This window comes from Cervus canadensis, chromosome 3, assembly GCF_019320065.1.
Source record: "Cervus canadensis isolate Bull #8, Minnesota chromosome 3, ASM1932006v1, whole genome shotgun sequence".
Lineage (NCBI taxonomy): Eukaryota > Metazoa > Chordata > Mammalia > Artiodactyla > Cervidae > Cervus > Cervus canadensis.
This window is the reverse complement of record NC_057388.1, coordinates 101,428,192-101,488,105: the sequence shown is the minus strand read 5'-3', so window position 1 is coordinate 101,488,105 and position 59,914 is coordinate 101,428,192. Positions and strand designations below refer to the sequence as shown.

The following is a 59,914-nucleotide window of genomic DNA, read 5'->3' as shown; positions in this document are numbered from 1 at the left end:
CAGTCTGTGCTGATTATATCAGAGGTTTCCCCGTGTGTGCTGCTGTGTACATATATACATGTGTGTAAATTTGCACTACTGTCTTCACAGCTATACATGAAGGAAGGAAGAAGAACGAGGAACATGTCAGTGATTCGTCTATCAGGTTGTCTCACAAATTTGTGCCTTTCATAAGTGACTTACTTGTGGGCTTGTGATCTTTACTGATAGCATAACACAATTAATTTGAGAGCATGGTGAGCAGTTTGTTACAACTTCAGTTAGATTTAAAGTAGAGATCTTTGTCTTTCGATTTTTGTACCCACAATGGGTATTCTGATCACATTGTCTCATGATCCTTACATTACCCCTGTTGCCCCTCTTATATTCTATATATTTATATTCTATATCTTTAAGTATGTTTACACACATACACATATATACACAGACATATACACCACATTCATGTTTATACATATGCATGTGTTTATATATATACACATACATATATCTATATTTATCTATACTTGAGTTTTTCCCAATATTTTCACCATATCCTACAGTAAAACATCTGCTGGGAACATATATGCATAAATATATATATGTATATATATACAGACATATATACATTTTGAATCTCCACTATGTGCAGTGTACTTGGTATTTTCTTTTCTATATTATTCCATTCTATTTCATTAGTAAAATTGCTGGTTGAATGATTTCATGATGGGTTGTAACCTAGGATTTAAAAAATATTGGTCTATATCCAAGACTAGAGCTAAAGCCCTAACTGTAGAGCCATCGTCACAGAATCTTTTATATATATTTATACCTTCTTAACTCTAATGTAAAAGTTATTATTTATCCGGAATCTTTAGTTTGTTGTGGCTTATCAAATTTTTAAAAATCATTTCACAATAGAGTAGGTTTGAACCACTGTAACTTTTAAACCACTGTCTGTTTTCTTGCTTGTCTGACTCTACAGACTTCGTCAGTCCAGAATCCATCCAAATTTCACTAAAATATGAATCTAAAAAAATTCCTAATTCAGTTCTTCTCTATAAATCCCCATTAAAATTTTCTGATAAGTTAATGTTTGAAAGGCTTCATAAACAAAAGTTGATAAACTTTCACCCTGCTTCAAAGGGAGAATCAAAATTCATAGTAGAAATTACTGGGAGATGATGACTTTGTCTTATTAAGAAGTAACTTTATAACAATTAGAATCACCTCCTTGAAAACTGGTTGTTATACTAGGGCTGAACTTCATGTCAGTGAATACTTTAAATCAAAGATTGATTAATCATCTATTCAAGATGGGATTCCTTGTGTTATGCTGAGGTCTTTTCCAACTATAGGATTCACTGGCTTTCAATGTGTAGAAAAGTGTTAACCATTTTCACTTCAACTTGCTTGCAATACTTGGGGCCACTTAAATTAGCAATGATGTTTGTAAAATGTCACATACTAAAGCACATAAGAAACTAAAGTAGAAGAACTGAGTGGCACCTCATCTTCCTCCTATCTGCAAGTAGTTAAAACACAAAACATAAAATCCACAGATATTTACTAAACACATCCTATGTCTTGCTACATGTTTCAGCTAAGTATATACAAGATAGTCCTTGTCTGCTGGTGTATACAACCTGCTCGGAATGATAAGACTGTTAAAAGAACGGACAAAGATGAAAATTCTCATGTTTAATGACTCAACAAAAGAAAGTTCATGCTAAAAATAAAAGCTTCTGGACACTCCTCTGTAACAAACTCATTTTGTAGTCAATTTAGCCCATTATTTCATGAAGACACTACTTAATTTCATGAGGTGATAGAAAGGTTTATAAGGAAATCTCTCAAATAGCTATTTATCTTACAGTTTAAATAAGAAATTCAACACTAAATGCATCAAAGTAATAACCTATATTAGTTGTTTCTAAAAGAGATGATAATTTTTAAATTTTCCTATTCAGTTCAGTTCAGTTCAGTTGCTCAGTCATGTCCGACTCTTTGCGACCCCATGAATCGCAGCACACCAGGCCTCCCTGTCCATCACCAACTCCCGGAGTTTACTCAAACTCATGTCCATCGAGTCGGTGATGCCATCCAGCCATGTCATCCTCTGTCTTCCCCTTCTCCTCCTGCCCTCAATCCCTCCCAGCATCAGGGTCTTTTCCAATGAGTCAACTATCCATAAATAGAAGAAATTTGCTATTAGCAGATAATAACAACTACATTTAACACTGTGATTTTTCATTACAATCTATATGAAATTATATAGTGAACAAAGATTAGATAATATAACAAACTTACTTCAAATTCACACCTTAATATGAGAAGACAAGATGAACATGAATTGGGTAAAGTGAAAGTACACCCATAAAGTATAACAAATAGCATCTGTAAATCAGTGTTGAAATTCTTTTCTTCCAAGGATTATCTGAGAAAAGAAACTGTCTCCATAGCGGCAACAAGATATCTTTCAAAAGAGATGATTTTATTTTCTTCTAGCTCAGCTATCCTTAAATACACTTCTGAGAGTTTGATGTAGAGGAGGGATAAAGATCCACTGCACACCACCACCTGTTTCTTCGAGGGAAAGGGGGCTCTCAAAGGCTATACTTATTTCTGGTTTCAAGAACTCATTTCCCCCTTCTTTAACCCACCAAATATATTAAGTAGTATTTAGGGCACATGAGACCCATATATTATTTGCATCCTCTCTAGTACTGTTTGAGTTATATCACGCCTGACCGGAACACGTATCCCGTGTATTTTTTCCATCATCACCACAAGGAATGCAATTCATACAGTGAGACCAGGTAACAGGACCTACAGAAGCTATAGAGAATATGTCGAGGAGTCAGAAAGAGGATAAGGTATCCCAGTGGGACTTGTTAAATCCTGTTCTTTAGTTTCCAGAGATTCTGAGCCCAGCGGGTTATAGGAAGAAAGATCAAGGTTCCCCTAGGTCTGTAACTATTATCATTTTCTCTTCTTTCTGAAATGGAAATTAATTGACCTCAAGTCACTATGGCCTACCCAGCTGGCACAGTGGTAAAGAATCCGCCTGCAATGCAGGAGACTTGGGTTCAATCCCTGGGTCAGAAAGATACCCTGGAGTAGGAAATAGCAACCTGCTTTAGTATTCATGCCTAGAAAATCCCATGGACAGAAGAGACGGCAAGCTACACTCCATGGGGTGGCAAACAGTCAGACACGACTGAACAATAACACCATTCCTATATTCAAATAATAAAGTAGGTAGAAGATAATTTCCTAAATTAGAGCTGTTTTAGTGTGCACAGAAACAAATTAAGGAAATAATAGGCCAATTATCTTTTACCCTGAGAGTGATGACCTGCAGTAGGTCTGTAGGTAGAAAAATAAGATTTTCCTCATCAAACCTGTTCAGTTAAAGGCTTATTGGTGACAAGAGTCTAAATTATACCCTCACATATTGGAAAGAAGCTGCTCCCTATATTATCATTTTAAAAATTTTTATTTGGGGTCATATTATATTTTATTACTATTATTGTACATATAGAACTTTTCCCTATTTTGTCATTAGTCTTATCTATTTTAGTGGCATTTGTAAAAAGAACTAGGCTTTTATTTTAATGATCTTTATAATTCCTTACTTTATAAATAAAGTCTGCTCTTAAATAAATTATACCCTCTCTTTATTTTAATTCTTGGTCATTGTATATTCCTGAGTTGATCATTAAGTGTGGTTTTAAAAAATAATTTGCATTTTATAATACCATTTTAGCTATACATCTTGTTTGTTAGCCAGAAATTTTACCATTAACATTGTCAATAAAACATAAATTATGCAGAAGTATATTTTTGGTTTCCAAATATTTGTATTATCTCTTTGTTAATTTTAAATGTATTGTGGTAAAATAATGAGTCCTAGTGATGTTGATTTTTTGAAAATCTAAAAGATTTTTTTTTAAACACATTTGATTTTTGCCATTTTTATACTGATTTTAAGGTGATATATATTTTCATTAAAGTCATGGTTCTCAAATCTTGTACCTGGGGAACCTTAAAAAATATTGACACTTAGGACCCATCACCAGAGACTGATTTATTTAGTCTGTGAGTGCCCACAGGTTTTCCAGAGCCCTTAGGTGATTCAAAGTTAAGCCAAGGGCAAGAGCCCCTTTCATATTTTTTTATTCTCTTCCCTTTTTCTTTCAGTTTTTGCCTTCTTTTTTATTCTTCAGAAATCCTCATTTCAACACCTGATTTCCACTGACTATATTTTCTGTAGATTCATAGGCTACACTGACAGATTTTGTTGCATATCTAACAGGTTAATGAGAACAACATATTTTATTTCAGGATCATAAATTTCACTTTCTTCGGGCTCATTTTCCTTGAAGGTTTTTGATGACATTAACTGGGTGGTTATCCATTCAAGATGAGAGCTGGATGCTGTCATTATCATTGCTCTCATGGTCAACAAAATCAATCCTCTAATGAAAGGCAAAATCCTCCCCCATGAATTAATGCCTTCAAAAGAAAATAGAATTCCTCAAAACTGTTCTTATTCTGCCTCTTTGATGAGGTTCATCCCATTGGACCTCCTCACTACTATGAAAGTGAAGTGTTAGTCACTCAGTCGTGTCTGACTCTTTACAACCCCATGGACTGTAGCCCACCAGGCTCCTCTGTCTATGGGATTTCCCAAGCAAGAATTCTGGAGTGGGTTTCCATTCCCTTCTCCAGGGGGATCTTCCTGACCCAGAGATCAAACCCAGGTCTCCTGCATTACAGGTGGATTCTTCACTGTCTGAGCCCCCAGGGAAGCCCCCTCACTACCACACTCTGTGATAAAGTTGATTTGTGTATCAAGACCCACAGAATGTAGGCTACCCCAGTGGCCTGATACACACCACAAAATAAACCTAATTCAGCCTGTACTTATGGGAAGCACTTGTCAAGGAGACCTAACATACGTTAATCACAGTCCTACAACTGAGCTTTAGCTGGCTTACCTCACCCTAGGAAATAGGACCTGCCAGCTTTATAAATAAATCCCCAGCCTTCTGGCCAATCAAGTCCTATTCCTATATGACCTCTTCTAACACTTTATAAAATTTGCTCCTGTCCAAAATCCCTTGGGAACAGTGCTTCACTGCTTATGAGGCACTGTATTCCTCCAATCCATGGGTTGTTTTCCCTTAAATAAAGGACATCAAAATCATTACTCAATTGTTCAAGTTTCATTCGACACACAATTTGACATTTCCCTCATCATTTCGAAAATTCTCTTCTGCCATCTGCTTTGCTGAGAAGTCTGCTATTACTTTAAATGTTATTCTTTTGTAGCTATTTTTCCCTCTGAAACTTTTGTAAGTTTTCTCCTTTTCCTTAATGTTCTGAGCATTAATTATGTATAATATGTCTAAACATGGATTTATTTTTCTTCACCATTGTTTGATACTCAGAGTACTCTCTTGATTTGAGAAACCACACATTCATCAATAAGAAAAAAAAATATCAAGAGTGATATATTCAACTACTGTTCTGCCCCATTTTGTCCTTTCTTCTGGAATTCCTATAAGATAAATGAATATTGCATTTCAGTCTATCTTGTATGTGATTTTTATTCAATTTTCTTAAAAAATAATATGCTGCATTTTTTACTAAATTGTTCACTAGTACCGTCTATTTTGGACTTCCCTGGTGGCTCAGAAGGTAAAGAATCTGCCTGCAATGCAGGAGACCCAGGTTCAGTCCCTGGGTTGGGAAGATCTCCTACAGAAGGGAATGGTTACCAACTCCAGTATTCTTGCCTGGAGAACTCCATGGACAGAGGAGCCTGGTGGGCTACAGTCCACGGGGTTACAAAGAGTCGGACACGACTGAGTATCTAATACTTTCACTTCACATCCTCTATTTCACAAATTCTTCTAATGTGCTCAGTCTAGAATTCATCCTGTTTGTTGATTTTTTTTGGTTCTATTTCAGGGATGAGAGTTTTGTTTCTAAGATTTTTAATTGGTTCGTTTTGAAATCTACTTGTCATTTTCTAATCTTTTTAATTCCCTGGTCATTTAAAACAGTTGTCATGACTTTAAAAAGTCTATTTATAAAAAAAAAAAAAGTCTATTTATGCATTTGAAACATACAAATATAAGGTGTTTGTCAAATTGATCATTCCTTATGTCACAAAATGAATATCATCAAAAGTGAGTTTGTATTACAGTTGATGTTTTTGGCTGCTTTTCTTGGCACTGATTTCCTCAAGTCAAGAAAATAGATTCAAAGCTTATTCTTCAGACCAGCTTCTTCCTTTCTCCCTTCCTCCCTTCCTTTCTTTTTTCCTTTCTCTCTTCTTCCCTCCTTCCTTTTCTTCCTCCATTCCTTCCTCTCTCTCTCTCTCTCTCATCTAGAAGATTACAGACTGTTTTAGCTTAACTTATGGGCCATCGTATCCAGACTTAGATCCTACATTAATGGTTTAGGATTATTTCCCTAGGTGATATTCAGTATATCAGAGATCCAGCACAGACAGAGTGGGTGGCTGGATTCCATGTCAGGCTGAAATGTTATGCCTGGAGTTTCTGACATTCTTACCCTGCGATTTTCCTAAGGCTGTATTGTGAAGCAGTTTTTGGAATAAAAGATTTTTGAGCTCCATTCACAAACAAAGGGAGTCCCTCCATGCCCTCCTCATACCTTATTTTCAAGGAAGAAGCCTAATCCCAGTTCCTCATTATCACATGGAGTACTTCAGTACCTATTGTTTCTAAGAGAAAAGATATTGCCTCTCCTGACAGCTTTCAGACTCAGCCAGCAAACCCATGGTGTCAGCACCACTTACAGGTCATTTATGCTTTCTTTCTGGTCCACACAGATGTTTATCTTGCCTTGCAGGCTGATTTTGTCTTCTTAATTTTCTCTTTTCATACTTTATCTGTTGCTGCTCTGGGTTTGAAGTGAAAGTCTTTGAGCTACTGTGATTGAAGTTCGAGATAGTATTTTAAAATGTGAATCCACCTATATTCAGAAATGTGGCCGTACAGTGGCAGTGTGAAAACTAAAGTAAGAGAACCACAAGTATGGAGCTTATATAACAATTCTCTCCTACTTCAATATTTTCTTTTGATGAATTTGTTCACTAATTGAAAGAATGAGGTAGTTTGAACTTGGACATAGAAAAATTCCAAGTTACCATTTAAAAGTCCCTAATGGTTGTTTAAAGTTAATTTGACCTCTCCCACAGTAAAAAATAAAATTAAAAAGCTTACTGTGAAATAATAAAAATTTTAAGATTAAAGAGGCATTGGAGAGAATATATTCCAAATACCCATTCAATCCATGTATATTCACTCAGCCTCTGCTTGTATATTTATAGGAAGACTGCACACCAATTAACAAGATATCATTGTTGGGTAACTTGTAATTCTAGAAAATATTTTCTCATATGGATTTTTATTCCATCTCCTTATACACCTACTTAATGATTCTAGGCTTTCCCTCTGTGCTTAGATGCTCAATTGTGTCTGACTCTTTGCGACCCCATGGACTGTAGCCTGCCAGGTTCCTCTGACCATGGGGATTCTCAAGGCAAGAATACTGCAGTGGTTTGCCATGCCTTCCTCCAGAGGATCTTCCCAACCTAGAGACCAAACTAGGGTTTCCTGCATTGCAGGCAAATTCTTTACCAGCTGAGCTACCAGGGAAGCAATAAAATACCACTTTTACCTCTTAAAGGATATTCTATGGGACATTTGAAACTCGCTCTTCTGTTTCTTTTTTCCAGCCTAAACTCTGATTAGTATTAAAAAAAATTATCTGTTCATTTGTTTATTTGCTTGTCTGTTTATTCTTCAAACCACACTACACTTCTTGGCAGGCAATCTTAAGGACAGAGAAAGCTATCCAAGGAGGAAGCCATTAAAAATGCTGAAATGTCAACCAGTGAACAAGTTACCACAGCACTGAATTTATATTTCCATATGTAGAACTTGAAACTTCCTAGTAGAGTTATTCTAGCTATTCAACTGGTGAGAAGTCTTAGTTGTGGGTAGGGAAATGAATATAACAAAGCTACAGACTACAGAGAGATGATTTTTGTATGTATTTCCTATCCTAGATGATATCTCATGAATCCTTCTGCAAATGTCACTACATACAGAGTACACAGTTTGTGTAGAATTCTTACAGTTTCATCATCTTCTAGCAGTTAAAAAGGAAAGACATCACTTTGCTGACAATGATCCATATACTCAAGGCTATGGTCTTTCCAGTAGTCATGTATGGATGTGAGAGCTGGACCATAAAGAAGGCAGAGCACTGAAGAATTGATGCTTTGGAATTGTGGTGCTGGAGAAGACTCTTGAGAGTCCGTTGGACAGCAAGGCAATCAAACCAGTAAATCTTTAAGGAAATCAACTCTGAATACCCTTTATCTGATGCTGAAGCTGAAGCTCCAATAATTTGGTCGCCTGATGCAAATAGCCAACTCATTGGAAAAGATCCCATGCTGGGAAAAATTGAAGGCAGGAGAAGAGGGTGAAAGAGGATGAGATGGATGGATGGCATTATCGACTCAATGGACATGAACCTGGGCAAACTCTGAGAGATGATGAGGGACAGGGAAGCCTGGCGTACTGCAGTCTATGGGGTCGTTAAGTGTCAGACACAACTTGGCGACTGAACAACAACAATGAAAACCAGGCTCCTATGCACTGTTCTTCAACCTCATTTGAATGAGACTCTCCCCAAAACAATGTCTGTTTTAAATCATGAGTTTTACCAGCATGTAACCTTACTGTGTGATCACTTAGATTTCCATTCTACTCTTTTCATAGTATATTTCTTTGCCACGCTGCCATCATGAAGATGCCAAGCCTAAGCCAGGTTCAGGTAAAATTGGTGATGTTTCAGGAAGAAAACTAATAAGCAGTGTGGGTTTGAAATCAGTACAAGGATATTAAACTCCCAACTCTGTCCTATTACTGGCTGTGAGGTGTACAGAAAGTTACTAAACCACTCCAAAGTTTGGAAAATAATACCTTCTTTACACGTCTGTGTCTCTATCTCTCCCTGGGTCACTGCTTTGCAAATAGGTTCATCTGTGCCATTTTTCTGAAGAACAAATAGATGGACACTGAGAGGAGAATGAGATGGGGGGATGAACTGGGAGACTGAGACAGATGTGTATACAGTAATGATACTGTGTATAAAACAGATAACTAATGAGAACCTATTATACAGCACAGGGAACTGTACTCAGGGCTCCGCGGTGACCTAGCTGGGAAGGAAATCCAAAAAAGAGGGGATATATGGATACACATGTATATCTGGTTCACTTTGCTGCACGCTAAGACCACACTGTAAAGCAAATAATCTCCAATAAATTTTAAATCTACTTTATAGCATATAAGGGTGAAAGGTGAGTAGGATAACATTGGGAAACAGTCAGAAGAATCCTAAGTATCAAGTACACGTATCCTTTTTTCCTCTTGCTCTCAGCCTTTTCAAAACTATGGCCAGTGTTAAAATAAAATATATATACTGGGTCACGACAAAATGTAATTTGTTTATTAAAATCTCATAACACAAATATTGAAACAATTCATAGTAATCTCTCATCTATTTAAGCATTTTATGCAATTTATTAACAAAATATAGTTTTGTTGCTTTTTTTTTTTTTTTTTTAGTCAGAGCCACTCCTCAGACCTGTTACAGGATATTTCTTCATAATTCATCTACCCCAGTTACCTTCATACAAGATTGATCTTTTTGGTCAATTCTTTCTCAAGTATTTTTGAACTGACACAAGAGTGAATACAATCCCTTGATTTTTCTAATGAGTCCTTGTAGAAAAATTCTGAGTTCAAACCAATGGTTTATGTTTTGTATGAGGCAAATTATCCTATATTTTCCTCTTCCTCCTCTTTTTTGGGGGTTTTAATTTTAATATAAGGTATATATATTTGGGGGCTTCCCAGGTGGCACCAGTGGTAAAGAGCCCACCTGCCAATGCAGGAGACTTAAGAGACGTGGGTTCGATCTCTGGGTTGGGAAGATCCCCTGGAGGAGGGCATGGCAACCCACTCCAGTGTTCTTGCCTGGAGAATCCCATGAACAGAGGAGCCTGGAGAATCCCATGAACAGAAGTCCATGGGGTTGCAAAGACTGGGACATGACTGAGCACTCACATACACGTTTCAGAGAACATAAATTTTCTAGTTATACTTTTAAAGTCATTTTTATGAAAATATTACCTGTTTTTTCCCACCTTTAAAAGAAGATACACAATAATTACATAGTGCTTTAAATGTTACATTTAGAGCTAATATTTATCTCTTTATTCACATTATTCTTTTTGGGTGGGGAGGGAACTAGAGCAAATGTGGATTTCCGGGGGCTGGCAATTTCCCGATACTGCTGGGGTAAGAAGACTAAGATAATGGCCAGAGACAAAATGATTTACCCAAATGAACTATTGAACAGAATAGTCAATGAGAAGAAGAGTTAGTAACTGGGCTTTCTTAGAACTAAGCGGAAAACAGTGCAAAATCAAATGAAATAAAACAAAGATCTTCATATTTATATGAGAGTCTGTTAATCTAAACACAAACTCTTTCTAATTAAATGGTGCAAACTTAAATGAAAGCAAACAAAGATCTTCATATTTTTTGTCTCCCATATCAAAAAATTCTCAAAATTAAGCTTTTGTTTTCACATAAATAAATTCATTAGGCTCAGATTCAGGTGATTTTTCAGAACATATGGTGTCCTCCTTAGATTTTAAGTTCCAGACCAAGTAGTTGGCTCTTTCTATAGTTCTTACTGCATTTCCCAATAGGATCCTGCTTAACCAAGGTCAGTGTTTATTCTGTCTTGTTAGAGGTGTGCTGTTGTAGCAGCATTTATTATGACATTATTAAGCATATGCTTATATTTATAAGGGAGAAGGAAACCTTAGTGGAATTTAAGACAAAATTTGAGACAACGAAACCTCAAAAGAAAAGAAACTAGACCTTAGTGTTGGGACCTGGCCCTGAGAATTGATGACTCTCTGCCATGCATTTACCACCTCACGATTCTTCTCTCATGGCCTGTATTCTCCATGACCTTATTCTTTAGGAGTTAGGAACAGCATCTGATCAATATAAATTCTTAATGGCAGAGATTTAAGACACAAGATTTGAAGACAGGTACGTTGTTGTTCTCCTAAGTCTCACAGAGAACAAACCTTCCACCCTCAGGACTCTCCCTGGCATCCCTCACATTAGCCTGTCCTTCCACAGCACTCTCCTCAGGGCACCCTTGACTTCTGCATTCCTCAGGCTGTAGATCAGCGGGTTCAGCATGGGGTTGAAAAGACTATAAAACAGGGAAAGAATCTGCTGCTGCTCCTCAGGGTGGCGGGACTTGGGGGCCATGTACATGACGATGGCACTGCCAAAGAAGAGCCCGACCACGCAGAGGTGGGAGGAGCAGGTAGAGAAGGCCTTTCCGCGGCCCTCACCTGACTGGATCCTCAGGATGGCGGCCAGGATGCGCATGTAGGAGAGCAGCACCAGGCCGAGGGGCCCGACCAAGACCAACACGGAAGCAGCAAAGATGACCGCTTGGTTCAGCCTGGTGTCAGCACAGGCCAGCTTGAGGACAGACAGGATTTCACAGAAGAAGTGGTTGATTTCATGAGGCCCACAGAAGGGCAGCCTTAGGACGAGACCCACATGGACCAGGGCCAGGAGGGAGCCACATGCCCAGGAAGTGACAACTTGGACAGTGCACACTCTCCAGCTCATGATGACAGAGTAACGTAGCGGGTGGCAGATGGCCACGTACCGATCATGGGACATCACCACCAAGATGAGACACTCGGTGTGTGCCAAAGCCATGTATAAAAAGGTCTGCATTATGCATGGGACAAAGGAGATAGTATTTTTCTTGTTCAGCAGGTTCACCAGCATCTTCGGGACATTGTTTGATGCATATGAAATATCGACGATGGCCAGGTGTGAGAGGAAGAAGTACATGGGGGTGTGCAGTCTGGAGTCCAGTGAGATGAGCGCCAGGATGACCCCATTGCCCAGCAGGGTGAGGACATAGAGCAGAGAGAAGAGCCCAAAGAGGAGCGTCTGCACGCTTGGGCTGAGCGGGAATCCCAGGAGAATGAACTCTGTGACCCATGTCTGATTTTCCGCCATGCCCTGGCGACAGTGCCCGTGCTAATCACAGCTGCTGCAGTGCCTGTGGGCTGAGAAGCAGATGCGGGTCTGGATTAGCCATTAACAGCAAGACAGGGTCTGTGGTGTGTACTGTGTGCTGACTCAGCCAACAATCGTTTGCAAATTCATCACGTACGTCACGTCTTTTAATCCGCAGTAAAGCAGAAAGGCTCCAGTAAATCAGATCAGTGAACACAGGGTGTCATGTATTATTTCCACTTCTTCAGAATTTTATTTAACTCTGATTGCAAAGTTTATACTCATACTGTTAAGATGGCAGTCACAGAATAAATTGTTCTCCATGATGACTAATCATCTTATTTTTAAGAAGGGCCCATAGTTACCTTCTCATTTTGCTTTCTTATTTCTTCAGTTCTCAAATTTTGCTCATACTTTATCATTTGATTCGCTCTTATTTTAAAGCTTGTGCAGAGTACATTGCACACAGCAGTTGCTCAATAAATGATCATGGAGTAAATACACCAATAAGGTAGGGAATGAGATGTACAAATGCAACTTCAAGGAGGTATATTTCCTTCTGTGATCACCAGGTTTAAAGCTTTAGCAAATGAAATTGGCACCAAGTTTTTTCTTCCTGATATGATGCAGGAGAATCTAGATTTTTCCATTCTGGGCATGAGCAGAGTGCCATCACTGATCTGGTCAGCATTCATAGAAGTTGTTTATGATCTATGATCAGGGCAAGGATCTCTGTTATATTCCTACTCCTGCCCTACACTACTTGCTTGCAGGGCTGCTTCCCTGGTTCTAAGGAGATGTTACTTCTGGGCCCACTGCACTTGTACAGTGCATTTGTTGAATGGATGAATGGATGGATGGATAAAGGATGGATAAAATGCATTACTTTAGGAATAACATCCAGAGTATATTCTGGAATTTAATCAAGTCTTTTGACTCTTCTTTAATTTTTTGGCTACCATTCCACCAACCTCATGGCCACCCTAAGTGACAAGTGTGACAGAAAGGGAGAACCTGAAATGTTCCATAGAAGCATACACCTATTACCTGACAATTCATGATAGACATGATCGTTCTCGATGAGCAGCTTATGACCCAGCTTTGCAAATCCCAAGCCCAGAAATCTGCCTGCCTGTAAGCTGGCCCTGAACTTCCCATTCAGTGTGCTGATTTCTGGAGTCCTTCCTTTCTCCAGATCCCAGCTCCTCTAAACGATCACACTTAGCCAAAAGCCCTTTACTCACTGTGGCACTGGTCTGAACCCAGAGATAAGTTTACATGTACAGGAAACAGCACAGAGGCCAGGAGAGATTTTGAAGATCCAAACTGAGGCTCTGGCTCCCCTCAGCTGTTTCTGAATGAGGGGGTCTGCAGCTGCAGGAGCTATCCCCGCTTTTTTCACACAGGCGGATGCAGGGACTGGATCCCTGCTCACTATGAGCACCAGCAGTACAGTCTTTATGCTCATCTCTGCCCGAGTCCTCCCAGATTGTCCCCTGTGTGTCCCTGAGGGGGAGGGGACTAGGACATACAAAACACAGATGCCATCTCTAGCAGGGGAACAAAAATTGCTTAACTCTTTGTCTCCATTTCTCTGGACTCTGGGGATGGATGTTCAGGAGAAAAGAAGCTGGCAGGTGATGACTTAATACCCAGATGGATTCATGCACATGAAAGTCATGAAGTAGTAAGAACAAACAAACTCCCGGGGTCACGTTGTAAATTACACTCCCCAGGTACTTCAATGGTGGTGTGTTCCTGGATCTCAGGCTTACCCAGATGGATTTAGTGGAGCTGGGAGGAAGCAGAACATCATTCTTAATGAGAAATTAACTTGAAATTGGCATTCATTTCTTTCTCCTTTCCTCCTAAGATAACTCTAAGTTAGTGTTAATAGATAAGAACACTTCTACCAACCTTCCTGCACTGTGCTAAGAGGCTGAGTCTTCTACAGGTTGTACCTGAAATGTGATATAGGGTGTTAGGAGAAAGGAAGGAGAGAAAGCAGAGTAGAGCTGACCTTGAAGAGGCATCTGGTAGAAGGGCAACAAATGTCTAATTCACATCCTTAGATACACTCGAAAGTTCAGTGAGCCTTCTGATTAATGATGCCTTGGACTGAGGCGTTGTCTTTATAGTCACATAATAAAACAATAGAGGGTTTCTTGAAAATTCTTATTGTCTCTTATGTGTGTCAAGCCTACATATATATATATACATATATATATATATATATATGTGAATGTTTGTATGTGTGTCTATATGAGTGTGTATATTTGTATATACATTTATTTATTGGGCAAAGTTTTGGAGAGAAATAGCCAAAACTTTGTTTTAAGAACACAGCCAATTCTTTACTGAAGAGAAGTATTGAATTGGCTAAAATGTTCATTCAAGTTTTTCCATAAAATGAATTTTTGGGCCAGCCCAGTAGATTGTTAACATATGAGCAATGTGGTTCTCTGTTAAGAAGACATGGAAGGAAATATGCCTATAGTTTTTGGTTGCCTAAACAAGGATTCATAGCACATACATTTGCATGGGTAGAATAAAGAAGCTCAAGGAATAATTGTCCTAAAAACTCTGAAGGAGTGATTAGAAAAGTTTAGAAGCTTTGCATGGCTAGGAAACTAGTTGAAGAACTTAACAAGGTAAAAGAAATTGACTACTCCAGACTGGGGAATTAAATAAAATACTGCCAAGATGGTTTCTAATTTCTACATAGTACTCATACATGAATACTTAATATCCATGATTACTCATACAAATCACAATAATTTAAATGTCATTCATTCATAATTCACTCATTCAATTTATATTTACTGAGTATCTGCTGTATGTGGCCATTGTCCTTGACACTGAAGATTCAAACATTAGTGAGACATTAGCTTGATCTTCAAGGATCTTGTAGTCTCCCTACAGAATTATCCAGGCAAATAAACATTTAAGGAACTGTGATAGGAGTATACTCAGTATACAATGGTGCTAGATGATTCTGAAAGGCGGTTGGGACATGCTTCATGGTAAATGAGATGCTTAAACCCTCTTCAATAAGATGTAGGAGGAATATGGCATGCCAGACTGTACCTAAGGGTGTGAGGGGGGAACAGCAAAAGAGTAATATTGGAAAGGGGACTCACATACAAGTTTCCCTAACATGTCAGATGTTGGACTTCATTTTAAATAATTAGAATGATATGACTAAATATGTGGTTAAATATATGGTTACACTTTTTGCTAAGTGTAGAGTACTATTTAAAAGAATAAGAATGGGGACTATGAAGCAAAACTACCTGAAGGGTTATCATGTGAGAGTAAGGAGTACCTGAGTTAAGGCGGGAGCTATAGACATAGACAGGAGATAATGTATATGAAACATGTAAAAGAAACATAGGTATTGGTATTGTGACTTTTTGATGTGTGGTGAGGAGAAAAGAGAAGCCTGGATGCATCCCAGGAGTCTGACTTATGTGGTTGATACAACTCAATGTCAAAAAAAAACCCTAATTTAAAAATGGGGAGAGAACCTGAATGGACATTTGTCCAAACAAGATGTACAGATGGCCAATGAGCCCATGAAAAGATGCTCAATCATCAGAGAAATGTAAATCAGAAAAACAATGAGGTATTACCTTATACTGGTCAGAATGGCTATCATCAAAATGGTCACAAATGAGAAGTGTTGGTAAGGATGTAGAGACAAAGGAATCCCAGTACACTGTTGCTGCTGCTGCTGCTAAGTCGCTTCAGTCGTGTCCGACTCTTTGCGACCCCATGAATCGCAGCACGCCAGGCCTCCCTGTCCATCACCAACTCCCGGAGTCCACTCAAACTCATGCCCATCAAGTCGGTGATGCCATCCAGCCATCTCATCCTCTGTCATCCCCTTCTCCTCCTGCCCCCAATCCCTCCCATCATCAGGGTCTTTTCCAATGAGTCAACTCTTCACATGAGGTGGCCAAAGTATTGGAGTTTCAGCTTCCACGTCAGTCCTTCCAATGAACACCCAGAACTGATTTCCTTTAGGATGGACTGGTTGGATCTCCTTGCAGTCCAAGGGACTCTCAAGAGTCTTCTCCAACACCACAGTCGCAAAGAGTTGGACATGACTGAGCGACTGAACTGACTGACTGACTGAACTGAAGCATGTATTATGCAGCACAGGAAATGCAGCCAATATTTTAAAAAACTTTAAATGGAGTACAATACAATATATAAAAATATTGGATCACTATGTTGTATATCTAAAACTAACATAATATTATAAATCAACTATACTTCAGTTTTCCAAAGACCAATATTTAAGAGATGGTGAGAGGAAGTTAATCTCCCAATGAGAGCTAAAAAAAGAGATGAGTAACAAACCAGAAAATATGAATTAAAAAAAACCAGTGAGCTATGTTATATGTTATGCCAGGGTGCAAACTATTCACTTTAATCCTGTGAGTAATTCTAACTTTATTTTTTAGGTACAAGAATATTCTGCATAGAGCTACGCTGAAGTTAATATTTATAGACACAAGTAAATGAATCCAAAGTTACTAAGAAAAAGGCATTATCATGCTTTAAGACAAACAATACTTCTTCACATCATTTTCCATTTGCCTTGATCTGTACAAGTATGAATGTTATTCAACATGTATAGAAAATTTAAACTTCCAAAGAGACTGTTATTAAGATGTTAACCAGAAATACAATAAAATATGCAGTGATTTCATTGTCTCCAGCCTCAAGTCTCCAGACTCTCAGGGGCTGTGAGAGGTAACACATTTTCCTGCCTAGTAGCTTCCCCTTCTGCATACTTGTTATTTGGTTGCTTCCTCTCTGATATATTAGCTATCATTCCTCCATGTACCTCTTATATAGATATATATATATTAATGTTACAATTTCTCTTGTTTGCTCATGTCTCCTTCACCATTCTATTTGTTCTTATGGATTATACCTTTTGCTCCATTAGCTATATCAGTGGTATCTGCGAACGAAGAAAAGGTACATGTGTATGATAAAGCTTCCTTGCTCTAAAAGACTACTTAACACTTCAAATTTTATATTTCTAGCAAGTAGTTCTTCACCCTAAGAATTCTCTCTCTCTAAAATAAATTGAATTTAATTAATCTAATTTTTTACACAAGAAACTAACCCTAGCATATTCAAGAAGCTCTTTTGACTACTATTTGTTTGTTGGCTTATTTGGGGGGGGAGATTTTTTGAGAAATGGGAAAATTATTCATCTTTACATAATGGTCTATATCTTCTTTACTAAATTCCATCAGCAATATCTTGTCAATGTCTCTCCTGCCTGGACTGTCTATAACAAATTGAATTTATCCTGGGTTTTTCTTCTATTTACCTTAATCCTAATCTTGCTCCATTGGTATGCTTGAGGGATGGTTAAGTATGAAAACCAGTGTAAATGCAAGGTCAAAGAACTCAGAAGAACTGGTCACATCAGCAAAAAATATCAGTCCTTTCCATTACCTGCTTTATCACCCAAACTTACTTCTACAAATGAGTTTAAATTAAATGGTTTTCATCATGAATTGCTTGATTGGTTCAATCAAATGTCCAACCTGCTTTGTGCAAGTGTAAGCGCATACATGGGCTTCCATGGTGGCTCCGTGGTACAGACTCTGCCTGCCAATTCAGGAGACACAGGTTCGGTCCCTGGATCAGGAAGACCAACTGAAGAAGGACACGGCAACCCACTCCGATATTCTTGTGTGGGAAATCCATGGACAGAGAAGCCTGGCAGTCTACAGTTCGTGGGGTTGCAAAGAGTCAGATATGACTTAGGCACTAAAGAACAAGAATAACAAAAGCATATACATATACGGCCTAATATATGTATGTATACATAGATACATTAAGTCTTTGCTGATTCTTGGGCATGAGGGGATGACTTGACACAGTCCTCAGGTTAATGGAAGCCCTGAGGGAGCCTGAGTCTGGGGAAGGGCGGGTGAGTGTATGTGCTTATCCTCCCCAGTGTAGATCTGGTCAGTGCTGTAGGTCTTCCAGTCGCCACCAGTAGGACAGAGGCCCAAAGTCTGTACTCAAGTATGAAACGAATTGGAAGAGCCTTGCCTATCAGTGACTTATTAAAGACTTCCAAAGAACTCTCCCTCACTTCCTCCCTCCTTCAGTGACTGCAAATGATTCTAGAGAGATTCTAAGTCAAAAGGTGTGTGCACCTCTCAGCCTGTCCAGGGGAATCACCTTTAGGGTTCCTCAGTTTTCATACCCTTATTCCCCGAGAACTCCTGCAACTTCAGTTCCTTCACTATAGAATCTCAAGGCGCAGGAGCCTCTTAGAGAACTCATTAAAAAAAAAGAGACAGCTGGAAAGTTGCCTCAGGCATCTTAGCAAAGATGGAAAAAAAACACTTTTTAATTGATCTCGAAGGAATAGAGACTATTTCAAGATCTAAAAAGTAAGTGTCAGTAAAAATCTCCTTGCGGAGTTCATTAAAACTTTGCCACTATTAATTACAACAGCAGAGCCCTCAGTGGGCAATCACACAGGAAAGCATGGGGGTGCTTGGAGTTTGGGGGAAAAGTCAGCTGCTCACCTCTGGGGCCCCAGAGTTAATGTTTAAGTGGAGTGTGGGGACACCCTCCATGGAGACTGGGACTCCAAGTGTCTTACCAATAGACTGAGCTCTTTTCCCATCCACACATTTAGATAACAGAATAATAAACCAAATAACTGCAGTTTATTCCAGGCACACTGTTAAGAGCTTTATACAAGTTGTTGTGAATCATCAAAATGGCATTTTAAAGTATATATTTATTACCTGACTATTTAAAAAAGAAGCAAATCCCATCAAGCTAAATAACTCATCCAAGATCATATAAGTGACAGCCTCCTGATTTAAAACTGATTTTGAAGCCTTTTATATCTTTCTGCTAATAGAGTCTAGTATGAACTCGAGTACAGTTTCTCTAGACCATCTCATAGTTCTCTAGTTCAGCTACTCAAACACCTTCCCTGTATATTTATTTTTAGCAACAGTAAGGAACACAAAACAAAGCAACATTAAAGGAAGTATGATGATAAAGAATAAAACCTAGAACTTCTTCCAACATTATTTCCATTTCAACATTTCCTGCTGCTATCATGTGTCTGTCCACATGGGTATTAACCCCAGGTCTAACACAACCATCTCTTTGCCATATATACCATTTATACACCTTTGCTTACATGCTAAAACAGAATCATCTCAAGAGATAGATACCAAACTGATGCCCAGTTATTCACCCCTCTTAATTCTTCTGTGAGCCTTAACTAAGGCCTAAGGCATGGGGGAACACTTGAGGTTAATGAGCTAGTGTTTGTCTGGGTCCTCCAAGAAGCAGATGCCAAGACAAGATTAGCTGTGCAGGGGATTTATTAGGAAAACACCATGAGGGAAAATAAGGAGGGATCACATAAAAGCTTGAAGAGCCATTTGATGCCTCTATGATTCCTGTGATTCCTTTGATTCTGATTTCTGACTCCTTGGAGAAGGAAATAGCAACCCACTCCAGTACTCTTGCCTAGAAAATCCCATGGGCGGAGGAGCATGGTAGGCTACAGTCCATGGGTTGCAAAGAGTCAGACACGACTGAGAGACTTCACTTTCACTTTACTTTCGGTTTCACTTTGATTCCTGTGATGGAGAGAAAGGAAGGCTCAAAGCATGTGTATCACTTAGGACCACAGCTGGAAACAGATGGTACTCTCAAATGTGATAATTTGAGGACCATTTAATAAAGGGACTACTTACAATGTATGCACAGGGTGTGGGGAAATCACCAGGGAAACTGCAAGACCCTAGGCTAGTGCCAAAACCTGAGCTATTAATAAAATTTTTTATAACCTCTAGACCTAAAGGAGAAGAGATTGCTGTTACTAGAGCCTGGAGACAAAAGAGGGCTGTGCAGAAAGGGTACCCTGATAGAAATAGGAGACAACGATAATTGGACAAGTCCATATTGATGTTGCACATAACAATAAATACTTAGCCTCACTCTCCTCCCTCTCTTTGGTCCTTTGTCTTTGTTTCCAATGAGACAAACCCAGCAAGAGGCCCGAGGGCAGTGAAGCCCGGGATGTAGCACCTGCAGATCGGTCTCACCAGGCACAGAGCAGGGCATGCAGGCGTGTGTGCTCAGTCGCTCAGTCGTGTCTGACTCTTTGAGGCCCCATGGACTGCAGCCAACCAAGCTCCTCTGTCCATGGGATTCTCCAGGCAAGGACACTGGAGTGGGTTGCCATGCCCTCCTTCAGGGGATCTTCCTGACCCAGGGATCAAACCCATTCCCTGTGGCTCCTGCATTGCAGGCAGATTCTTTACTGCTGAACCCAGCAAAATGATAACCAATAATTGTAAAAGGACACAATTAGAAAATCACTGTTTTGTGGCCAGTATTAAGGTGGTCCAGATGGTAAAGAATCCGCCTGCAGTGCGGGAGACCTGGGTTCAATCCCTGGGTTGGGAAGATTCCCCTGGAGGGCATGGCAACCCACTCCAGTATTCTTGCCTGTAGAGTCCCCATGGACAGAAGAGCCTGACGGGCTGCACCCATGGGGTCGCAAAGAGTCGGACACGACTGAGCGACTAAGTACAGCACAGCACAGCCCGATAATTGATTCAGGCAGTCAATGGATGCTAAAATAATTGGCTGAAAATAGTGTGTGGAGACAGAATTCTCACATAATACCCAAGATTTATGCTGCAGAATACTAATTAATTTCAAAGTAGGAAAAAGTTCTTTTATAATGGAGTAATCTAATAGAAACCGTTCTACCATATTACCAAACTAGACATTATCAGTACCGGGACAGACTGGTGTCATGCGCCCCCTGATATGATGCACTAGGAAGAACACAACATCATCCATGCAGCATTCCTTAAAAAAAAAGGTTTTATCTGGCCCTAAATATGATGAATCCAAATTTCAGGACCCTCCACAAAGCAACTAGCCTGGATTCCTAAGAAATGTCTATGATGTTAAGGACAAAAAGTCTGAGACTAAATGAAACTAAAGGCATGAGAAACTAAACACAATGCATGATCTTTGATTGGATTCTGAACTGAAAAAAAATCCAAGTAACCATTGTTAGAAAGTAATATTGTATCAATATTAAATTTTATATATTTATTTTGAATATATATTGTATCATATACACACATATATATATATAAATGTTATGAGCATGCTGTGTTATTCCCCTCATTAACCTCAGATATTTTTTTCTATTTCTTACACTTTTAAATTATCTAGCACAGAGCAGTTACCTGGCACAAAGGTAGTCACCAAACATGGGCTGTCATTGCTGCTGTGAAACATTTAGGGTCAGCATCATCCCTACTCTTGTTCTGCTTTGGATTTTAGAAGATGGTGTTCTGTTTATGAAAAATAAATTACTATACAAATAAAATAACCCTATCCTAAGAATAAGTCTAATTAGTAAATACACCTTTCCCAGTCAGTCTTCTTGGGTCCCCTTACTCCAACTTTCCTTCTTCCCCCTGTTTTCTAGTCTCTCTTCTCATACTGAAACTCTGAATTTAATTAAAAAAAAAAAAAAAAAACATTATTCAAGCTGTTCTTTCCACATTTAAGGCTCTGGTAAGGTTATTTAGCTTCAGAGAATTTTAATTCAGTTATTTAAGCTAAAGATTAATAAATTTACTAAGCTGCTTTTAAAAGAATCAGACTAATGTGATCAAAACAAAAGTTACAATATGTACAGCTTAACTGCCCAGATAATCACAATAGTGTCATCACTCACCTAGAGCCAGACATCCTGGAATGTGAAGTCAAGTAGGCCTTAAAAATCATACTACAAACAAAGTTAGTGGAAGTGATGGAATTCCAGTTGAGCTATTTCTAATCCTGAAAGATGATGCTGTGAAAGTGCTGCACTCAATATGCCAGCAAATTTGGAAAACTCAGCACTGGCCACAGGACTGGAAAAGGTCAGTTTTCATTCCAATCCCTAAGAAAGGCAATGCCAAAGAATGCTCAAACTACCACATTATTGTGCTCATCTCACATGCTAGTAAAGTAATGCTTAAAATTCTCCAAGCCAGGCTTCAGCAATACATGAACCATGAACTTCCGGATGTTCAAGCTGGTTTTAGAAAAGGCAGAGGAACCAGAGATCAAATTGCCAACATCTGCTGGATCATCAAAAAAGCAAGAGAGTTCCAGAAAAACATCTATTTCTGCTTTATTGACTATGCCAAAGCCTTCGACTGTGTGGATCACAATAAACTGTGGAAAATTCTGAAAGAGATGGCATACCAGACCACCTGACCTGCCTCTTGAGAAACCTGTATGCAGGTCAGGAAGCAACAGTTAAAACTGGACATGGAACAACAGACTGGTTCCAAATAGGAAAAGGAGTACATTCAAGGCTGTATATTGTCACCCTGCTTATTTAACTTATATGCAGAGTACATCATGAGAAACGCTGGGCTGGAAGAAGCACCAAGCTGGAATTAAGATTTCTGGGACAAATATCAATAAGCTCAGATATGCAGATAATAGCACCCTTATGGAAGAAAGTGAAGAGGAAGTAAAAAGCCTCTTGATGAAAGTGAAAGAGGAGAGTGAAAAAGTTGGCTTAAAGCTCAACATTCAGAAAACTAAGATCATGGCATCTGGTCCCATCACTTCATGGGAAATAGACGGGGAAACAGTGGAAACAGGGTCAGACTTTATTTTTGGGGTCTCCAAAATCACTGTAGATGGTGATTGCAGCCATGAAATCAAAAGACGCTTACTGCTTGGAAGGAAAGTTAAGACCAATATAGATAGCATATTAAAAAGCAGAGATATTACTTTGCCAACAAAGGTCCATCTAGTCAAGGCTATGGTTTTTCCAGTGGTCATGTATGGATGTGAGAGTTGGACTGTGAGGAAAGCTGAGCACCAAAAAATTGATACTTTTGAACTGTGGTGTTACAGAAGACTCTTGAGAGTCCCCTGGACTGCAAGGAGATCCAACCAGTCTATCCTAAAGGAGATCAGTTCTGGGTGTTCATTGGAAGGACTGACACTGAAGCTGAAACTCCAATATTTTGGCCACCTCATGCAACGTGTTGACTCATTGGAAAAGACCCTGATGCTGGGAGGGATTGGGGGCAGGAGGAGAAGAGGACAACAGAGGATGAGATGACTGGATGGCATCACTGACTTGATGGACATGAGTTTGAGTAAACTCCGGGAGTTGGTGATGGACAGGGAGGCCTCGCATCCTGCGATTCATGGGGTTGCAGAGTTGGACACGACTGGGCGACTGAACTGAACTGAATTGTGTGTATTTCCTCTCCTCTGCTCACTCACTGACATTGTCCCTGAGCCCTGTGGCCACTGATAATCTCTGAAGCACAAAAATCCACAAACTGTATTTTTATATTTCAGCTTTCCCATTCATTGAAATTCACTTATCCTCATTCTCTCCTCAGACTTCCTGAGAGACTCTGTTGTTTGGTTGCTAAGTTGTGTCTCACTCTTTGCAGCCCCATAAACTTCCAGCACACCAGGCTTCCCCATCCTTCACCATCTCCCAATGTTTGCTCAAACTCATATCCATTGAGTCAGTGATGCCATCCAACCATCTCATTCCCTGTTGCCCCCTTCTCCTCCTGCCCTCAGTCTTTCCCAGCATCAGAGTCGTTTCCAGTGAGTCGGCTCTTTGCATCAGGTGGCCAATGTATTGGAGCTTCAGCATTGGTCCTTCCAATGAATATTCAGGGTTTATTTCCTCTAGTCTTTCCATTTTCCCACACTTTCTTCTATTAGTCTCATCTGTTTTCACTTATTTTCTCACTCTAATTACACTCCATGTTCCATCTCTTTTTAACAATGTTTTTAATAATCTCAGCCCCACTGTCCTTTCTCTGAAATTGCCTGGAGAAGACAATATTCTTGGATCAATCTCACTCTTTCCCTTCAGAATCAGGCTGAGCACTAGTGAAAAAAATGTGACTACTAGAGAAGCAATTCCCAATATAAACTCATAATATGCAACCTAATCTGAGCCATCAGCTCTACACAGCGATTTTTTCTCTAATTCTGCACACTGATATTTAACTTTTTCCATTTGATTGGAACCTCAGATGCCCCTATCCCCACACTTCGCCAACATTCCAAGTCACACAGGACAAATGACTTGTCTCCTTTTCACAGAGCAAAAGCATAAGGTCTCATATGGAAATCCTTCACCTTCCCAACACAAAAACATTCAAATGTCCCTCATCCACGTCTATGCTTTCCCTCTTCTTTCCTAGCCAATAGAGAAAGTCTTCTCTTTAAATTAGAGCTAATTTTCTACACAAGTACTCTTGATACTGTCCCTTCATTTCTCTCAAAAAACTGATGTTTTCAGGTTTCCCCTTTTTCCTTTCTCTTGGCTTTCCAGCCCATCATCCCCATGGACCAGGAATAAAGAAACCTGTCTCACCAACTGTCCCCTTTACTGTCAGCATTGCTGAAGGACTTTTCAACACTTGATCACTTCCTATAATTTGCCCCCAACACAACCTTTTCACTGAAATTCCACCAAAATGATTTTAATAAGTTACTAGTAAATGTTACATCATTTAAAATACAGTGTTATCTTAGATTTTGGATAATTTTTATCCAGAAATCTCAAAAACAGGGGTCTTTCAGTTCTAGTAATGGGGCGTGCTTCTGTCTTAGGTTGTTTGGGCTATTGTCACAAAATACCCCTGAGTGAGTGGCTTATCAACAAGTATGCATTTCTCACAATTCTGAAGGCTGGGAATTTCAAGATAATGGTGTCAGCAGTTTTGGCGTCTTGTGGGACCCTGATTTATATGTCATAGGCAAGTGCATTCTCATTGTGTGGTGAGGGCATTCTGTGGGGTGTTATACAGCCACAAATGCCAATCAGGAGGTCTCAGTCCTTATGACCTGATCACCACCCAATCCCCACCTCCTAGCACCCTCACCTTGGGAATTAGGATTTCAATATACAAATTTTGGGGGGACACAAATATTCAAACTGTAATAACACTTGATATATCCACCTTCTCTTCCTTGAAGTTCTCCATAAACCTCAAACAATAAAAAACAAAAGCTACAAACCCTATTTTGGAAAAACTAAGGTCACCCTTTTCTTATTTTATAACTTGATTGAAGTATTATGGAACAATAAACTGCACGTATTTAAAGAGTGCAAGTTAATGAGTTTTGACATATGCATGTACCCTAAGGGGCTTCCCTAACGGTTCCACAGTAAAGAATCCACCTGCCAATGCTGGAGACACAGGTTTGATCCCTGGGCCAGGAATACCCCCTGGAGAAGGAAATGGCAACCCACTCCAGAATTCTTGCCTGAGAAATCCCATGGACAGAGGAGCCTGGTGGGCTACAGTCCATGGGATTATGCAAAGAGTTGGACACGACTTAGCAACTAAACAACAAATGCACCCATAAACACTACTGCAATCAAGATAATGAACACACATATACCCTCAAAAGTTTCTTTGAAATCTGTCCTACATCCCACCTCATTTCCAGTTAATTTAAACTCTGTTTTCTGTAACTATAGATTAATTTACATTTCTAGAGTCCTATATAAATAGAATCATACAGCATATATTCTTCTGGATAGAACTCATACAGTATAGTCTTGATAAAACCTTTCTTCATTCAGCATAAATTATTCTGAAATTTGTAAGTGTGGTTGCTTGCATCAATAGTTTCCTCTTTGTATTGCTACATAGTATTCTGTTGTATGGATATACCATATTTGTTTACCCATTCATGTGTTGATAGACATTTATGCTACTTCAAGCAAAAAATAAAGATGCTATGACATTTGTGTGCAAGTATTTGTGAGGATCAGTGCTTTCACCTCTCTTGCACAATGACTGGGTTGTATAGTAGGTATATATTTAAAATTTTAAGAAACTATCAAACTGTTTTCCAAAGTTTTTGTTCTGTTTTACATTTTCGCTACCACATGATGAGAGGTCCAGCTGCTCTATAGCCTCATCAACACTTTGTATGGTCAGTTCTGAAATTTTTGCTATTCCAACAGTCGTGTATTGGGCTCTTGTGGCTCAGCTGGTGAAGAATCCACCTGCACTGTGGGAGACCTGGGTTTGATCTCTGGGTTGGGAAGATCCCCCAGAAGAAGGGAAAGGCTACCCACTCCAGTATTCTGGCCTGGAGAATTCCATGGACTATACAGCCCAGGGGGTCTCAAAGAGTCGGGCACAACTGAGCAACTTTCACTTCACTAGTTGTATATTACAATCTCTTTGCTTGGATTACCATTTTTCTGATGAGTAAAAATGTTCAGTACCTTCCTTCATGTTTATTTCCTCTGTGTATATATTTTTATGAAGTATATATTCAAATCTTTTGCCTACTTTGTTGGGTCATTTGTCTTACTATTAAACTGAAGAAATTCTTTATCTAGCACAGATACATGTCTTTTGCAAATATCTTCTCCCAACTTATAAACTGCTTTTCATTTTATTTATGCTGTATTTTGAAGACCAAAATATTTCAATTTTGATAAAGTGTAATTATCAATATTTCTTTTTATAATTTGTTTCTTGAATATTATTTTAGAAATCTTTGCTAACTCAATATCACTAAATTTTCTCATATTTTCTTCTAAAGTTTCAATAACTTTGCCTGTTATATTTAGACCTATAATACATTTTGATTTAATTTCTGTATGTGATGATAAGTAAGGATGGTTGAGTTTTGTTATTTTTTGTTTACATATGGCTCTCCAATTTTTCTAGTACAATTTATTGAAAAAATTGTCTCCCCATTGACTTCTTTTAGCACTTTTGTCAAAAATCAATTGGCATTTTAATAATATTGAATTTTTTGGCATGACATATGTCCATTTTTTTAAGGTTTCCTTTAAATTGCTTGAAAATACTTTACAGTTTTCAGAGTACATGTCTCAAAAACTTTTGTCTCATGTTTCATAATTGTGTTGCTATTATAAATGGTTTTTGTTTTTCAAGTTCAATCTTTATTTGCTGTAGTATTTAGAAATATAATTTATTTTGTATATCGGCCTTATGTCCCATCAGTTCAGTTCAGTTCAGTTCAGTCGCTCAGTCATGTCCGACTCTTTGCAACCCCATGAATTGCAGCACTCCAAGCTTCCCTGTCCATCACCAACTCCCAGAGTTTACTCAAACTCATGTCCATCGAGTCGGTGATGCCATCCAGCCATCTCATTTATGTCCTATAGCCTTGCTGAAATAACACGTTAGTTCTAGTAGATTGTTTTTGTATCCCTCTCTCTGTGTACGTGTATACACACACACACATACATTATCTGATGATAAAGATATTTTTCTTTTTCATTTCAAATCTGTATACTTTTTATTTCCTTTTACTGCCGCCTTGCTGAAATAACACGTTAGTTCTAGTAGATTGTTTTTGTATCCCTCTCTCTGTGTACGTGTATACACACACACACATACATTATCTGATGATAAAGATATTTTTCTTTTTCATTTCAAATCTGTATACTTTTTATTTCCTTTTACTGCCTCATTGCACTTTTTGGAAACTTTGGTACAATACTGAATAAAAGTGATAAGGGACAAGCCACAGGCTGGGAAAGAATGTCTACGAAAGACACATAGGATAAAGAACTGTTATCCAAAATAAACAAAGAACTGTTAAAAGTCAACAATTATAAAACAAATAACTCAGCTAAAAAATGGTCAAAGACCTCAATGAAAACCTTACCAAAAAAGATATACAGATGGCAAACAAGCATATAAAAACACACTCCACAGCATATATCACCAGGAAAATGCAAATTAAAACAATAAGATACTATTGCATCCTTATTAGAATCGCCAAAATCCAGACAATATGACAATATCAAATGCCAGAGAAATGTGGAGCAAAAGAAGCTCTCATTCATTTCTCATTCATTAATAGGAATGCAAAATATTATGATCCACTTTGGAAGAGAGTTTTGTGGCTTCTTATATTAAAGGAACAACCATACTCTTATCATATGATCAAACAATTGTACTCCTTGGTATTCACCAAAAGCAGTTGAAAATGCAAGTCCAACAAAAACCTGTGCATGGATGTTTATAGCACCCTTATTCAAAATTGCAAAAATCTAGAAGAACCAAGATGTCAATAAAATTATCACTATTTACCAGAGGTTGAGGGGGGGAGGGATGAATAGTTGAAGAAAAGAGGATTTTTAGGCAGTGAAAATGTTCTGTATCATCAATTATAACAAATATACCACTCTGGTGGAGGATGCTGGAAAAGGTCGAGGTTATGCCCCTGTTGGGAAAGGAGTATATGGAAAATCTCTGTAGCTTCTGCTCATTTCTTTTGTAAACCTAAAACTGCTCTCTATATAAAGCATTAAAATAAAAAAAGCAAGTCTGAAAAAAATCCAATACTGTATTTCCTCTAGAAGTGTTAGTTCATTCATTGTTAACAGTGACTTTTTAGAACATAATTACTGAAAATAGTTAAAAATCAACTGTATTATTCTGTTTCACAAGCAAATTTTCTGTTGGTTTTGGCTCTTTCTTCACTTGCCCAGGAAATCTTCATCTGCTTCAAAGACAGTCAAAAGAAAACAGACTAATATAGCCAATTCTCATTATCTGCAGTAGTTGTGATTTACTGTGAGCACTGTATTTGAACTGAATTACCAAATACTGAACTAGTGCTCCCAGGGAAAATACAGCATTAGGTTCTTGCAAACCCCTAGTCACAACATTTTTATCACTCAAAAATGCCATTTGCGTTATATGGTTCTCTTACCAACCTCCTTGGAAAACAAGTCCATATCATCAGTATTGAAAACTTGTTCTTCCATATAAACTTTTTCCGGTATAACACTTAGCAAGTATTTTTAAAAAGTCTTGCATAGCCTCCATACCTGCAGAGAATTATCTTGCCTGAAAGTTTAACATTTTTCACTCTGCATTGCCTCCTGAAAACTGTGAGTCAGCCAGCACTAGCTGAGAAAGGTTAACATTTTTCTGACTCTGGGTAACATGATCGCAATTTTCTTTGACTTTCAGCCTTACAACAATGATGCCCATTACACTTTCTTTTTTATCAGTTTTCATCTCATGAATGCACAATTTAGCCATGTTCCGTCTCCTCCACAGCTCCATCATGCACCATAGCTGTTACTTTGACACTTTAGGAGAGTTCTCATGTACACATCAGCAAATTCCCTCTTACTTTTTCTTGGATATATTGTACTGTTGATTCACTCACATTGGACTCAAGACCAAGAGCAGTATAAATCATGCCTAAAGAAGCTTATCTAACATTCATCAACCAAATTTATGGTTATTTTTTCTGTAAAACATTTCACAATCTTCTTGCACTTAGGGACACTAGACAGTACTTCAGTGTTACATTTCGGGAGCAACTTAAACAATGAACTTAACAACAAAAGGCACCAAAATATGAAAACATGTGGCATTAGTTAGACCACAAAAGAGAAACAAGTTTACAGCTTGGGACTTGAAATAACAAGGCAGAGTATCAGCTTCCTTATCTTAGCTGGAAACATGTACATAAAGAAACTCAAATTTTTGGCCACTCTACTCATGTCTGTGAATGACCATGTGTTTATTTGGGGTAATGCACATATTTTAGCAAATAGACAAATTCACAAATATATAACCTTCAAGTAATGAAGATTGGCCCTATTAATATTAAAATACTCTGCAAGAAAAAAGGAAAGAAACTAGAAAAATTAATAGATGATAAGTTTTCTCACAAAATAGATGAAAATGGTGAACAAATATTTCTCTGTAAAAGCTTATGAAGCTCTTTTCTCTGTAAAACAAAACTTAGCAGAGACTCAGAACTTTGTAAAGAATTAATAAATTAGGAAAATATATTGATGTAGCAAAAGGAGATGAAGTATGGAAATAAAAAAGCTTAAAATATAAATGAAAAACTAGGGGAAAAATTCCAGAAATGAAGTTGAAATTGGAATGAAGAAAAGAGAATAGAGATGCTCCTGGAAACACACTAAGAAACTTTGAGCTTAAAAATAATAAAAGCAGCATAACCAAACTGAAATAAAAAGTTAAATTGAATTAAAAACTACTTATGAAACAAAAAACAGTTCCATCTGGACTTACACATTTCCACAGCAATATCCAATGCTAAAGTTTGTGAAGCAACACCTACATAATCCTCCAGGAAAGAAGTAATCAACCAAGTTGTATACCCAGCCCAGTGGTTATACAAATGCAGAAGCACAAAATGTAGAATGATAAAAAATATCCAAAGACTGTCAGGCCTAGAAAATCTATGGCAAAATAATTGCCAGTGAGAATTTAAAATGGAAAGTTTTTAATTATAGGACTATGATGAGTATAATTATGAGGATTAAGCTAATATTAATAGATGTCAGGGAATGTTTGACGGGAGGATTCCTACGTGCTATCTCTCATGAGTCCTTTGTCCCTCTTCAAGAGGAACAGCACGCTGCTCCCAGGGACTGAGGTCATTGTGTGAGGCAGGCTTGGGTCTCCCTTAGTAAACATTCCCTTTAGGACAAAACTGCTTAGTCTCGTTCCCCTTTCTTGAGATATGGATTGTCTCCTGACCTTGTGACTAACATTACCCCTTGTTCCCTTGGTGACGGTTGCTGTACGTTTGGTTTTCTGATCTCTATCATTCCCGAAAGAAGTTTCTTATACCACAGCCTATATATACTCATAGAAAAATCATTAAAGCACCTTTGCTCCATCAGAGCTTAGGTACCCGGGTCTATTTTTGTCTCTCTCTTTCTCTCTTTTACTTTCTTATCGTCGACTCCATACCACCAGGTTCCGGTCCATTAAAGGACCCCAACAATAGAGCAAAATTCAAGTGCTTAAAATATACCCTGAATGTGAAAATAAATATAAGTAACAAAAGTTGAAATAAAGGTAGGTAGGAGATTTGATAATGCTGACTTCCTCATCTTTAGTATCTAGGAAGAAAAATATTTCACTTAAATAAGAAAATCATGTAAAAGATTTATAAGTACATTTAATTGATGACAGTAATTATCAAGAATGATAAGATCAACTAAACGCAGGTGGAAGAAAAGAGAGAAAAAGGGAAGGATGGAGAGTAAGTACACAGACAAATTTCATTACTGCCCACAGTAGATAATTATTACCTGCGGCAGATAATTAAATTCAGTGTAAAAATAAAGAAAATTTAAGATCTTATTCAAAACTGTAGATATAAAGCATAACCTCCAGGATGAAACCACAATTCTCCTAGTTATTAACACACATACACATGACATAAATACAACACAGTTTCTCAAGGTTATAAATCCATCAAGATTAACATAAAATTAGATGATGGAATTCATTCAAACTTAGAGCCTGAAAGAAAAACAAAGTTCAAGTCTCTGTTGTTCCCAAGAAACAGGCAAAGCAGAGATTCAGAATGTTTAGAAAGAAAAGTTCAAATAATGGCAAACAGGGCAAATACAAACACAAGCAAAGTATGAGTTGTAAACTAAATATCAGAGAAGGCTTAATTCAGACCAGAAAAGCAGCATAAATCATTTAAGGGTACTCATAACACCAAGTAATGCAATTAACACAGAAGATATAACAGCTATAATGATGTAACTTCAAATGAAATAAAGTCATTCTTCATAAAGCACATACTACTAGTGATTTACAGAGAAATAGAAAAACAGAAGCAGTAGGAGACATTAGTTCACTTTTCTCAGTCCCTATCAGATCTTTGAAAAAATTACTATGTAGAGGATTAAAATAGCATAATTAATAAAGTACATCTTATTAATATTTCAAAGACTCTGAATCTTGAAAAAAAATGAGTCTTCCTTCCAAATGCCAATGGAATATGCTCATATACACAAAGATCATATATCATGGTATCTTAAAAAATTAACGCAAAATGTAAACACTGTGTAAAAGAAATTTTATAAAGAATTGCTTAGTAATGCAACAAACCTGATCAAATGGAAAAACTTTCATACTGTTGAACAGGAAGACTGAGCATTATAAAAATGTCAATTCCCTGAGTGATTCAATGAATATAGTGCAATTCCAAAGTAGCAACAGTATTTTTAAGTTAGATTAGATGTGCTAAAATCATATAGAAAACAAAAAGCATGAACAACTGGGACATTTTTATAAAAGAAAAGTCATAAGGAAGACTAAACCTTTTGTACTTTCAAGCTTCAGAGGATTATAGTGATCAAACAGTGTGTTACTGTGCAGGACTAGCGAGATGCATCGATGGATCAGAATAAAAGGCTGTAAATAAACAAATGCATATTGGATTTTTTGATGAAAATGGCATCTCAGATCAGTGATGCAAAGATGGATTATACAATAAACATACTGAAACCTCATCAAAATACAACACAAATTTAACCCCTTCTAAAAACTTTACTTTTTATTCAATGCGCTCTTAGCACATTTTTGTTATTCTTCTGAATTCTTATAGACACTTTTGCCTGGATAATTCATTAGGCATTTTAACTTATACTGAATAATTTAAATATTTCATTGTCATCTTTTACATATTAAAGTCTATTTCCTGTGTTGGTGGTAAATTATGTGAGGTCATGAACCACACCTTATAATTCTTAATATCCCATTTACAGTTCATTTCACATAATAAGTGTTCAGCATTATGTAGACTGTAAGAAACTTCCTAAACTTCCAAAACTTCAGTTTAATAATTTGTATAATGAATTATACAATTATTCAGCCCAGATGATCTTCAAGACCTGTCTTAGTACTAACTTCAATGCCAATTTAATTGCTGAGCATTTCTCAAATTTGCCACTAGATGGTACTGACACCAAATAAACGCTACTTAAGAAAAATTAACCTTTTTTTTTTCTATTTATTTTTATTAGTTGGAGGCTAATGACTTTACAATATTTTAGTGGTTTTTGCCATACATTGATATGAATTAACTTTTTATTAGGTGAGTTTTAAAAGTGAATAATCAGAATAGGTAGCTTGTTATATATAGCAGTAATAATTTGTGAAAAATAACAGAGAATCATACGATTCTTTCTCCTTTTTTTAAGCAGGCAATTATTTGCTAATAAGTAATGAATATCCTCCAAAACACATTATTTGCAGTAATATTTGTGAAATCAACACAAAATACATTGGTAAACAAGTGCTTACTGAATTCCTACTCTGAACACAACAATATAATAGTTGTTTGAGGCTGCATAAAGGTAAATCATGCATGAGTGCTCTTATAAAAAAAATGAAACAGATACAATTTTTAAAAAATAAAATACAAACTAAAAATGAAGTTAGTCAGAAGGTGCAGGTATTACTTTCAGATCAGAAATCAGCTTTGGTCTTCGTGGGGATTGGGACATTTTATTTTGAGACTACCGGCTCAATTTATTGTGTCATATAAAAAAGAAAAGCATATTAAAGCAGATAGTAGAGGATATTGAATGTCAAACAAGACAATGAGGTAAAATTGAAGACTTTTCCACATAGAGCTGCATGATCAGAAGTATATTTAAAAGTTATATTTGCCTGACTGAAAGTGAAGGGACATAAAAGGTATTTCATGCAAGAAAGCAGGAGTAGCGATATTCATAGCAGACAAAACAGACAATAAAACAAAGACTGTAACAAAAGACAAAGAAGAGCACCATATAATGATAAAGGCATCAATACAAGAGGATATTACACTTGTTAACCTGAATGCACCCAATACAGGACACCTAAATATAAAGCAAATATTACCAGATATAAAAGGAGAAACTGACAATAATACAACAATAATAGGAGATTTTAACACCCCACCAACCTGGATAGACAGATCATCCAGACAGAAAATCAAAGAGGACACAGTGGTCTTAAATGATACAATAGACCAGTTTGACTTAATAGACATGTACAGAATATTTCACTCAAAAACAGCAGAATACACATTCTTTTCAAGTGTACGTGAAACTTTCTCTAAGATAGATCATATGCTAGACCACAAAACTCATCTCAACAAATTGAAGAGCCTAGACTATACAATAAAACTATCGTAATCAGAGAATCACAGTACTGGTACATAAATCAATGAAACAGAGAGCCCAGAAATAAACCCACACAGTTATGGTCATTAATCTTCGACAAAAAAGAAAGTGAAAGTCGCTCAATTGTGTCCAACTATTTGCGACCCCATAGACGATACAGTACATGGAATTCTTGAGGCTAGAATATTGGAGTGGGTAGCCTTTCCCTTCTCCAGGATATCTTCCCAACCCAGGGATTGAACCCAGGTCTCCTGTGTTGCAGGAGGATTCTTTACCAATTGAGCCACAAGGGAAGCCTGACAAGAATATACAACGGAGAAAAGACAATCTTCAATAAGTGGTACTGGGTAAACTGTAAAGGAATGGGATTTGAAAACTTCCTCTCAACATATACAAAAATAAACTCAATTAAAGTTCTAAATGTAAGACCTGAAAGCATAAAACTCCTAGAAGAGAACATAGGCTGAACACTCTTTGACATAAATAGCAGCAATATTTTATTTTTTGCATATCTGCCTCCTAATCCAAAAGAAATAAAAGCAAAAATAAGCAAATGAGACCTCATCAAAAGTTTTTGCACAGCCATGGAGACCACTGAAAAAATAAAAATAATCTACTGATGGGAGAAAATAATTGCAAATGATGTGACCAATAAGGGGTTAATATCCAAAATATAAAAACAGTCAAGATAACTCAATACTTAAAAAAAAAAAAAAACTCAATTTAAAAATGGGCAGAAACCTGAATAGACATTTTTCCAAAGAAGATATAAAGATGGCCAACAGGAACATAAAAAGATAATCAATACTGCTAATCATCAGAGAAATGAAAATCAAAACAACAGATATCATCTCATATCTGTCAAAATGGCCATCACCAAATAGAAAATAAATTACAAGTGTTGGTGAGCATGTTGAGAAAAGGGAATATTTGGTGTATACTGTAGGTAGGATTGGACTTCCCTGGTGGTTCGTAAATTGGTACAACTGCTATGGAACCCTGGTGGCTCAGGTGGCAAAGAATCCGCCTGCAATGCAGGAGGCCCAGGTTTGATCCCTGGGTCAGGAAGATCTCCTGGAGAAGGAAGTGGAAACTCAGTATTCTTGACTGGAGAACCTCATGAACAGAGGAGCCTGGTGGGCTACAGCCCATGGGGTCACAAAATGTTGGACACGACTGAGTGACTAACACACACTATGGAACACAGCATGGAGCTGCTTCAAAAAACTAAAAGTAGAATAGCCATATGACCTGAAGAAAATAAAAACTAATTCAAAAAGATACATACACCCAAATGATCATACCAGCATTATTTACAATAGCCAAGATGTAGAAGCAATGTAAATGTCCATCAATAGATGAATGGATAAAGATGCCGGGTATGTATACACACACACACACACACACATACACACACACATAATGGACTACTACTCAGCCACAGAAAAGCATGAAATTCTGCCATTTGCAACAATGTGGATGGACCAAGAGAGTATTATGCTTAGTGAAGTAAGTCAGACAAAGACAAATACACTGTATTGTCATTTATATGTGGAATCTAAAAAGTAAAACAATCTCCCTTAGTTCAGCTTACATTAGCAATGTTAATCAGGCATCAACTGTATTCCAGGGGCTGTGTCAGAATCTAGGGAAACAAAGATGAATGAGATGAGTTCCTGTTCCTTTGATATCAAGAAGAGAACATAAGACAGCTGATTGTGCGTCAGACAGGAAATGCAGGCACTTGTTGTTAAGATTCTTGAGAAGATTCAGGAAACAGCCTGAACAAGACAGGCACGCCTAAAAGAACATGTTGTGTTTTACAAACTATAAGACGTTTGAGAACAAAAGTGCTAGGTGGGAATATCTGGCTCTGATGCTGGAGAAGTGGGTGCTGATGGGGAAGCATGGGTAGGACATCAGAGAGCTTTATGACCAAGCTAAGGACGTCGTCTTTGTCAACGGTGAGGAGAAAACAATGAAGCGTTTTAAAGAGGAGAGTGACGGGAGCACAGTAGTATTTTCATTTAGGGGGGAATCTAGGAAACAAGCAACACAGCATTTATTAAGTAGAAAAACAGAGGAAAATATTAAGCAAATGTGTAAATAGCTAGCTAGTGGGAAGCTGATGTATAACACAGGGAGTTCAGCTCTGTGCTCTGTGATGATCTAGAGGGGTGGGGTGGGAGGGGATATATGTATGCATACATCTGCTTCACTTTGTTACAGGAAAAACTAAAGCAATTACACTCCAATTAAAAATAAATTAAAAAAAAGAAAATATTAGGTAAGAAAAAAAATGGAGGAGGACCAGAGGGAGGCGGAAGAGACACAAATGCTTGCAATGCATCCACTCCTAGATAAATACTTCTACTTTGTGTCTGTATCTCTAGATGTTTTTCTTTTCAGATTAGTATTGGCCACATGATCTCAGCCCACCATGGGGACATTTCAGTCTAATCGTGAATCAAAAGGGAAATGCTCCAAATGTCAAGTATGTTTCGTGTAGAGTCACAATAACTGCTTTAATATGCTCTCAGTTCTGCGCCCTCCTGTTACCATGACAACCTGTACAGCAAAAGGCAAGGCTGATGAAGTTGTTTTGATCCAGAAGCTTTGCCTCGCTGTTTGAGGCTTCAGATTTTTTAATATCAAATAAACTACAGACAGCATTTGTGTATACTCTGTTATAAATTAGAAATATTAATTTATCTAAATTTCATATTTTAATATAGCATGTTTACCTATGTACACATTTATGGGGTCTAAACCAGCCCAACTCACAGAGGCTTCTGGGTCTCAAAAGAATCTGGCAATAAACAACAAGGAAAAAGGAAAACCATATTACAGCAAGGCAGAATAACAATTTTGATGTTCATTGTTATTCTGCCTTAGCATAATATCACAAGTACAAAATGTAAGAATCAGGTTAAAGAAATAGCTGCCTAGCTCTCTCAAATACTATTGGGTTATTAAACCTTCATTTGATTAATATTTGATCTATCTACTGTCATCCTTGCAGTCTGAAAATTATTAATGCTTCCTTCTTTTATCTCTTTTAAAAAAAGTACACATATGCCACATATTCCTGTATTTTATGGGATCATGCTGTACATCATTTTTGTAATTACTTATTTGCAAACTGCTTTTTACTCAATAGTGTAATGTGAGTTATACTATCAATAAAAAAATCCCATGCCATATATTTTTAGCTACAATATTTTCCATCACGAGGACATTTTATTCTATCCAACTCTATTTTTTTAACATGCTGGGCTTTGTCAATTTTTTCTGTTATAAACAACATTGCAATGAACATCCCCCTAATTATTCCCATATGGATGCATTTCCTTAATCGTGTCCGACTCTTTGTGACCCCATGGACTGAATAGTCCATGGAATACTGGAGTGGGTAGCTGTTCCCTCCTCCAGAGGATTTTCCCAACCCAGGGATCAAACCCAGGGCTTCTGCGTTGCATGCAGATTCTTTACCAGCTGAGCCACCAGGGAAGCCCAGTATAAATGTGTAAACTGGAATTATTATACTACAAGTGTTACTTTACTTCCAGCATTATCAGCCTTCTTCATGCAACATGCTGCTCTAGTTCTCACTACAAGCTCCTGTGCTTAGTACGTGTTTTGCCTATAAAATTTTGCCTGACACAAAAACAAAAATAACCCTTTAAGTAAGTTAGAACACTTACTCTGTGCTGAGTACTGATTAAGTACTTCTATTTACTTATCTTCAAACCAATGCAATGGAGGAGGTTAAGTTATGAGCCTCATTTTACAAATGAGAAGACAGACACAGAAAGATTAAACTTCCCCAAGTTTATATAGCAGGAACTAGCTCCAAAGTGGGCCCAGAACCTGTGATTTTCAGTCACTGCATTTTACTTGGCACAACTGTATAACTTCTCATTATTCAGGCTTTATGTAAAATATTACCTTCTCATAGGCATTCCTAGACCACTGTTACTAAAGTATTCCATCATCAACAAGTCTACAAATAATAAATACTGGAGAAGGTATGGAGAACACTCCTATACTGTTGTTCGGAATGTAAATTGGTGCAGTCACTCTGGAGAACAGTATGCAGATTCTTTTAAAAACTAAAAAAAAAAAAAAAAAAACTAAAAATAAAGCTACCGTATGGTTATTTTTAAATGAATGTGGTTATGTTGAACATCATTTTAATGTGCATTTCCTCACTTTATGTTTTTTATGAAGGGTTTATTACTTGTTGCTTATTTTATATTTTAGACTATAGAAGTGATGTTAGGCAAAAAGCAAATTCAAGCGATTTTTTTTTATTCCAGTTAAAGGTAGGTGGTAAAGCAGAGGAGACCATTTGTATCATCAACAATGCATTTGGCCCAGAGCTTCTAACAAATGTACAGTGTAGTGATGGTTTTGCAAAGGAAACGAGAGCCTGGAATACGAGGAGCACAGTGGCCGGCCACCAGAAGTTGACAATGACCAGTTGAGAGTGTCATTGAAGCTGATCCTCCTGCAACTATGTGAGAAGCTGCCGAAGAATTCAGCACCAACCATTCTATGGCAATTCGACACTTAAATTGGAAAGGTGAAAAAGCTCCATAAGTGGTTGCCTCATGAGTTGATTGAAAATCAAAAAAAATCATTGTTTTGAAGTGTTATCTTCCTTCTATAACCAAATATGGTAATTATATGAATCAATATGGGGCTTCACAGGTGGCGTAGTGGTAAAGAATCTGCCTGTCAATACAGGAGACAAGTGTAAATCCTTAAATCAAGGAGATCCCCTGGAGTAGGCAATGGCAACCTACTCCAGTATTCTTGCCTGGAAAATTCCATGGACAAAGGAGCCTGGCAGGCTTGGGATCACAAAGAGTTGGACATGACTGAGCACACAGCACACACAGTAGAATATTTAAATTCCTACTGACATCAGCATGTTGCACTGAATACAGCTTAAAGTATAGCTCCCTTTGCCTTTGTCAGAACTGTGAGCCAAGAGTAGGCATATCCATACGCACTTCTGCAGGTGTGTGGGCCCATTTTATCAAAAAGTAAAGCTTACATGGGTAGGGTGACAGATAAATAAGTAGGAGAGTAGAGAGTCCCTGCGGTACAGGATGAAAATCTGCTAATTCCTAAGACTGGCCTAGTTATTTGTATATGAGGTAAGAGAGTGAGGCCAGAGGAAGTAAAAGAAAGCTGAAGCGGAGTGAGATGACTGAGACCAGAAGGAAAGAGGACTGTGAGTGCAAGCTTCCTTCAGCAAGTAATATATGTGATGATATTCTTTTATTTATCAGCTATCAGGTGCTCACCCACTGGAGGATACAAATAAATATGCTGTGACATCTAAGAAGGAAATGTGAAATTCAACACAAAACAACTGAATAAGTTATATCAGAAGACAAAATGTAAACTATGAAAGGTATAGTTCACTTATAGATGACACCTTGCAGGTAACAGAAAGCACTCAAGCTATTTTGAAGCAGAAAAGTATTTAATGCAGGGAAATGGGTGTTAACAACAAGTGTTGAAAGAGGCTAGAGATTGTTCTTCTAGTCTTTGCCACCAAGATTGACTCCTGGCATCAAATTCAGAATGGGATTATTAAAGGGGCAGCTACCTCTGTCTCAGTCAGGAAGCTGAGAAGTCAGGAAGCTGTCACCAAATCTGATTCCCCAGAGAGTATAGTGCTTGCTAGATCCTAAAACAGCTAATTCATATGCTGCCATCTCTCTCTCCAACTCAACTCAGGAATTTACTCACAATCTTAGAAACCCCGTTTTGGATCACAGTCAAAGAGCACTCACTGTTCAAAGGGCATGCCCTTAAAACACAGACCACAGGCACGGAGATCTCAGGACACAACCAAGAGCTGATGGTTAACGTGGATGTGGTGAGGTCACATTAACATGAGTAATATGTTAATATCCAGCTGAGGCATTAAAGGAGAAAGGATGGGGGTTGAAGAGCAGGCTCCAAATCAAATTACTTCTTCTAGTCACTTGTAACAGACTAGTCAGATCTGGCCTGGCAATAAGCCAGTTTCTTCAGCGCCTCTTTGACCTCTCGGTTCCTTAGACAATAAATGAAAGGGTTGAGGGCAGGGGTGACAATGGCATAGAAGATGGAAATAACTTTGTTCATGTTGAAGGCGTGAACGGCTCGGGGCCGGGCATACATGAAAATCGTAGCTGAGTAGAAGATGGTGACCACCACGAGGTGGCAGGCACAAGTAGAAAACGCCTTCTGCTTGCCTGTGGGCATGCGCAGAACGGTGGCCAGGATGCATCCATAAGACAGGACAGTGACAGTGAGGGGGAGGAGGAAGACGACCAGTGCCAGGACAAAGTCCACCAGCTCAGCTGTGGACATGTCTGTGCAGGACAGGTTAAGGACCGGGGAGATGTCGCAGAAGAAATGGTTGATGACATTGGGGCCACAGAAGCTGAGGCGAGAGATGAAGTAGGTCTTAGCCAAGGAGATGCCAAAGCCAATGGTCCAGGAGCCAAGAGCCAGGCGGAAGCAGAGCCCGTGGCTCACAATGGTGGGGTAGTGCAGTGGGCGGCAGATGGCCACGTAACGGTCGTAGGCCATGGCGGCCAGGAGCACGCACTCCGTGCACATGAGTGCGATGAAGAAGTAAAGTTGTATCATACAGTGAGCGAAGGAGATGCTGTTGCTCGTGGACCAAAAACTAAACAGCAGCTTGGGTACCGTCACAGAGATGTACCAGGTCTCCAGGAAGGACAAGTTGGCCAGGAAGAAGTACATGGGCTTGTGCAGTGGCCGGTTCTGCTGCACCAACAGGATGATGGTCACATTTTCAGCCACTGTCAGAATATAGGCCACGAGGAACATGAGGAACACTGCTGCTCGCATGCCCCAGCTCCCAGGGAACCCCACCAGGATGAACCTGGTGACCCATGTCTGGTTCTCCACTTCCATATTGGAGACACAGGGCTTAACTCTCCTGGGAGAAAAGGTTACTGGTCAGACTCCATGGTCTAGTTAGAACCTTCCATCTTTTGCCTTCTTTAACTAGTAACAACAGTAACATATCATTTTTTAATAGTGCATTATAGGTTAGATCATACACTGGGTACATTATATACACAATGTAATTTGATTCTCACATAGCCTTTTTATACATCTTAGTAATGAAGAAATTGAGTTTGGGAGAAGTATTAGTAACTTACCACATTCCCACTGGCAGCAAGGCAGTTACCTAGTTACTTAGTTCAAGTCTAAGTCTAAACAGCATGCTCTATCTATGACCCTACACTGTCTTTCACAACCACGTCCAAATTAAACCATATCAAACGACCATGTTTCATATTACCATTGCCATCTCTGAAGGATACACCTGGCTTTCCTGGCCTACCACCCACCCAGAGCGCTGGAAGTTCTGCCTTTACAACACTTTTCCCCCTGTGCTATCCATGGAGACAGAGTGAAACCTGTCATTATCTGTGAGGTACATGAGAAGGTGAGGTGGGGAGAGCTAGGCTTTCCGGTATTAAAAACCTGGACCTCAGTCGTAAATTGCTATATGAACCTTAAAATCTTATCATCTCCGAAACCCAAATTCCTCTTCTGCAAATGTGAATATTAATATTCATTTAGCTTATGTCAATGTGGATCAAAACCCAAATGAAACAATGTAAATAAAATTGTACATAAACTCTAAACGACAGTAAGTGTGAAAGGGCTCCTCCCCCATCTCAGGGCCTTAAAAGATAAGGATGGGCTCTCAGGAGTGAGGAGAGTGACTGTTGCGGGCCAAGCAGAGTAGTCAGCAGACATGAGCTTCCTCTTGGGGAGATAGAAGTCCTTGGGGGTAGAGGTGAGAGTCTCTTGGAGGAGATTTTTTTAAATTAGCAAACAATAAGAAATACATAATACATAACAAAATTTGAGACATTTTCTATGAAGGTTAAAGAAATGATACTCGTGTGATGGGGGAAGGTCTCTCTGCCCTCTGAGGAGGTGACATTTACACAGAAGGACGCCAGAGCCCCAGCCCCCTGAAGAGTGAGGTGGGAGAGAGCTGCCCTGAGATGAGGCGTGCCTGCTGTGATGGGTGCAGAAGGAATGGAGGAAGAGGGGGGAAAGGCAAGCAGGGCCAGCACGTGTAAGACCCCACAGGTCATAATACGGGCTCTGAATACCATGAGAAGCAAGTGAAAGGCTTAAAGCTGAATAGGAGCGCAGTATGACTCACGCTCGGAAAGATCACGCTGACGTGGAAAAAGACTGTGGGAGCAAGAGTGGGAGTTGTGAGATCGCAGGTGGCTACTCAAAGGTGACGGTGACCTTGAAAACCTTGTTTCACGGAAGTGAGCGGACTCCAGATATATTTTAAAAGCATCTTTAATGGTAATTGATGGAGTAAATATGGGAGGAAAGAGAAGAGAGAAATCAAAGAGGAATTTCAGGTATATGGCTTACTATGTGGAAGTGACGCCATTTACCATAATGGGAAAAACTTTGGTGTTTACAGACACGTTTCTCATAGTTGAAGAGATGGCAGTGGGCTAGAATCTGTTAGGGTTTTGTTCTGATGAGTTTTAACATGAAGCCTGAACAGTAAGTCCAGAATTTTCTCTAGTAATAATTTATCAGTTATTACTAGGTACTGGGAAACTTGCTAAGTATCTTTCAAATATGCCACTTAAAACAAATGAATGAGGCACTGTTATTCTAATTGCACAGAGGACACTTCAGACTGATTAAGTAACATTTCCAAGTTTGAGAGTGATGAAACCCGAATTACAGTGAAGCCATCGTCTGTCTGACTACAAAAACACAGCCTCAACCACAACGCTGTCTCACATACAGATCAGGAATACCAGATTTTGCACTCAACACCACTTCTTAAATATTTAAAATGTCTGATAATTTTAGGAAATATTCTCTAATTGTACTGAAATTTCATTATTGGCACAGGCTATTAAAGATGAGTCCAGATTTCTACAAATGTGACAGAGATGCCTGTTCAATTACTCATATAAAACAGAAATGAATATATAGAAATGCTTGGTAAATGTATCAGAGAAGAGAAAATCATTACAATAAAGAAAAGTTTGACGATAAAAATAAGTTAGAGATATTTTAGGCAGATGAATCAGAGTGAACAAAGGCAAAGAGATATGAAATAGCCTGACATTTTCAGGGAAGCATCTCATTAAGACCTACTTCCTCTGTGAGTGGGAAAATTATAAGTTAATAAATGAATAGAAACAGAAAAAGAAAGGGGAGGTAAAGAGAGAGAGAAAGGGTGTGGGGAAAGAGAGGAAGAGATAGTGTTAAGGACAAGGTTGTAGATTCCTTCATATGAAATATTAAGGTATTTAAGAGTTATTCTATATTATAGACAATATGTAATCATTGAATGTTTTCAGCAGCTGATAACATCCTCACATTCCACCCTGGTTTTTGTTATGGGGGGCATGGATTTGGTTGGATCAGAGTTGCCAAATCAGAGATTAAAACACTAGTTGGAGTATACCTTCCTAGCTAACAAAGACACACACAAAGAAAAGAAAAATCACCCCAGTTACAATATTTATTAAAGAAAAGAAGACAAACATATTTAGACATACTTGTTCACAAGTCATATGAGTAACTTTGCACTCCTAGAGGAAGCTCAACAACGACAACATATTTCCTTATTTCTCATCCACTAAATGAAGGGTGCAAGCAGTAATTATTGCACATGAAGAGGAGGACTTGACCACATGCGTTTTCAATGTATTATTTTACCATAAACTTTGTGGCCCTTTACACTCATGGTAGTTTCTACTCCACTACGGTGTACTCAAACTTGTTACCCCCTCATTTGAGACCTTTACCAATGATCCAGAATCAAGCATTTTAGCTTCTTCTCTCCATTCTTGTGCCTGCTGTGTGTACACTTTCGCTTAACTCTGTATGGATTCTGTACAAGGGTAGGACACAAGTAATTCAGATATGATAGAAGCATAACCTCCTTCCCTGTCAAGACAACAGCAGTTTTTGTAGCCACCATCACAAATGAATTGCCAGAAAGATGCAGAAGCACATTGCTGTCAGAAGGCATAATAAGAAACTGCAGGTTGGGATCAGAGCCTGGGGTTTTTATTTCTAACCCAATATCAAGAGATGTCCCTCAAACGTAGTAGGAGGATTGTGCTCACTGCATACCTGGCTGTACTTAGAGCTCAGAAGACGAGATTATCACCCTGACTGATTGCTGGAGATTGAGAGTGGATAGAAGAAGTGTGACAACAGAATTAAATGTTTAATATTTAAACATCACTGTGCCGTATGAACCTGAAACAGAGCTGAAATTTCATTATAGGCACAAGCTATTAGAGATGAGCCCACATTTTAAGAAATGTGACATAGATACATATTCTATCATACATGTAAGACAGAAATGAACATACAGAAATGCTTGGTAAATGTATCAGAGAGGAGATAATCATTAGACTGAGTCCTACAACAAAAAGTGATGTTCTGAGAAGGGACTCTTACCTTGGCTCAGCAGCCTCTAAGTGGCTGGGATGTGAAAAGAAATTCTTCACTGATTCTAAAATAGGAAGAAGTAGAAAAGAAAGATTCAGGTATTGGATAGATGTGAGACGTGCACCCTCTAAATCTACAAAGGGTGAATGGGCACAGGTTACCCAACTGCTTCCAAACTGACAGTCAGGACTAGAGGAGAGGTGAGTCCCGGACACCAGGAACACATTTGTGCCTGATGCGGCTCCAGGATAGCTCTCCCCGTATCCTGGGGCCAGAGCACCCATTGCCTTCCTGCAGGAAGCTGCAGTGGCCTTAGGCACAGCACGCTGTGAAGATCTTTGGATTCTGAGGGTTTTATATGGTTTTAAGACTTGCCCTACATCTCTGCAAACACCCAGGAGAAAAGCACTTTGAAAAGGCAGTTCAGGTCTCTTCTGGGAGCCGTGAGAAATTTCTATTTGCCTATTGTGGTAATCTAACTTATTTTATACAGTATTAGTTCCACAGGGGAAAGAAATCCTTGCTTTGAAAAGAACCACCTGTGATTTTATTCTTTGCTGAAGCACAAAGAGAAAAAAAAATTACTACTTTTAAATCTATCTGCAGATTTTCAGGATGGCCTGTGGCTCAGATGGTAAAGAATCTGCCTGCAATGCAGGAGACCCGGGTTTGATCCCTGGGTCAGGAAGATGGCAACACACTCAGTATTCCTACCTAGAGCGTTCCATGGAAGAGCCTGGAGGGCTACAGTCCATGGGGACGCAAAGAGCCGGATACAACTGAGGGACTAATGCTTTCACTTTTCATAGATTTTTCAATTATTCAATCTTCAGTTACTTAAAACAGGACAATCATATCAGCACTCCATAGGAGATACGAATATCCAAAGTAAACACACTGCTACCTTTTGTAAAATTTTAAATAAAGGTTTTTGTTTGAATGCTTCTGCTGTAATTGTGGGCTAAATATATTTATCATAATGGGATCATTACTTTGTCTGTCAGCTGCCTTTGGGAACCACTTGACCAGTATTTCATGTTCTAGGACAAAATTTTAGTTTACTGAAATCACTTCTCCTGAAATCTGAAGAACTCTTAAGTAACCCTCACAGAAGCAAAAGCTGTCTAATTCATTGAGGTTTCATGAAATGAAAAATGGAGATATTAGTAGTTATAAGCAATTCAGTCTTCCAATGTGTCTATGATAATTAAACAGGCTTTAACACTGTTTATAGGGCTGATATATGAATAGATATCAAACAGTGATAACACCCATATACTGGACTAACACTTAGCAATAAAAAAAAAATGAACTGTCCTTTACCATTAAAAAATCTAGACATAACACACAGGTTTCCGTAGTGTAGTGGTTATCACATTCGCCTAACACGTGAAAGGTCCCTGGTTCGAAACCAGGCGGAAACAACACTGGTAGGCAATCTTATTTTGGGCCTTCCCTGTGACTCAGACAGTAAAGCGTTTGCCTACAATGTGAGAGACCCTGGTTCGATCCCGGGATTGGGAAGATCCCCTGGAGAAGGAAATGGAACACAACAGATACAAGATGATACACAAAAAAATAAAAACCAACAGCTAAGGGACCTCAGGGCCAGCAGAGAGTGAGTTCCCTGGGTTTCCTTAATGCTTCACACATATCCTGGACAGAGATCTGCAAAATTATCCAACCTGCAACTGCCAGCAAGTATTAATATATATATTTAATATATGTATTAATATATATATATCTCTCTCTCCAAGAAAAGACCATATAGCTGAATTCTAGGATAAGATAATGTCAGAGTGTCATGGAATATAGCCAGTTCGTATCTGATGAACATCTCCTACCTATTTGAGATCATTTGTATGGAATTCTGGCCCTAAACGCCTTGTGTAAAGACACAGACACAGTAATTCATAGAACACTCTGATGATAGACATTCCCGATCTTTGGAGAACTATGCTCCGCGTTCAGTCTCCCTGGCACATTGCCGGGTTAGCACAGATATTGTCTGGTGGACCCTCGGTCATTTCTTTCCATTAGTGCCCGCCACATCATGATATATTTAAGATCAATTTGGGAAAACTGTGGATGATATCAAATGATATATTTTGGGGGATGTCAGTTGTTCTAGGATTTTAGGATAAAAGGATTCAGGATAAATAGGGTTTGAAACAAGTGCCTTATTTTTAGTTGTTGCAATTTGGTGTTCATACTTCAGCTCTATTAACTCTTCTTTACCACTAGCACCACCTGGGAAGCCCTTGAAAGTAAGTGAAAGTCCCTCAGTTGTGTCCAACACTTTGTGACCCCATGGACTTTAGCTTGCCAAGCTCCTCTGCTCATGGAATTCTCCAGACAATAATACTGGAGTGGGTTGCCATTCCCTTCTCCAGGGGATCTTCCCAACCCAGGGATCGAACTAAGGTCTCCTGCATTACAAGCGGCTTCTTTACTGTCTGAGCCACCAAGGAAGCCCAAGAATACTGGAGTCGGTAGCCTATCCTTTCTCCAGGGAATCTACCTGACCCAGGAATCAAACCAGGGTCTCCTGCATTGCAGGCGGATTCTTTACTAGCTGAGCTACCAGGGATGCCTTTAAAAGCCCTTATTCCCTTATATACATCCTTTTCCAGCCTCTTGCTTCCCAGTCTTTTTAGTCTGGTTGCTGGCTGTCTTGACTGTTAACCCTAGTATCAGGCTGCCATACTTTTGCCTTTAAATATTTTCAGCAAATGTCACCTGGAAAGCCATCCCAGTCCTGATAATACTCAGTCAGTAAAGCAAAGGCCAGCTTTATGTCAGCTCTTCAGGTAGCTGCCAGATATGTTGAAACAGCCAAAATTCTTTGAGTAAGGTCCAGATTGCTGCCTTTTACTTGCAACCTGCACCAAGAATTTAGACTGTAACCTTCATGGCTGTCACCAATTTGGGAGGTGAGAGGTAATAAGTGGGCAGCTGAAATGCCCCAGTACTATTTTGCCATAATGTAGTGTTTTCCGTTTTTATTAATCTTTCCCCTTTTGTAGTCAGTTTTTTACTAGATTTCAGAGTTCTGCAAAGGTTAATTCCAAAAGTTTTTGCCAGTTTATTTGCTGTTTTGTGGAGAGTCTTGGAATTCCCTGCTCAACAATTTCAGTAATGTTTACAAAAACACCGTTACCTTAAATATGCATATAATTTATATTTATTTATATAAATATTTGTACATTTAATTAATCTACATATTTGAATACATATATACATAAATGTGGGCTCCTCTAGTGACTCAGTAGTAAAGAATCCACCTGCAATGCAGGAGACGTAAGAGACATGGGTTTGATCCCTGTGTCAGGAAGATCCCTTGGAGGAAGACTCAGCAACTCACTCCAGTATTCCTGTCTGGAGTATCCCACCGACAGAGGAGACTGGCAGGATACAGTCCACAGGCTCACACAGAGTAGGACACAGCTGAAGTGATTTTGCTTGCACGCATGCACACACACATACTTTACATATTATCTTTGCACCTTTCAACCTTGCCAAATTCCCTTATTAATTCCAAGATCTTTGTTGTAGAGTCCTAGAGACTTTATATGTAAATGATAATGCTGCCTGAGAACAAAAATGATTCTGTTTCTTTCTAATTTGTATTCCTTTTATTTCTTTTTCTGGCCTTATCATTTTGGCCAGAATTTCCAGATAAGAAAACTGATAATCAAGGACATTAAACATTGTTCTCAATCTCAAAGAGAAAATGATTCTGTTTTTTGTTAATAAATATTGATGCTAGCTGTAAGTTATTTGTATATACATTTTATTGGGTTAAGAAGTTTCTTTCTATACCTAGTTTGCAAAGATTTTTTTAATTAACATTAATAATTTTTGCCACCTATTGAGGTGCTAAACTGGTTTCCCCTTTTAGTCTACTGATACAGGGAAATATACACATTGATTTATTTTAGGATGTGGAACTAAATTAAAATATAAGCTATTATATTTTTGCAAAGTATGGAAATTTATTTGGCAATATTTTTAGAATTTTGTGGGGCTGTTCATGATTGCTGTTGATCTGTGGTTTCCTTTCTATAATGTCTTGGCTTGGTTTGGCCTGACTTCATAAAATAATGTGGTGTTTACTCTTTTTCTACATTCTGGAAGAGTTTGAACTAGTATTAATACACACACATGAAAAGATGCCCTATATCATGTGTCATCAGGGAAATACAAATTAAGTCAATAATCAAATACCACTACACACTATTAGAATAGCCAAAATCCGAAACACTGGAGAATGCTGGAGAAATATGGAGCAATAGGAACTCTCATTCATTGCTGGTGGGAATGCCAAGTGGTACAGCCACTTTGGAAGACAGTTTGGTGGTTTTCTACAAAGCAAAACATACTTTTACCATACAATCCAGCAATCATGCTACTTGGTATTTACCTAAAGGAGTCCTAAAGGAGTCAAAAATATGTCCACACAAAACCTGCACCCAAATGTTTATAAGCAGCTTTATTCAAAATTACCGAAAATTAGGAGCAGACAAGAAGTCCTTCAGTAGATGAATGAATAAACTGGGGTACACTCAGACAATAGAATATTATTCAGTTCCAAAAAGCAATGAATGATTAAGCCACGAAAAGACATGAAGGAACTTAAATGCAAATTACTAAGTGAAAGAAGCCAATATGAAAAGGCTGTATACTGTATGATTCCAATTATAAGACATTGTGGACCCCTTCTCCCCAAGTTTGCAGTGACATATAATTGATGTGTGCTGTTTGGTATCCATTTTTATAACTTTTTCCATTTATTGTATCTATGTAAACAGAAAGACAAAGTAAACAAATGGAGTGAACTGGAGAATCAAAATTGAAAATAATCTAGGCAGGTTGGTGTGTGAAAATCAATAATGATTAGCAAAACAAAATGCACATACCTTTGTTTAAGTTTAAGAGAAAAAGAGTACAGTGAGTGTGGCATCTTTGTAACAAGTTTATAGGAACCAGGTCTTTGAAAATTAGTTGAATAAAAGACTATGGTAATGAATACTTTGGAAATAGATAGTGGTGATGCTTACACAATATGGTGAATGTAATTAATGCCATTGAAGTACACACGTAAAATGACTAAAATGGCAAATTTTATATTATATATTGTATGCTTTACCACAATAAAAAACACTATAGTGAAGCCACAGATTTCTCATCTTCAAAGCACATAAGATCCAGCATAATGGTCTGAACAAATATTCTGTCTTATTTATTTCAGAATATAATATCACAGTCTAGATTTAGGCATAGAGAGTATTGAAAGCTCCAAAACTGATGTTATTTTTTTAAAGAGTTGAAAAAGTCATTTGGAGGAAATAAAGCTGTTCTAAAACAATTGGAGTATTGTCAGGTATTCTCTCTTCTATTCCACAAAAGTATAAGTAGACCTAATTGTCAGAATTCATCTATCCATTCAATCCACAAACCAGGTCTGCTTGATGAAGCCATGCATTATTCCTTTAAACACTGATAAGCTAATAAAATGTAAAAATGGGAGAAGAATCCTAAATACTACTGGATACCTGAGATAAGATGATCTAAGAAAAGGCCCTTTCATGAATCACTGATATGTAAATTACCTGGTATTGGCCTACATAAGGAAATCCATTAATTATGTGGAGAAATTCTTCATTTGAAATCCAGGATCTCACCATAATAGTCTTCTTTAGTGTAAATGTCCCACTTCACTTATCTGATCTTCTTTTTGATTTTGATGATAGATAACAAGACCTTCTCATAGTCTTTACCCTTTGTATCTGAATTTCTCTAAAACTTTGCTGAGAGCAGCCATAACTTCTTTATTTCTCAAGCTGTAAATCAAGGGGTTCAACATAGGGGCCACCACAGCGTAGAAGAGAGCAACCATCTTTTCCCCGTCCACCGAGTAGGCGGACCGTGGCCCCAGGTAGGTGAAGATGGCTGTACCAAAGCACATGGAAACCACGATGAGGTGAGAGGCACACGTCCCAAAGGCTTTGCTACGTCCCTGAGCGGAATGAATGTGCAGAATGGCAGCAACTATACGACCATAGGAAAACAGAACCAGGGTGAAGGGAAGCATGATCATCAGAAATCCTGAGATGGCCACCATGACCTTGTTGAAAGAGATATCCACACAGGCTAGCCGCAGCACTGCTAGGGTCTCACAGGCAAAGTGATTGATAACATTGTGACACAGGGGGAGCCGAAAGGTGATGACTGTCTCCACCAGTGAATTTGTGAAACCAGCCCCCAGGCAGCCAGCAGCCAGTCCCAGGCACAGCCCTCCATGCATAATGACCGTGTAGTGCAGTGGGTAGCACACTGCCACGTAGCGGTCATAGGCCATGGCCCCCAGCAGTAGGAACTCAGACGCAGCCAATGCCAGGGATGCAGAGAGCTGGATCAGACAGCTGTAGAACGGGATGGACTTCTGGGCTGCGAGCAGGTGGACCAGCATTTGAGGGACAATACTGCTTGAGTAACAAAGGTCCACAAGAGATAAAATGCTAAGGAAGAAATACATGGGGGTATGAAGCCTGCTGTCCAGTCTGATCAGAAGAAGGATGAGGACATTTCCCACAATAGTCACCGAGTACATGGCCAAGAACAAGACAAAGAGGGAGACTTGAGTCCCCCAGTCACTGGACAGCCCCAGCAGAATGAACTCGCTCATCCATGTCTGCGTTTTATTTCCCTGACCCATTAGTTTCTAAGAACTGAACTAAAGACATCAAAATGACAAAGAAACTCAGAATTGGAAGGTGGCTTTCATACCACATGGAGAACCTACTCGTTTGAACTTAAAGTTCTCCCTGAATGTCAGCCAGATCATCATCCAAACTCTGCTTAACGTATTTCTAGAGGAAGAATGCAATGGTATCCAGTTGTGCAGCTGGAAATCAAGGGGAGAAGTGGTTACATTCTTGAAATTCAGTTTATTAGAATGTGAGCTTTTCTCTCAAACATGTACCCTTAAATGGAGGAAGGAAATTAATGAAGTGTTTAGATTTAAAATTCTAGTTAACTTAGTTATTAGAGGGGATAATTCCTGTCTTTCTGGTGAGAAAGTGTTTAGCCCACATGAAAGATCTTCTTCTGAATTCTGCATGATGCTCAGTACCATTTAACTTTTTTGTTTTGTTTACTCCCTGGATGTCTCAGACACAACTGTGCTCACCCCTCCTCAATGGCATGTATTCATGAAATCCTGAATATTTTAATTAATATTCTCACACTTATTACCAAGGGATTTTGAATTTGTTTTCTATAATTTGCCCTTTTAATCTGAGAGTGTCAGGTGGAAGGTCTCATCTTCACCTACCTCACACCAGTGGCCCAGGTGGGCATGTCAACCCAAGATGGCCAACTTCAAGAATCAAGGATTAAATGAAGAGAAGGAATACATACCTGTTAAAATGTATCTCTTGTGCCCTCCAAGGGTAATTTAATAATGTGTTTAATGATGTCATGTTATCATGCGTGCATGCCCAGTCACTTCAGTCATGTCCAACTCTTTGTGACCCCATGGACTATAGTCCACCAGGCTCCTCTGTCCATGGGATTCTCCAAGCAAGAATACTGGAGTGGGTTGCCATGCCCTCCGCCAGGGGATCTTTCTGACCCAGGGATTGAACCCATGTCTCCTGCATCTCCTGCGTTGCAAGCAGATTCTTTACCACTGAGACACCAGGGAAGCCCGTCATGTTATTACTTAACAACAATATTTTCCCAAGGAAGGGACAACTCATTCATTCAACAATATAACAGGAATCACTCCTCACCAGTAAAGGCAGAAGGGTGGAAAATCAGCTCTTAATTATAGAACATGATAACAGAGATATAACAGTTTTTTTTACCCCAAGCCAAAACTTCTTTTATGTTTCCTACTTAAAGAAAGAAATGTATCCATAACTAAAGTATGAGCGTGGGAGTCTGAGGTCTCTGAGATACTCCTGTGACAGTACCTGAAACTTCCACATGAAGGTCATTATTCCAATGGCTTCTTTGCTATTCATATAGCAGATGGGCAGCAGATTACATTTATTAAAAGTTTCCAGTTTTAGCATAAAAATTTTTAGGATGATTGTTACAGATCACACCACTTATAACTCAGATGGTTGGAGGGCTTGCTATTATAGTTTATTTTCATATGGTTAACTATAAAATATTCAGGATTTAGTATTGTTTTGAATAAGGTCCAAAATGTCAAGGAATTTATTAAAAAGAGAACTTTCGGAAATTGAATATCACACAGAAAGCATTAGAAATGATCATTGAACAAACATACCACTTTCAAGTCCTTTCACTGAAATCTTTCTGTCACTTACATCAAACTGATTGGAACAAGACACTCAGCTGCAAGACTGGCAAAAAAATGCACAATATTTAAAGATATAAGTAATATTCTTCACTGAAACACTTCTGCACAGCCAGAGTGCAAAAATCCACTGGAGTGGGAAGGATGGTAAAAGAAAAATAAGAATCATAATTAAATTTATTTTTATTTGCTGAACACTTACTCTGTACTAGTCATTATACTAAATACCTCACATATCTACAAATATATGGGGCTTCCCATATATTTGCAAGTGGTAAAGAATCTGCCTGCCAATGCAGGAAACGCAAGAGATACAGATTACATCCCTGGGTCAGGAAGATCCCCTAGAGAAGGAAATGGCAACTCATTTCAGTACTTCTTGCCTCCTCATAGAGAGGAGCCTGGAGGGTTACAGTCCATGGGGTGGCAAAGAGTCGGACACAATGACTAAGCAACAAAAATATAATATGTCTTCACAACAACACTGTGAGCTTTGGCTTATTATCTCTGTTTTACAGATGGGAAAAAGAGCTGAAGTGACTAGACAGTGGAGGAGTCAGCAGGTAAGTAGGATTATCTGATAACCCAGGGCACATCCATTATGCTGCTCCTATACATAGCAGACCCTGTGTATAGCACGTGACAGTCATTTTGTAAAGGCTCTGGGTACACCAAACATGAAAATCAGGAGACATATCAAGGAGACCAAATGAGTTCCTACTTTCTACTTTTAAGCCCATTTATCAGAGTACTTGTGGGCCAGAGTAGGTCCCTCTCATTTACCTGTGAAGTTGAGGTCTGGCCTTCAAGCCACTTCAGCAACATAAGGAAGAGAAACACAGCCCATCTCCCCCATTAGAGACTCTGTTCTTGAAGTACATGGAAGGTCTCGTTCATAAACTTGAAAAGGTGATCATGCTTCTACTCTATCTGATATGGTGATGAACAGTGTCTTATAGTAGATCCATGGCAGGAAATCCTTTCTTCCTCTTCTAAGAGAAAATTAAGAGCTCTGAATATGAAAAATAAGGAAACAAAAATGATCTGATATCAGAAATGGATAAATCAAGTGCTTATTTTTTAAAATTAGCTTTCAAAGGTTCGAACCTAAGAATAGTTTTGTCTAGATAAAATAATGTCCTTAAAAAGTAAGAGGTGAGACATGATGAAGGGGCCTGGTCTGAGGGTATGAGTTTCATCTGATTGGGAAAATTTGTCCCTTCTGAGCTGACTCCCATGGGAAACTCAGAATCTCTTCTCTGCAGTGGTGAGTGCTTATAAATAGAACCAACATATCCCCCACTGTTCGTGTAAATGGTTACTATCACACTAATATAAAAAGTGGACTACATTTCCAGGTCACCTGGTAATCACTCCAAAGGCAGAGGTAAAATTTTGAATAGCCATGTAGTTAAGCTAAAATCATTACACAGATAGAGGAGAGCCCAAAATTCTTTCCACTCATAGGATCACTTTCCATTGTGGCCCCTTTGGAACCGACACATAAACGCACTCAGTCATGCTTAAACTGTTCCGAAACTTCTTTTCAAACCTACTTAGCTGTACACTCACAAACATAATATGAATAGCCAGAACATAATTTTTAGGATGAACTTCTACCAGAGGACAACTATATCAAGCCACTATACTCTGAGACTTAAAGAATACAGGAGAGGTCATGGATTATAGGAAGCTGGTTTCACAGTTTGTGTTGCTAAATAAGTGCTGAAGAAAGACTGGAAATGCCTGAGTTACCTCTGGAGAATGGAGGCAGCCATCCTGTGCCTTGGAAAGATGGCAGGACTGGGAGAGTTGTGGAGTTTGAAGCAAGCGCAGTTGGAACAGGTAACTTTCTATAACTTAGTGATAAAATCTCAAGGGGCCAATTATTTTTTGCTTATTAGAATTCCTTTAATTTTCCTCTCCCTCTGCCTGGTCACTTCTGCATCTAACACCCTAACCTTCATTTCAACTTTGCAAATGAGAATTTTGTTCCTTGTCTCTGGAGCATGAGAAAGAACGCACCAAACTTTAATTTCTCAGGGGAGTGTCTGTCTTCAGTGACACCAGCTTTGGATTGTACATGCATCCATGCTAAGTCACTTCAGTCATGTTCGACTCTTTGCAACCCCGTGGATCGTAGCCCACAAGGCTCCTCTGTCCACAGGATTCTCCAGGCAAGAATACTGGAGTGGGTTGCCATTCCCTTTTCCAGTGGATCTTCCTGACCCGGGGATCGAACCCACGTCTCCTGAGGCTCCTGCGTTGCAGGCAGATTCTTTACCACTGAGCCACCAGGGAAGCCCCTTTGGATTGTTGGGATTTTTATCCCATGTTAGGTCCATGGCGTCACAAACAGTCAGACACGACTGAACGACTGAACTGACTGAACTGTAGGGCCATAGGAATTACATCAAAACTTCCCCATTCCAATTCACCCATCACCACATCCCTTTGAGCAATAGCTCCCAGGTCAGCCACTCAGGGGACCATTGGGTGCTCTGTGGTACATCACCTAATCTGAGGTCGGGCAAGGAGACATCTTTTATGCCAATACCTGACAGCTGGGCTGCTGTCCAGGCTTCCCAGATTGCTGCTCACTGGTAGAGAATCTGCCTGCCGATGCAGGAGACACAAGAGACATGGGTTTAATCCCTGAGTCAGGAAGATCCTCTGGAGTAGGAAATGGCAAACCACTCCACCATTCTTGCTTGGAAAATTCTATGGACAGAGGAGCCTGGCAGGGTACAGTCCAGGGGGTTGCAATGAGTTGGACATGACTGAGTATACACACACAGTCCAGGTTTGTAATTCTACCATCATATTCTGTAACCTTAGAAATTTTGCCTTCCCCTTCACTTTAAGGAAGATGATCTTCTATATGTTGGTTTGTACTTAGGGATTTTTAGTGTTCAGAATCTTTAATAAAACACCACTACCCTCTGTTAAAAATACTCTAGTGAAGATGCTAAGCATTGTGCAGTGATACTTCTATTCCCCATTTCCCTTTCCCAAGAGTGGCAGGGGAGATTTCTACCACATGCCTCGTCTAAGTGAGCGTAACCAGTCTGTTCTCACCCTCTGCTCAGTTATGTGGCATTGCCCTGTGAAGGGCTTGGGAGCGGGTGTCGGCTTCTTCTCCCAGCCTGAGACTCACTTTTTATAAAGAATAGACAGCCTACCTACAGATGGTTACCTATGTGGGCACTGTTGAAAGGGAAAGTATCATAGAGTTTATGTTATTTCTGGAACTTAAAAAGATAAGAATTTGCTCTCTAGCTTCTAAAACGTTCCTGACATTTCTTATAAAATATATTCATTTATTTATTGTCCTTTATGCTTTGTGGATTTATTGCTTTGTTTCTTATTCTTTTACCATTATTTACTTTAGTTTTAAAAGGGACTGAACATAAATCCATTTGTAAAATGAACTTCTTCACCTCTAGATATTAAGAATTGACCATTTATTACATACAATAGGAAAGATGAGCTATTTTTCCTGCTAAGGTGGTAATTTTTCCCAATATCATTTATCTGTAGTACATATTTTCCTAAGTTAATTACACAATTATGATACACTAAATTCCCATGACAAAGGTTTCTTTTGAGTTTGTATGTTGATTTATGGACATGTCTTTTTCTATAACAATACTATAATTTTAATTGTAGTTGCCTTATGATATGCTTTGATATATTCTAGAGAAGCTACTCCTTTAATTTAATACACTTCAAACTTAAAAACTTAACTTAATTCAAATTAAATACCCTAAATCCACACAGAATATTGTATTTAATGGAGAATCTGCAGATTCCTGCCTTTAGATCAGGAACAAGAAAGAATACCAGCCATATGGCTACTTTTTCATATGACCTTAGAGGTTTTAGACTATGATACAAGAAAAGGAAATAGATTAAGATGGATAAAAGATTATAAAAGCTATCACTATTTATAGATGATATGATTATAAACCAGGAACATATTTTCAACAATCTATAAATGAAAACTAGATCAAGACCACCTTACAGAAATCAATAGCATTTTTGTATGCCAGCAATAACCAACTAAAAAAGTAAAATAAAATAATACCCCATATAATAGTTGTGAAGTATTTAGGAATTATAAATTATAAAGTAATTAGGAATTTCTCAGCAGAGTATATACATGAATTCTATGGCACTCTCTGCCAATACTTTCAACCCTCCTGTGTTCTTTATCCACTTTCCCCATTTTATTTTTCTCCATAGTAATTATGACACACTGTATTTATTATTTATTTCCTATATTTACTGCCTATTTCCCTTTAAGTAAAACATAATATTCAGACACAACTTAGCAACTAAACCACCACCACAATCTCCAAGAAGGCAGACAATTCTGTATGCTTTTCATTGTTGGATCCACAACACCCAGAAGATTGTTTGGCATATAACATATATTTATTTAAAAAATATGGAGAATATGTGAAAACTCCAAATAAGACATTAAAGATTATCTGAACTATAAATACATTTCATGCTTTGGATTGGGCAATTTAACACTATAAAGATGCCAATGCTCCAAAATGAATCTCTAAGCTCAAAGTAAACCTAATCAAAATTTCAGGTGAATGTTTCATGGAACTTTAAGAAATTACTCAAAATTTATATGGAATATATCATGCTATAAATAGCTAACTATAGAGAAAACATGTCAACATAACAAAGGCCATATATGACAAACTCACAGCTAACTTACTCAATAGTGAAAAGCTGGAAGCATTTCCTACAAGATCAACAAGACAAGTGTGCCAACCATTGCCACTTTGATTCAACATAGTATTGGGCTTCCCCCATGGCTCAGCAGTAAAGAATCCACTTGCAATGCAGGAGATGTGGATTTGATGCCTGGGTTGGGAAGATCCCCAGGAGGAGATCATGGCAACCCACTCTAGAATTTTTCCCAGGAAAATCCCATGGACAGAGGAGCCTGGTGGGCTGTGGTCCATGTGGTCACAGAGTCAGAGACAACTGAAGTGACTGATCACACACTGGAAGTAACAGCCGCAGAGATCAGACCAAAAAAAAAAAAAAAATGAGAGCAAGAGACAGAGATAAAAGGCATCCAAGATGGAGGATAGAAGCAAAATTCTCACTATTTACAAATGGCATGATACTATATAGAAAACCTTTAAGCTCCCACTCTTCAACTATTAATACTAATAAATGAATTCAGTAAAGTTGCAGGATACAAAATAAAATGTATAGAAATTGGTTACCTTTCTATACACTAATGAAGAATTATCAGAAAGAGAAATTTTAAAACAATCCCATTTACTATTGCACCAAAAAGGAAGAAAAAAAAAAAAACTGGGAATAAAAACACCAAGGAGACACTGATAAAAGAAGTTGAAGATGACACAAATAAATGGAAAGATATGCTGTGCTCACTAATGGAAGGAATTAATATTGTTAAAATGTCTACACCGCCAAAAGAAATCTACAGACTCTATGCAATCCCTTTCAAAATACTAGTGGCATTTTTCACAAAATTAGAACAAGAAACTTTTCAATGTATATGGAACCACAAAAGACTCTAAACAACCAAAGCAATCTTAATAAAGATGAACAAAGCTAGAGGTATCATGCACCCTGATTTCAAACTATACTACAAAGCTGCAATAATCAAAACAGCATGGTACAGGCAGGCACACACACACACACACACACACAGATACACACATTTCAGTGGATCAGAATAGAAAGCCCAGAAAAATAAACTCAAGTATCTATGGTCAATTAATCTATGAGAAAAGAGGAGAGAATATACAATGGGGGAAAGACACTCTTCAATATATGGTGTTGAGAAAATGGAAAAGCTATAGGCAAAAGAATTAAAGTGGACCACTTTCTTATACCACATAGAAAAACAAACTTTAAATGGGTTAAAGACTTAAATATAAGACCTGAAACCATAAGACTCTAGGAGGAAACATAGACAGTACACTCTTTGACATCAGTCTCAGCAATATTTTTGTGTGTCTATCTCCTCAGACAAGAGAGACAAAAGCAAAAATAAACAAATGGGACTACATCAAACTAAAAAACTTTTTCACAAGGAAAGAAATCATCAACAAAAAAGACAACCTGCTGAATGAGAGAAAATCCTTGCAAATAATACACTGGATAAGGGGTTAATATCCATTAATTCAAAAAAATATGTGTACACCTATATTCACTGCAACATTATTTACAGTAGCCAAGATACAGCAGTACCTTAAGTTCTAATAAACAGGTGAATGAAGATACAGTATACATGCATATACAAAATGAAATATTACTCAACCATAAAAAATAATGAAATTCTGTCATTTGTGATGGACCTAGAGAATATTATGCTAAGTAAAACAAGTCAGACAGAGAAAAACAAATAGTGTATGATTTTACTTATATGTGGAATCTCAAACAAAGAAACAAACCATCAAAACAAAAACAGAAACTGACTTGCAGATAAAGAGGAAAAAACTGGTGATTGGAAGAGGAGTGAGAGGTTGGGAGAAACAGGTGAGTGAGATTAAGAGGTATGAATTTTCAGTTACAGAATAAATAAGTCCTGGAATGTGATGGACGGCATAGGGAATATAGTCAGTAATTTATAATAGCTTTGTCTCATGTCGGATGGTTATTAGACTTACCATGGTGATTAGTATGTAATGTATATAAATGTCAAAATACTATGTTATACACTTCAAACTGATATACCATTATATGTCAACTATATATCAATTTTTGGAATTAGAATATAGAATTGCATGGTGAAAAACAAATGAACAAATAGAGAAGAACAGAATTCAAAGATAGATCCATATATAG

The 59,914-nt window shown here is 38.3% G+C and overlaps 3 protein-coding genes and 1 non-coding gene across 4 annotated transcripts; 1 reads left to right on the top strand and 3 right to left on the bottom strand.

The window, feature by feature from the left end:
• Positions 1-11,198: 11,198 nt before the first annotated feature.
• LOC122437982 (olfactory receptor 2A5) lies at positions 11,199-12,179 on the bottom strand. Its single transcript, XM_043462446.1, has one exon. The coding sequence runs from the start codon at positions 12,162-12,164 to the stop codon at positions 11,232-11,234; it is 933 nt and encodes a 310-aa protein (XP_043318381.1). The 5' UTR covers positions 12,165-12,179; the 3' UTR covers positions 11,199-11,231.
• A 28,023-nt stretch (positions 12,180-40,202) lies between these two features.
• LOC122437981 (olfactory receptor 6B1) lies at positions 40,203-41,232 on the bottom strand. The gene has a single exon (XM_043462444.1). The coding sequence runs from the start codon at positions 41,170-41,172 to the stop codon at positions 40,240-40,242; it is 933 nt and encodes a 310-aa protein (XP_043318379.1). The 5' UTR covers positions 41,173-41,232; the 3' UTR covers positions 40,203-40,239.
• Positions 41,233-46,084: 4,852 nt separating this feature from the next.
• TRNAV-AAC lies at positions 46,085-46,157 on the top strand. Its single transcript has one exon. It is a non-coding gene; the product is annotated as a tRNA-Val (tRNA).
• Positions 46,158-50,509: 4,352 nt separating this feature from the next.
• LOC122437980 (olfactory receptor-like protein OLF3) lies at positions 50,510-51,451 on the bottom strand. The gene has a single exon (XM_043462443.1). The coding sequence runs from the start codon at positions 51,449-51,451 to the stop codon at positions 50,510-50,512; it is 942 nt and encodes a 313-aa protein (XP_043318378.1).
• Positions 51,452-59,914: the final 8,463 nt, after the last annotated feature.

Bases quoted from the DNA above. Each gene is read 5' to 3' on its own strand.
- LOC122437982 (XM_043462446.1), bottom strand. From the start codon at position 12,164: ATGGCGGAAAATCAGACATGGGTCACAGAGTTCATTCTCCTGGGATTC.
- LOC122437980 (XM_043462443.1), bottom strand. From the start codon at position 51,451: ATGGGTCAGGGAAATAAAACGCAGACATGGATGAGCGAGTTCATTCTG.
- LOC122437981 (XM_043462444.1), bottom strand. From the start codon at position 41,172: ATGGAAGTGGAGAACCAGACATGGGTCACCAGGTTCATCCTGGTGGGG.